Below are 72,089 nucleotides of genomic sequence, written 5' to 3'. Positions count from 1 at the left end.
GATTTAAAAATAGTTCCACTACGAGAAGATATCAAGTTGGAAATTGATGACGTCCCAAGTCTTTGCTCGTTTGCTTACATGTCAAAGCTGTAGTGACCCGAACTTTTCCATGTTTATATATATTAATTGAGATTGATATTTACATGATTAAATGTTTCCAACATGTTAAGCAATCAAACTTGTTAAGACTTGATTAATTGAAATATGTTTCATATAGACAATTGACCACCCAAGTTGACCGGCGATTCACGAACGTTAAAACTTGTAAAAACGACTTGACGATATATATATGGATATACATATGGTTAACATGAGATTATGATAAGTAAGTATCTCCATAAGTATATTAACAATGAGTTATATACATATAAACAAGACTATTAACTTAAGGATTTCGAAACGAGACATATATGTAACGATTATCGTTGTAACGACATTTAAATGTATATATATCATATTAAGATATATTAATATATCATAATATCATGATAATATAATAATTTAACATCTCATTAGATATAATAAACAATGGGTTAACAACATTAATTGAGATCGTTAACTTAAAGGTTTCAAAACAACACTTACATGTAACGACTAACGATGACTTAACGACTCCGTTAAAATGTATATACATGTAGTGTATTTAGATGTATTAAAATAATTTTGGAAGACTTCAAGACATATATCAAAACACTCATACTTAACGAAAATGGTTACAGTTACTTTCCCATTCTTTTCTTTCATCAAGAATTCTAGTCGTATTCTTACCCGTATTATACACAGCTTCAAAACGTACTTACTATGGGTATATACCAATAGGAACTAGCATGGGATTCCACTCTTGATTATGTCATGTATGACTAATCAATTTTAACTTCTACCATGAGCTAGTCAACTAACTAGAACTCCTTTTAACCCCACTCACCACTCACCAATTAACACTCATCATTCACTCCATTTCACTTCCAAATCTCTTTCTAATTCTCTCTCAACACACCCACACTATTATGAACGTATTTTTCCAGTAGTTAATCATCATCTTCATCAAAAATCACTTCAAGAATCAAGCTATAATCATCATAGGAAGAACACTTCAAGAATACTTCAAAAATCCCTTCAAGTTTACTAATTTACTTCCAAGCTTTCTAATCCATTCCAAGTAATCATCTAAGATCAAGAAACCTTTGTTATATACAGTAGGTTATCTTTCTTATTCAAGGTAATATTCATATTCAAACTTTGATTCAATTTCTATAACTATAAACTATCTTAATTCGAGCAAAAATCTTACTTGAACTTGTTTTTGTGTCATGATCCTACTTCAAGAACTTTCAAGCCATCCAAGATCCTTTGAAGCTAGATCATTTCTTGTCACTTCCAGTAGGTTTACCTACTAAACTTGAGGTAGTAATGATGTTCATAACATCATTCGATTCATATATATAAAACTATCTTATTCGAAGGTTTAAACTCGTAATCACTAGAACATAGTTTAGTTAATTCTAAACTTGTTCGCAAACAAAAGTTAATCCTTCTAACTTGACTTTTAAAATTAACTAAACACATGTTCTATATATATATGATATGCTAACTTAATGATTTAAAACCTGAAAACACGAAAAACACCGTAAAACCGGATTTACGCCGTCGTAGTAACACCGCGGGCTGTTTTGGGTTAGTTAATTAAAAACTATGATAAACTTTGATTTAAAAGTTGTTATTCTGAGAAAATGATTTTTATTATGAACATGAAACTATATCCAAAAATTATGGTTAAACTCAAAGTGGAAGTATGTTTTCTAAAATGGTCATCTAGACGTCGTTCTTTCGACTGAAATGACTACCTTTACAAAAACGACTTGTAACTTATTTTTCCGACTATAAACCTATACTTTTTCTGTTTAGATTCATAAAATACAGTTCAATATGAAACCATAGCAATTTGATTCATTCAAAACGGATTTAAAATGAAGAAGTTATGGGTAAAACAAGATTGGATAATTTTTCTCATTTTAGCTACGTGAAAATTGGTAACAAATCTATTCCAACCATAACTTAATCAACTTGTATTGTATATTATGTAATCTTGAGATACCATAGACACGTATACAATGTTTCGACCTATCATGTCGACACATCTATATATATTTCGGAACAACCATAGACACTCTATATGTGAATGTTGGAGTTAGCTATACAGGGTTGAGGTTGATTCCAAAATATATATAGTTTGAGTTGTGATCAATACTGAGATACGTATACACTGGGTCGTGGATTGATTCAAGATAATATTTATCGATTTATTTCTGTACATCTAACTGTGGACAACTAGTTGTAGGTTACTAACGAGGACAGCTGACTTAATAAACTTAAAACATCAAAATATATTAAAAGTGTTGTAAATATATTTTAAACATACTTTGATATATATGTATATATTGTTATAGGTTCGTGAATCAACCAGTGGCCAAGTCTTACTTCCCGACGAAGTAAAAATCTGTGAAAGTGAGTTATAGTCCCACTTTTAAAATCTAATATTTTTGGGATGAGAATACATACAGGTTTTATAAATGATTTACAAAATAGACACAAGTACGTGAAACTACATTCTATGGTTGAATTATCGAAATCGAATATGCCCCTTTTTATTAAGTCTGGTAATCTAAGAATTATGGAACAGACACCCTAATTGACGCGAATCCTAAAGATAGATCTATTGGGCTTAACAAACCCCATCCAAAGTACCGGATGCTTTAGTACTTCGAAATTTATATCATATCCGAAGGGTGTCCCGGAATGATGGGGATATTCTTATATATGCATCTTGTTAATGTCGGTTACCAGGTGTTCACCATATGAATGATTTTTATCTCTATGTATGGGATGTGTATTGAAATATGAAATCTTGTGGTCTATTGTTACGATTTGATATATATAGGTTAAACCTATAACTCACCAACATTTTTGTTGACGTTTAAAGCATGTTTATTCTCAGGTGAATATTAAGAGCTTCCGCTGTTGCATACTAAAATAAGGACAAGATTTGGAGTCCATGTTTGTATGATATTGTGTAAAAACTGCATTCAAGAAACTGATTTCGATGTAACATATTTGTATTGTAAACCATTATGTAATGGTCGTGTGTAAACAGGATATTTTAGATTATCATTATTTGATAATCTACGTAAAGCTTTTTAAACCTTTATTTATGAAATAAAGGTTATGGTTTGTTTTAAAAATGAATGCAGTCTTTGAAAAACGTCTCATATAGAGGTCAAAACCTCGCAACGAAATCAATTAATATGGAACGTTTTTAATCAATAAGAACGGGACATTTCAGTTGGTATCAGAGCGTTGGTCTTAGAGAACCAGAATTTTGCATTAGTGTGTCTTATGTAGTTTGTTAGGATGCATTAGTGAGTCTGGACTTCGACCGTGTTTACTTGAAAAATGATTGCTTAACAAATTTTGTTGGAAACTATATATTTTTAACATGTGAATATTATGTGATATATTAATCTCTTAACGCGTTTGATATTATGTGATAGATGTCTACCTCTAGAACAAGTCCCATTGACTCACCTAATAATAATGAAGAGTCAAATGTAAATTGGAATGATTCGTGGACTGATTCACAAGTTCCCGAAGAGGAACCGGAAGAAAAGTCGGAACCAGAAGAAGAATCGGAACCGGAAGAAGAATCGGAACCGGATGAAGAAATAGAACCGGTGGGGGAAATAATAAAACGGTTAAGTAAAAGAAAATCCTCAACCAACCGACCAAGGTTAATTATGGTCAATGGTGTTTCCGCTAAGGAAGCAAAATATTGGGAGGACTACCAATTCTCCGATGAATCGGATTCCGACGAGAATTCCGATGATGTTATAGAAATTACCCCAACTGAATTTAAAAAGGCAAAAGAAAATAATAAGGGAAAGGGCATAAAAATAGAGAAATCTAATTCCAACCCCGATGAACTTTATATGTATTGTCAACCCCCGAAGTCCTTAAGTTGTAACAATGACCCGGGAACCTCTAAACCACCAGGTTTTTCTAAACCAATGTGGAAAATAACGGCTTGTATTAGGGGAACATCATATATCCCTAGAAACTTGGGAAAACGAACCAAAACCAAAGAAGAAGAAACAAGCGAGTCGGAATAAGATAGTTGTATTCGTGTGGTGTAATATATGTAATATAGTGTGCTTATGCTTTATGATATATGTAAAAATTGCTTATATTAATAAGTATTTTTTTATGAATCTAACTCTTGTCTATTTTACAGTATAAAAACACAAAATGGATAGACAACCCAATATTTTAAGAGACCTACCCGGAGACATGATTGATGAAATCTTGTCTAGAGTCGGTCAGAATTCCTCGGCACAACTATTTAAGGCGAGATCAGTTTGTAAGACATTCGAAGAACGTTCCAAGAATGATTTGGTTTATAAAAGGCTTTCGTTTGGAAGATGGGGGATATCACATTGGGAAATCCATAAGTTACGATGTGTTTACTTTGACGCATATATTGCGGGGAACCCAAATGCTATTTTACGCAACGGGTTAAGAAATTATTTTGACTCAGTATATCAAAATATAGGACTTCGTGATTTAGAAAAAGCGGCTAACATGCAACATAAAGAAGCATGTTATGCTTACGGGTTAGTAATGTTCGCTTCTCACCAAAGTGAGAATAAGAACATCGGGCTACAACTATTAAACAAAACGTTCCCTCAAGTGACGGAGTCGGTAATTGGGGTAAGAAATGAGGTTTTTAGGTTATTACGAGACTGTTGGTCATTACGTAACCCTCGTCCCTTTGACGACGTTACAACACGCTGTCTTATCAACGGCCATAACGGTTATGTTCCACAAGACCAAGGATGGGAAGTAATCCTAGTAAAACCAGAATGCATGACTTGTTTCTGGACGTATGAATTACGTGTCTTTATTGCCTTTGCTGAACGACTTGTGTACTAGCTAGAATTGTCTTCACAACTATGTTGTATCAAAGTTATTGTGTGCTATATTTCATGCTTTATGTAAAATAAGCGGTATTGTAAGCTTGTAAAATATTGTATAAAAGTTTGAACGCGAAATATTATTACAATCAGTTTTTCATATAGAATTGTAGTAGTTGAATTGTATATTAGCTACTAAGTATGAACTTAACGGGTAGGTACTACCCGATTTTAAACTTATAAAACGCTAATATGAAGAAAAAGCTTTTATAAATGAGTTCATATTATGCTACGAAATACTATTAACTACTCTTAATATTCTGTATGATTAACTTGTTCCATTTAACTATTTTGAAGGAAATGGCACCGACTACTCGACACACCGTGAATATGAATGAAGAGGAATTCCGTACTTTTCTAGCTTCAAACATAGCCGCAGTACAGGCTGCGCTATATACCAACAATAACCTTGGATCTGGCAGTACAGGAAATCGTGTAGGATGCACCTACAAAGAATTCACTGCCTGCAAACCTTTGGAATTTGATGGAACCGAAGGACCGATCGGATTGAAACGGTGGACCGAGAAGGTTGAATCGGTGTTTGCCATAAGTAAGTGTACTGAAGAGGACAAAGTGAAGTACGCTACGCATACCTTCACAGGTTCTGCGTTAACATGGTGGAATACCTATCTAGAGCAAGTGGGACAAGATGATGCGTACGCACTACCGTGGTCAGCATTCAAGCACTTGATGAACGAGAAGTACCGTCCCAGAACCGAGGTCAATAAGCTCAAGACAGAACTTAGAGGGTTACGAACCCAAGGATTTGATATTACCACGTATGAAAGACGATTCACAGAATTGTGCCTATTGTGTCCGGGAGCATTCGAAGATGAGGAAGAGAAGATCGACGCGTTTGTGAAAGGATTACCAGAAAGAATCCAAGAAGATATAAGTTCACACGAGCCCGCCTCCATACAACAGGCATGTAGAATGGCTCACAAACTAGTGAACCAGATTGAAGAAAGAATTAAAGAACAGACTGCTGAAGAGGCCAATGTGAAGCAAGTCAAAAGAAAGTGGGAGGAAAACGGTGATAAGAATCACCAATACAACAACAATAGCAATTACAACAATAATCGCAACAATTATCCCAACAATCGCAACATCAATCGCAACTACAACAAACGGCCCAACAACAACAACAACAATAACAACAGCAACTACAACAATCATCCCAACAACAATAATAACCGCAACAACAACAACAATCAGAAGCAGCTATGCCAAAGGTGTGAAAAGAATCACTCGGGGTTCTGCACCAAATTTTGCAACAAGTGTAAAAGAAATGGTCATAGTGCGGCGAAGTGTGAGGTCTACGGACCAGGGGTTAATAGAACGAAAGGAACAAATGGTGTCGGAACGAGTAATGGCGGAGCAAGTAGTGTCGGAGCAAGTTATGCCAATGTAGTTTGTTATAAATGTGGAAAACCAGGCCACATTATTAGAAATTGCCCGAACCAGGAGAACACGAATGGACAAGGCCGTGGAAGAGTTTTCAATATTAATGCGGTAGAGGCACAGGAAGACCCGGAGCTTGTTACGGGTACGTTTCTTATTGACAATAAATCTGCTTACGTTTTATTTGATTCGGGTGCGGATGGAAGCTATATGAGTAGAGATTTTTGTGCTAAATTAAGTTGTCCATTGACGCCTTTGGATAGTAAATTTTTACTCGAATTAGCAAATGGTAAATTAATTTCAGCAGATAACATATGTCGGAATCGAGAAATTAAACTGGTTAGCGAAATATTTATGATTGATTTGATACCAGTAGAGTTAGGGAGTTTTGATGTGATAATCGGTATGGACTGGTTGAAAGAAGTGAAAGCGGAGATCGTTTGTTACAAAAATGCAATTCGCATTATACGAGAAAAAGGAAAACCCTTAATGGTGTACGGAGAAAAGGGCAACACGAAGCTACATCTTATTAGTAATTTGAAGGCACAAAAACTAATAAGAAAAGGTTGCTATGCTGTTCTAGCACACATCGAGAAAGTACAAACTGAAGAAAAGAGCATCAATGATGTTCCCATTGCAAAAGAATTTCCCGATGTATTTCCGAAAGAATTACCGGGATTACCCCCACATCGATCCGTTGAATTTCAAATAGATCTTGTACCAGGAGCTGCACCAATAGCTCGTGCTCCTTACAGACTCGCACCCAGCGAGATGAAAGAACTGCAAAGCCAATTACAAGAACTTTTAGAGCGTGGTTTCATTCGACCAAGCACATCACCGTGGGGAGCTCCTGTTTTGTTTGTCAAGAAGAAAGATGGTACATTCAGGTTGTGTATCGACTACCGAGAGTTGAACAAACTTACCATCAAGAACCGCTACCCACTACCGAGAATCGACGACTTATTTGATCAACTACAAGGCTCGTCTGTTTATTCAAAGATTGACTTACGTTCCGGGTATCATCAAATGCGGGTGAAAGAAGATGATATTCCAAAGACTGCTTTCAGAACACGTTACGGTCATTACGAGTTTATGGTCATGCCGTTTGGTTTAACTAATGCACCAGCTGTGTTCATGGACCTTATGAACCGAGTGTGTGGACCATACCTTGACAAGTTTATCATTGTTTTCATTGATGACATACTTATTTACTCAAAGAATGACCAAGAACACGGTGAACATTTGAGAAAGGTGTTAGAAGTATTGAGGAAGGAAGAATTGTACGCTAAGTTTTCAAAGTGTGCATTTTGGTTAGAAGAAGTTCAATTCCTCGGTCACATAGTGAACAAAGAAGGTATTAAGGTGGATCCAGCAAAGATAGAAACTGTTGAAAAGTGGGAAACCCCGAAAACTCCGAAACACATACGCCAGTTTTTAGGACTAGCTGGTTACTACAGAAGGTTCATCCAAGACTTTTCCAGAATAGCAAAACCCTTGACTGCATTAACGCATAAAGGGAAGAAATTTGAATGGAATGATGAACAAGAGAAAGCGTTTCAGTTATTGAAGAAAAAGCTAACTACGGCACCTATATTGTCATTGCCTGAAGGGAATGATGATTTTGTGATTTATTATGACGCATCAAAGCAAGGTCTCGGTTGTGTATTAATGCAACGAACGAAGGTGATTGCTTATGCGTCTAGACAATTGAAGATTCACGAACAAAATTATACGACGCATGATTTGGAATTAGGCGCGGTTGTTTTTGCATTAAAGACTTGGAGGCACTACTTATATGGGGTCAAAAGTATTATATATACCGACCACAAAAGTCTTCAACACATATTTAATCAGAAACAACTGAATATGAGGCAGCGTAGGTGGATTGAATTATTGAATGATTACGACTTTGAGATTCGTTACCACCCGGGAAAGGCAAATGTGGTACCCGATGCCTTGAGCAGGAAGGACAGAGAACCCATTCGAGTAAAATCTATGAATATAATGATTCATAATAACCTTACTACTCAAATAAAGGAGGCGCAACAAGGAGTTTTAAAAGAAGGAAATTTAAAGGATGAAATACCCAAAGGATCAGAACAGCATCTTAATATTCGGGAAGACGGAACCCGGTATAGGGCTGAAAGGATTTGGGTACCAAAATTTGGAGATATGAGAGAAATGGTACTTAGAGAAGCTCATAAAACCAGATACTCAATACATCCTGGAACGGGGAAGATGTACAAGGATCTCAAGAAACATTTTTGGTGGCCGGGTATGAAAGCCGATGTTGCTAAATACGTAGGAGAATGTTTGACGTGTTCTAAGGTCAAAGCTGAGCATCAGAAACCATCAGGTCTACTTCAACAACCCGAAATCCCGGAATGGAAATGGGAAAACATTACCATGGATTTCATCACTAAATTGCCAAGGACTGCAAGTGGTTTTGATACTATTTGGGTAATAGTTGATCGTCTCACCAAATCAGCACACTTCCTACCAATAAGAGAAGATGACAAGATGGAGAAGTTAGCACAACTGTATTTGAAGGAAGTCGTCTCCAGACATGGAATACCAATCTCTATTATCTCTGATAGGGATGGCAGATTTATTTCAAGATTCTGGCAGACATTACAGCAAGCATTAGGAACTCGTCTAGACATGAGTACTGCCTATCATCCACAAACTGATGGGCAGAGCGAAAGGACGATACAAACGCTTGAAGACATGCTACGAGCATGTGTTATTGATTTCGGAAACAGTTGGGATCGACATCTACCGTTAGCAGAATTTTCCTACAACAACAGCTACCATTCAAGCATTGAGATGGCGCCGTTTGAAGCACTTTATGGTAGAAAGTGCAGGTCTCCGATTTGTTGGAGTGAAGTGGGGGATAGACAGATTACGGGTCCGGAGATTATACAAGAAACTACCGAGAAGATCATCCAAATTCAACAACGGTTGAAAACCGCCCAAAGTCGACAAAAGAGCTACGCTGACATTAAAAGAAAAGATATAGAATTTGAAATTGGAGAGATGGTCATGCTTAAAGTTGCACCTTGGAAAGGCGTTGTTCGATTTGGTAAACGAGGGAAATTAAATCCAAGGTATATTGGACCATTCAAGATTATTGATCGTGTCGGACCAGTAGCTTACCGACTTGAGTTACCTCAACAACTCGCGGCTGTACATAACACTTTCCACGTCTCGAATTTGAAGAAATGTTTTGCTAAAGAAGATCTCACTATTCCGTTAGATGAAATCCAAATCAATGAAAAACTCCAATTCATCGAAGAACCCGTCGAAATAATGGATCGTGAGGTTAAAAGACTTAAGCAAAACAAGATACCAATTGTTAAGGTTCGATGGAATGCTCGTAGAGGACCCGAGTTCACCTGGGAGCGTGAAGATAAGATGAAGAAGAAATACCCGCATCTATTTCTAGAAGATTCGTCAACACCTTCAACAGCTTAAAATTTCGGGACGAAATTTATTTAACGGGTAGGTACTGTAGTGACCCGAACTTTTCCATGTTTATATATATTAATTGAGATTGATATTTACATGATTAAATGTTTCCAACATGTTAAGCAATCAAACTTGTTAAGACTTGATTAATTGAAATATGTTTCATATAGACAATTGACCACCCAAGTTGACCGGCGATTCACGAACGTTAAAACTTGTAAAAACGACTTGACGATATATATATGGATATACATATGGTTAACATGAGATTATGATAAGTAAGTATCTCCATAAGTATATTAACAATGAGTTATATACATATAAACAAGACTATTAACTTAAGGATTTCGAAACGAGACATATATGTAACGATTATCGTTGTAACGACATTTAAATGTATATATATCATATTAAGATATATTAATATATCATAATATCATGATAATATAATAATTTAACATCTCATTAGATATAATAAACAATGGGTTAACAACATTAATTGAGATCGTTAACTTAAAGGTTTCAAAACAACACTTACATGTAACGACTAACGATGACTTAACGACTCCGTTAAAATGTATATACATGTAGTGTATTTAGATGTATTAAAATAATTTTGGAAGACTTCAAGACATATATCAAAACACTCATACTTAACGAAAATGGTTACAGTTACTTTCCCATTCTTTTCTTTCATCAAGAATTCTAGTCGTATTCTTACCCGTATTATACACAGCTTCAAAACGTACTTACTATGGGTATATACCAATAGGAACTAGCATGGGATTCCACTCTTGATTATGTCATGTATGACTAATCAATTTTAACTTCTACCATGAGCTAGTCAACTAACTAGAACTCCTTTTAACCCCACTCACCACTCACCAATTAACACTCATCATTCACTCCATTTCACTTCCAAATCTCTTTCTAATTCTCTCTCAACACACCCACACTATTATGAACGTATTTTTCCAGTAGTTAATCATCATCTTCATCAAAAATCACTTCAAGAATCAAGCTATAATCATCATAGGAAGAACACTTCAAGAATACTTCAAAAATCCCTTCAAGTTTACTAATTTACTTCCAAGCTTTCTAATCCATTCCAAGTAATCATCTAAGATCAAGAAACCTTTGTTATATACAGTAGGTTATCTTTCTTATTCAAGGTAATATTCATATTCAAACTTTGATTCAATTTCTATAACTATAAACTATCTTAATTCGAGCAAAAATCTTACTTGAACTTGTTTTTGTGTCATGATCCTACTTCAAGAACTTTCAAGCCATCCAAGATCCTTTGAAGCTAGATCATTTCTTGTCACTTCCAGTAGGTTTACCTACTAAACTTGAGGTAGTAATGATGTTCATAACATCATTCGATTCATATATATAAAACTATCTTATTCGAAGGTTTAAACTCGTAATCACTAGAACATAGTTTAGTTAATTCTAAACTTGTTCGCAAACAAAAGTTAATCCTTCTAACTTGACTTTTAAAATTAACTAAACACATGTTCTATATATATATGATATGCTAACTTAATGATTTAAAACCTGAAAACACGAAAAACACCGTAAAACCGGATTTACGCCGTCGTAGTAACACCGCGGGCTGTTTTGGGTTAGTTAATTAAAAACTATGATAAACTTTGATTTAAAAGTTGTTATTCTGAGAAAATGATTTTTATTATGAACATGAAACTATATCCAAAAATTATGGTTAAACTCAAAGTGGAAGTATGTTTTCTAAAATGGTCATCTAGACGTCGTTCTTTCGACTGAAATGACTACCTTTACAAAAACGACTTGTAACTTATTTTTCCGACTATAAACCTATACTTTTTCTGTTTAGATTCATAAAATACAGTTCAATATGAAACCATAGCAATTTGATTCATTCAAAACGGATTTAAAATGAAGAAGTTATGGGTAAAACAAGATTGGATAATTTTTCTCATTTTAGCTACGTGAAAATTGGTAACAAATCTATTCCAACCATAACTTAATCAACTTGTATTGTATATTATGTAATCTTGAGATACCATAGACACGTATACAATGTTTCGACCTATCATGTCGACACATCTATATATATTTCGGAACAACCATAGACACTCTATATGTGAATGTTGGAGTTAGCTATACAGGGTTGAGGTTGATTCCAAAATATATATAGTTTGAGTTGTGATCAATACTGAGATACGTATACACTGGGTCGTGGATTGATTCAAGATAATATTTATCGATTTATTTCTGTACATCTAACTGTGGACAACTAGTTGTAGGTTACTAACGAGGACAGCTGACTTAATAAACTTAAAACATCAAAATATATTAAAAGTGTTGTAAATATATTTTAAACATACTTTGATATATATGTATATATTGTTATAGGTTCGTGAATCAACCAGTGGCCAAGTCTTACTTCCCGACGAAGTAAAAATCTGTGAAAGTGAGTTATAGTCCCACTTTTAAAATCTAATATTTTTGGGATGAGAATACATGCAGGTTTTATAAATGATTTACAAAATAGACACAAGTACGTGAAACTACATTCTATGGTTGAATTATCGAAATCGAATATGCCCCTTTTTATTAAGTCTGGTAATCTAAGAATTAGGGAACAGACACCCTAATTGACGCGAATCCTAAAGATAGATCTATTGGGCTTAACAAACCCCATCCAAAGTACCGGATGCTTTAGTACTTCGAAATTTATATCATATCCGAAGGGTGTCCCGGAATGATGGGGATATTCTTATATATGCATCTTGTTAATGTCGGTTAGCAGGTGTTCACCATATGAATGATTTTTATCTCTATGTATGGGATGTGTATTGAAATATGAAATCTTGTGGTCTATTGTTACGATTTGATATATATAGGTTAAACCTATAACTCACCAACATTTTTGTTGACGTTTAAAGCATGTTTATTCTCAGGTGAATATTAAGAGCTTCCGCTGTTGCATACTAAAATAAGGACAAGATTTGGAGTCCATGTTTGTATGATATTGTGTAAAAACTGCATTCAAGAAACTGATTTCGATGTAACATATTTGTATTGTAAACCATTATGTAATGGTCGTGTGTAAACAGGATATTTTAGATTATCATTATTTGATAATCTACGTAAAGCTTTTTAAACCTTTATTTATGAAATAAAGGTTATGGTTTGTTTTAAAAATGAATGCAGTCTTTGAAAAACGTCTCATATAGAGGTCAAAACCTCGCAACGAAATCAATTAATATGGAACGTTTTTAATCAATAAGAACGGGACATTTCAAAAGCCATGGGTGAGTCTGGGGTATGGTATGGATTAGGGGGCTAGAGTATGGATTAGCTGCTAACTCGGATTCTTTTGCAAGTGTGAGGCACCTATGTTTAAGCAAGGCGATAATGAACCGCAAACTTCTTGACACCATCAACTCAGTATTTCCTTTTCTCGAAAGTTTAACCATTGACATGGAATGTTGTTGGTTGACTTGTATGGAAATCACTTGTACTTATTTGAAAAGACTCAACCTCGTATGGACGGAAGACAGTGATGTCAATCGTGATTACGCTTCATTAAAGTTCATTTGCCCTTCAAGGTTACTATTTTTCCGATACGAGGGATTTAAAATGCCTATTCTCTCGTTTCCAACCAGTGCTATCAAGGAAATTGAAATAATACTGAAGCTGAGGCTGAGCTACACATATTATACGTCGTCATTCTTTACCCGCATGTGGGAAGCATTCAATATATCGAGCAAGGATAAGATTAAAGTTATAAACACGCATGATGGTTATGTAGTGCCATGTAACATAAACCTTAATCTCAAACCGGCTATTAATGTCGAGGAGATAACATTTGTAAAATTTTCAAGTAAGGATCTATGGGATCACTCATCACTCTTTGATGCGTTTATTTCGATTTGTCATCCTAAGTATGTCAATGTGTCGTCCATTCAAAACAATCACTCCTTGAAGCTAGTCATAGAAGCGATGATCAAATGGGCAAGAAGCATGAGCGACCTTAAAGTTGTTGAAATGAAAAACGATAGAAATGGAAGATGGGAAACTCTGAAAAATGCTCCAATAAGTAGTAGTTCTGTTGAGGGATATGGATTAAGTTGTGATCTCTATACTTATTTCAGTGGTATGTTTAAACTAAACTGGAAGCTAGTCGTAGAAGCAATGATTAAATGGACAAGAAGCCGGAGCGACCTTAAAGATGTTGAAATGAAAAACGATAGCAATGGACGATTGGAAACTATGAAAGATGGTCCAATAAGTTCTCTTGAGGGATTAAGGTGTGATCCGTTTGGTTATACTGCTGTGTTTAAACTAAACTGGTAGCTAGGCATTCTCCGTACAACAAAACTATTCCTATAAATAATACATGAATATATGGATGGTGATCGAAGGGTACATGCTAGTGATGTTACCATTTTTTTTACTACGTAGCAAGTCAAAAGCTCTTTCAATATTAATGATACATGAATGATAAAGGGGCACACAAGTGACATTCTCATCTTTTATTGCGTTTTGTTTTTATTTGTATCAAGTGATTTAACATTATGTATCACATTACCGTTTCTTAGTATTAGTATTTAGTATTAGTATTTAGTATTAGTATTATTTTTCATTTATTTAAAGATATGAAGAAACTCCAAACAAAATAATATTCCAAACAAAATAGAAACTCCCGTAGTCAAACATCCTTGGAAATCCAAACAAACATGTGAGTAGATCCACCAAAAGTGTGAACATTTTTTTCCGGCTAAAAACATAAATTTAAATTGATACTACATCCAAGGATCAAACCAAAGTTACAGTTGACATATCCTACCGACCTGCGTGAATAGATCTAACGATCTAGGTGAACAACCGTAGATTAACAAGCTTGAGGCTAAAACTTGCAACAATACCAACAACAATACACAAACAAACTACTAACAATAACAAGTGAGACTAGTCGACCCGACGACAATACACAACTTGAGCCCAAAGAAGCACCCGAAAATTGTAAACGCTAGAAACAATTGATGGCGAGTAATCACTGGTGAGAATCTCCAAAAATTTGAACATGATACGTATTGTATTGTACTACTCATAATAATTCATACTAATTTTATTTTATTTTTTGGAAAAAAAAAGGAAAATATATTAATAAAAAAAGTGATAATTGGAATTTACAACATGAAAAAAGCTGGGTTGACAATTTGACATACAATAACTAACCCACTTAAACAAACCATTACACCCAAAAACAAAGTAACAAACAAACATTACTGTACTATGTATGTATTACTCCTATTATATTATATAATAATTGGTTGAAAGGTCAGTGTTAAAAAGTCTAAAGGGGTAAAAAGAAAGCAAAGGGACCTTTTCTGCTCATTACCAAAAAGTTTGGCCAGCAAATTAAATCAAGGAAATTACTATGATTTTTGCTTCATTTGATTTTCTTATAAACGGAACAGCGACCAAATTGAGGACACGTTTCAAGGCGTATCGTGAATTCATGATGGATACTTGTGACTGTCAAGGATCTCAATGTAATTAAGGTAAATTCTTAATTTCTATACGATGTTAGGGTTTATGTTAATATTGAATTTGGGATTTTGCTAAATGGGTATGTTGATGTAATTATCTATTGAAATTTAAGCATCATATATTCAATTAGAAACCATCGTGTGTGATTCAGCATAATTTAAACTAATATTATGATGAATGCCTGTATTTGGTTAAAATTTATCTTGGTAACGTTGTAAAATGGGTCAATCGTATTACCCTTTACCAACATCTGTTAATACTTGGTAAGTTATTAGGAGTTAAAATATAATGAAATTGATTGATAAGACCTTGTTATAAGTTGATTAAAGTGTTGAAATGATAAGAAGACTAGAATTGGTCAAAAGTCCATTGTTTGAGCTTTATAACTCTAATACAGTATGTAGACGAATAGATTAAGGATCTTGAATCGTTTGTAACTCGATCTAGAGGCGGAAAACTCTAAAACAAGGTTTAATCGAATAACGGGTCGTATCGGTGTCGAATAGGTCAAACCTAGAATGAAAATCTAGATTTGAACGACTCCTAACATTTGGTGGTATTGGACTTGGGAATCGACTGGAACGAAAACACACGGATTAGGGTTGATAGAATGAGTAACCTCACAATGGAGGTCTAAACCCGTATATATACTGCCATCAGACACAGTCGGTCGACTGTGTGGACTTAGTCGGTCGAGTGAGTGAACTCACTCGGTCGACTGTGTTTGCAATTTAACTATTGATTAAATATAAACGCGACACATAAAGATTCAATAGTCACAATATAAAATGTTATTACATGACTGAGTGTATACAAATGATAAACGTAGAACTAGGGATTATGCAACAACACAGATACATTATTAGATTTGTATTACAGTGATGGGATGGAACAAAATATGAAAGTGGGTTGAAGTTACCACTTGAATCGAAAGTGACCAACCGGGTTGAAGAATCCCTTAAATAAAGAAATAATATTAATTGGTGTATCTAATGTTACAGAATCTGACGTAAGTGTATAAACGTTCCCATAATACTTGTAAGATCAAATATTCAAATGTGAAGTGTTTTGATAAGTACTAAATGGGTCGAAACTGGTACGTTAATTGGATAAGTCTCACGGATAACGCAATTTGATCAAGTCTTTTTAATCTTGAGTGCATAGCTAAGAATGTATAAGCGATCGATCCCATTTAACGTTCAAATGCGTTCAGGATTATAATTGACCGAGGGTGGTTAAGAGGGTCAATCTCTTCTCTTGTAATATCTTGATGGATATTACAAGCTTTTTTTTTTGAAAGGCAAACAAGTGATATATAACATTGCATGAAAGAATTACAAAGAAGGAATGCAAGGGCTGCACAAAGAGTCTGCACGTAACCCCCACATTCTACACATAACTCACACTATACATTCCCACTTTTGATCGATAACAGTAGGCCTAATGTATAAAAAAAACAGCCCAAACATGAGAATATATACAAGTATGATTTAAGGAACTCGAAGTCTTATGATAGCATCCGTCAAAACTACGCTGCCACCCTATCCAGGATCGAAATTACTCATCAGGTCTGACAACCACCTTTGCCAATCTAGCAATTTGTGCTTTAACCGGTTATTAACCCATTCAAAACGTCTTTACTTGGATTTTACTAACGATTTTTGGAGTAGCCCATGAATCTTTGTGAAAAGTTTTTTGGTTTCTATTATTCCAAATATAATACCTGTGACCCACTCGACCGCCTACCAAATCGCTTCCACACCCGCAAACCCGCCACCTTTATCCCCCGAGAACATATTAAGAATATTCACGACACTAGGAGCACTCCGGCCCCACCATTTATACACCCCATTCCAGATTTCTTGAACACATTTGCAAGAAAGTAAGGCGTGCTCGACAGATTCAGGTACCTCGCTGCATGGGGGCACAAAACGGACCCGAGATCTACACCACGTTTGTCTAATTCCGTTCTTACCGCTATACGTCCCTTGAGAACCCGCCATATGAATATGCCTACCTTTTGCGGTATTAAATTGTTGCGTAGTGTACCAGAGTTGGAAACATAACCTGCCAAGATAAGATCGTCGATTGTGTAGGCCATTACCTTCGTCCCATACACCCCACTGTTGTCCAGCTTGCACACCCACGACCCAGCCCTATTGTCGAAGCCCGTAACCCCTTGGATCAGTGAGGTTAGTTCCTCTAGCTCACCGACTAATCTACCTCTAATGCTCCTCATCCAATGCCACGAAAAAGACCAAGAACCATTATCAACTATTACTCTATCCTTCACCATCGCATTTTGATTGTCTTCCAACCGATATAGTCGAGGAAATCTTTCTTTTAAACGCGTACCACCAACCCAGACATCTTCTCAGAAGAATGTGTCCCCACCATAGCCAAGCTTTTTCTCGAACAACAAGTTAAAGTCTAGTCCAATGTTGAGTACATCTTTCCCAAGTTTGATAATGTTGCTTTAAACCGAATTAGATCTGCACGTAGTAGTAGAATTAGTGGACCCCAACCCTTCGTTCCGCCCATAAATGCTTTTGATGACCTTAACCCATAGTGTGGTACTTTCGGTACGAAAGCGCTACCACCATTTTTCCACTAAAGCCCAATTTTTATCCTTGAGGGACCCAATATTTAACCCGCCCGCCCCATATGAAACAAGGATCGATTCCCATTTAACCCACGACAATTTTGAGTCACTACTCGTCCCGCCCCAAAAAAACTTACGATTCAATTTCTCGAGAAGATTAATAACACCTGCGGGAGCACAGAATAACGAGAAGAAATAAAGTGGAAGGCTACTAAGAACCGATTTTATAAGGGTTAATCGCCCCCAATATGACATCGTACGCGCCTTCCATTCCGATAACCTCTTCGTGAATTTCTCAACCACCGTCTTCCAAGCACTCAACTTACACATATGTTTACCAATAGGCATGCCTAGATAATTAACAGGTAGTTTGCCCACCCCACGGCCAATCCTTAAAGCAAGATGTTCAATATCAGACTGAGCAACCCGCACCCTACGTAAACAGCTTTTGGTCATGTTTATTTTATGTCCAGAAACTTTCTCAAAACATATCAGAGTTTTTTGCACGTTCGACACGTTTCTCTTACTCCACTTACCAAAAAATATAGCGTTGTCAGCAAATTGTAGATGAGATATACCCACTTTATCTAACCCCACCTCAGCCTCCAAGATCAGCGCATTTCTAACCGCAATGTTGACCAAGATATTTAATCCTTCACCTGCAATGATAAAAAGATAGGGTGAAAGATGATCTCCTTGCCGGATACCTCTTTCAAGCATAAATTCCTTAGTGGGTGAGCCATTAACTAGCACCGAAATGGAAGCCGAGCGAAAACAAGTTTCGATCCAGCTAATCCGCTTAGATCCAAACCCCATATTGGCCGCCTTTCAAAAAAAAAAAAAAAAAAAAAAAAAAAAAAACCCCATATTGGCCATGATATCAAACAAATACTTCCATCTCACACTATCAAACGCCTTCTCGAAGTCCGCTTTGAAAATGAAACATTTAGATTTTCTTCTCCTCATCAACCAATTCGTTAGCAACCAGAATACTATCCAGAATAGATCTACCTTTGATATACGCAGATTGCTCTATGCCAACGAGTTTGCAAATAACCGTCCGAAGCCGACACGATAACACTTTTGCAATAATCTTGTAATAGCTCCCTAAAAGACTTATAGGTCGATAATCACGAAGACATATTGGGTCTTTTTTCTTAGGGATCAAAGTGATAAATGAAGCATTGCAACCTGGAGATATCTCACCACGTTCCCAAAACCACCGAATCGCCTTCATTAGATCATCCTTAATGAGCCACCAATTTTTTTTTTATAGAATTTGAAGTTAAAACCATCCGGACCGGGTGCCTTGGACGGTCCACAATCTTTTATCGCTCTGAAAGGCAGTTCTAGCTCGAATGCGTCATCAGCTGAAATTTTGGGAGTTTAAAAACCCGATAATCTGAAACCTCTAGTATCACGGTCTACATAGATTTTTTTTGAAATGCTCGAAAACTTCTTCTTTTACCTCCTTTGGACCCCTCCTGCCAAACACCGTTTATATGCAGACCACGAATATTGGTTTTGACATTTCTACGCTTGATGACCGAGTGGAAGAACTTAGAGTTCTCATCACCTCCAATAGCCTATTTGATTCTCGCTTTTTGTCTCAACATGTTGCGTTTATCCTTGTCTTTTTTGAGCCAATTGCCTCTAGTTTCCAACCATTACCTTCTCTCTCGTTGTCTGAAAGAATTCTGTTTTCAGCCTCAATCTCCCACAAGCTGCTTTTATCAATTAATTCCTTAATCTCGGTGTTAAGCCTTCCATAAGTATTAGTGCTCCATTCCTTCAGACGATCTTTCACTCTCTTAAGTTTCAGCCTAAATACCGTGTCCGGTCTGTGAGTTGTGTCATTTTTGTAGTGACCCGAACTTTTCCATGTTTATATATATTAATTGAGATTGATGTTTACATGATTAAATGTTTCCAACATGTTAAGCAATCAAACTTGTTAAGACTTGATTAATTGAAATAGGTTTCATATAGACAATTGACCACCCAAGTTGACCGGTGATTCACGAACGTTAAAACTTGTAAAAAAAAACTATATGATGACATATATATGGTTATATATATAGTTAACATGATATTATGATAAGTAAACATATCATTAATTATATTAACAATGAACTACATATGTAAAAACAAGACTACTAACTTAATGATTTTGAAACGAGACATATATGTAACGTTTATCGTTGTAACGACATTTAATGTATATATATATCATATTAAGAGATATTCGTACATCATAATATCATGATAATATAATAATTTAAAATCTCTTTTGATATTATAAACATTGGGTTAACAACATTTAACAAGATCGTTAACCTAAAGGTTTCAAAACAACACTTACATGTAACGACTAACGATGACTTAACGACTCAGTTAAAATGTATATACATGTAGTGTTTTAATATGTATTTATACACTTTTGAAAGACTTCAATACACTTATCAAAATACTTCTACTTAACAAAAATGCTTACAATTACATTCTCGTTCAGTTTCATCAACAATTCTACTCGTATGCACCCGTATCCGTACTCGTACAATACACAGCTTTTAGATGTATGTACTATTGGTATATACACTCCAATGATCAGCTCTTAGCAGCCCATGTGAGTCACCTAACACATGTGGGAACCATCATTTGACAACTAGCATGAAATATCTCATAAGATTACAAAAATATGAGTAATCATTCATGACTTATTTACATGAAAACAAAATTACATATCCTTTATATCTAATCCATACACCAACGACCAAAAACACCTACAAACACTTTCATTCTTCAATTTTCTTCATCTAATTGAACTCTCTCAAGTTCTATCTTCAAGTTCTAAGTGTTCTTCATAAATTCCAAAAGTTCTAGTTTCATAAAATCAAGAATACTTTCAAGTTTGCTAGCTCACTTCCAATCTTGTAAGGTGATCATCCAACCTCAAGAAATCTTTGTTTCTTACAGTAGGTTATCATTCTAATACAAGGTAATAATCATATTCAAACTTTGGTTCAATTTCTATAACTATAACAATCTTATTTCAAGTGATGATCTTACTTGAACTTGTTTTCGTGTCATGATTTTGCTTCAAGAACTTTGAGCCATCCAAGGATCCATTGAAGCTAGATCCATTTTTCTCTTTTCCAGTAGGTTCATCCAAGGAACTTAAGGTAGTAATGATGTTCATAACATCATTCGATTCATACATATAAAGCTATCTTATTCGAAGGTTTAAACTTGTAATCACTAGAACATAGTTTAGTTAATTCTAAACTTGTTCGCAAACAAAAGTTAATCCTTCTAACTTGACTTTTAAAATCAACTAAACACATGTTCTATATCTATATGATATGCTAACTTAATGATTTAAAACCTGGAAACACGAAAAACACCGTAAAACCGGATTTACGCCGTCGTAGTAACACCGCGGGCTGTTTTGGGTTAGTTAATTAAAAACTATGATAAACTTTGATTTAAAAGTTGTTATTCTGAGAAAATGATTTTTATTATGAACATGAAACTATATCCAAAAATTATGGTTAAACTCAAAGTGGAAGTATGTTTTCTAAAATGGTCATCTAGACGTCGTTCTTTCGACTGAAATGACTACCTTTACAAAAACGACTTGTAACTTATTTTTCCGACTAGAAACCTATACTTTTTTTGTTTAGATTCATAAAATAGAGTTCAATATGAAACCATAGCAATTTGATTCACTCAAAACGGATTTAAAATGAAGAAGTTATGGGTAAAACAAGATTGGATAATTTTTCTCATTTTAGCTACGTGAAAATTGGTAACAAATCTATTCCAACCATAACTTAATCAACTTGTATTATATATTATGTAATCTTGAGATACCATAGACACGTATACAATGTTTCGACCTATCATGTCGACACATCTATATATATTTCGGAACAACCATAGACACTCTATATGTGAATGTTGGAGTTAGCTATACAGGGTTGAGGTTGATTCCAAAATATATATAGTTTGAGTTGTGATCAATACTGAGATACGTATACACTGGGTCGTGGATTGATTCAAGATAATATTTATCGATTTATTTCTGTACATCTAACTGTGGACAACTAGTTGTAGGTTACTAACGAGGACAGCTGACTTAATAAACTTAAAACATCAAAATATATTAAAAGTGTTGTAAATATATTTTGAACATACTTTGATATATATGTATATATTGTTATAGGTTCGTGAATCAACCAGTGGCCAAGTCTTACTTCCCGACGAAGTAAAAATCTGTGAAAGTGAGTTATAGTCCCACTTTTAAAATCTAATATTTTTGGGATGAGAATACATGCAGGTTTTATAAATGATTTACAAAATAGACACAAGTACGTGAAACTACATTCTATGGTTGAATTATCAAAATCGAATATGCCCCTTTTTATTAAGTCTGGTAATCTAAGAATTAGGGAACAGACACCCTAATTGACGCGAATCCTAAAGATAGATCTATTGGGCTTAACAAACCCCATCCAAAGTACCGGATGCTTTAGTACTTCGAAATTTATATCATATCCGAAGGGTGTCCCGGAATGATGGGGATATTCTTATATATGCATCTTGTTATTGTCGGTTACCAGGTGTTCACCATATGAATGATTTTTATCTCTATGTATGGGATGTGTATTGAAATATGAAATCTTGTGGTCTATTGTTACGATTTGATATATATAGGTTAAACCTATAACTCACCAACATTTTTGTTGACGTTTTAAGCATGTTTATTCTCAGGTGATTATTAAGAGCTTCCGCTGTTGCATACTAAAATAAGGACAAGATTTGGAGTCCATGTTTGTATGATATTGTGTAAAAACTGCATTCAAGAAACTGATTTCGATGTAACATATTTGTATTGTAAACCATTATGTAATGGTCGTGTGTAAACAGGATATTTTAGATTATCATTATTTGATAATCTACGTAAAGCTTTTTAAACCTTTATTTATGAAATAAAGGTTATGGTTTGTTTTAAAAATGAATGCAGTCTTTGAAAAACGTCTCATATAGAGGTCAAAACCTCGCAACGAAATCAATTAATATGGAACGTTTTTAATCAATAAGAACGGGACATTTCAGTTGGTATCCGAGCGTTGGTCTTAGAGAACCAGAATTTTGCATTAGTGTGTCTTATCGAGTTTGTTAGGATGCATTAGTGAGTCTGGACTTCGACCGTGTTTACTTGAAAAATGATTGCTTAACATTTTTGTTGGAAACTATATATTTTTAACATATGAATATTATGTGATATATTAATCTCTTAACGTGTTTGATATTATGTGATAGATGTCTACCTCTAGAACAAGTCCCATTGACTCACCTAATAATAATGAAGAGTCAAATGTAAATTGGAATGATTTGTGGACTGATTCACAAGTTCCCGAAGAGGAACCGGAAGAAGAGTCAGAACCGGAAGAAGAATCGGAACCGGAAGAAGAATCGGAACCGGATGAAGAAATAGAACCGGTGGGGGAAATAATAAAACGGTTAAGTAAAAGAAAATCCTCAACCAACCGACCAAAGTTAATTATGGTCAATGGTGTTTCCGCCAAGGAAGCAAAATATTGAGAGGATTACCAATTCTCCGATGAATCGGATTCTGACGAGAATTCCGATGATGTTATAGAAATTACCCCAACTGAATTTAAAAAGGCAAAAGAAAATAATAAGGGAAAGGGCATAAAAATAGAGAAATCTAATTCCAACCCCGATGAACTTTATATGTATCGTCAACCCCCGAAGTCCTTAAGTTGTAACAATGACCCGGGAACCTCTAAACCACCAGGTTTTTCTAAACCAATGTGGACAACGACGACTCGTATTAGGGGAACATCATATATCCCTAGAAACTTGGCAAAACGAACCAAAACCGAAGAAGAAGAAACGAGCGAGTCGGAATAAGATAGTTGTATTCGTGTGGTGTAATATATGTAATATAGTGTTCTTATGCTTTATGATATATGTAAAAATTGCTTGTATTAATAAGTATTTTTTTATGAAACTAACTCTTGTCTATTTTACAGTTTAAAAACACAAAATGGATAGACAACCCAATATTTTAAGAGACCTACCCGGAGACATGATTGATGAAATCTTGTCTAGAGTCGGCCAGAATTCTTCGGCACAACTATTTAAGGCGAGATCAGTTTGTAAGACATTCGAAGAACGTTCCAAGAATGTCTTGGTTTATAAGAGACTTTCGTTTGAAAGATGGGGGATATCACATTGGGAAACCCATAAGTTACGATGTGTTTACTTTGACGCATATATTGCGGGGAACCCAAATGCTATTTTACGCAACGGGTTAAGAAATTATTTTGACTCAATATATCCGAATATTGGACTTCGTGATTTAGAAAAAGCGGCTAACATGCAACATAAAGAAGCATGTTATGCTTACGGATTAGTAATGTTCGCTTCTCACCAAAGTGAGAACAAGAACATCGGGCTACAACTATTAAACAAAACGTTTCCACAAGTGACGGAGTCGGTAATTGGGGTAAGAAATGAGGTTTTTAGATTATTACGGGACTGTTGGACATTACGTAACCCTCGTCCCTTTGATGACGTTACAACACGCTGTCTTATCAACGGCCATAACGGTTATGTTGTACAAGACCAAGGATGGGAAGTAGTCCTAGTAAAACCAGAATGCATGACTTGTTTCTGGACGTATGAATTACGTGTCTTTATTGCCTTTGCCGAACGACTTGTGTACTAGCTAGAATTGTCTTCACAACTATCTTGTATCAAAGTTATTGTGTGCTATATTTCATGCTTTATGTAAAATAAGCGGTATTGTAAGTTTGTAAAATATTGTATAAAAGTTTGAACGCGAAATATTATTACAATCAGTTTTTCATATAGAATTGTAGTAGTTGAATTGTATATTAGCTACTAAGTATGAACTTAACGGGTAGGTACTACCCGAATTTAAACTTATAAAACGCTAATATGAAGAAAAAGCTTTTATAAATGAGTTCATATTATGCTACGAAATACTATTAACTACTCTTAATATTCTGTATGATTAACTTGTTCTATTTAACTATTTTGAAGGAAATGGCACCGACTACTCGACACACCGTGAATATGAATGAAGAGGAATTCCGTACTTTTCTAGCTTCAAACATAGCCGCAGTACAGGCTGCGCTACATACCAACAATAACCTTGGATCTAGCAGTACAGGAAATCGTGTAGGATGCACCTACAAAGAATTCACTGCCTGCAAACCTTTGGAATTTGATGGAACCGAAGGACCGATCGGATTGAAACGGTGGACCGAGAAGGTTGAATCGGTGTTTGCCATAAGTAAGTGTACTGAAGAGGACAAAGTGAAGTACGCTACGCATACCTTCACAGGTTCTGCGTTAACATGGTGGAATACCTATCTAGAGCAAGTGGGACAAGATGATGCGTACGCACTACCGTGGTCAGCATTCAAGCACTTGATGAACGAGAAGTACCGTCCCAGAACCGAGGTCAATAAGCTCAAGACAGAACTTAGAGGGTTACGAACCCAAGGATTTGATATTACCACGTACGAAAGACGATTCACAGAATTGTGCCTATTGTGTCCGGGAGCATTCGAAGATGAGGAAGAGAAGATCGACGCGTTTGTGAAAGGATTACCGGAAAGAATCCAAGAAGATATAAGTTCACACGAGCCCGCCTCCATACAACAGGCATGTAGAATGGCTCACAAACTAGTGAACCAGATTGAAGAAAGAATTAAAGAACAGACTGCTGAAGAGGCCAATGTGAAGCAAGTCAAAAGAAAGTGGGAGGAAAACGGTGATAAGAATCACCAATACAACAACAACAGCAATTACAACAATAATCGCAACAATTATCCCAACAATCGCAACATCAATCGCAACTACAACAAACGGCCCAACAACAACAACAGCAACTACAACAATCATCCCAACAACAATAATAACCGCAACAACAACAACAATCAGAAGCAACTATGCCAAAGGTGTGAAAAGAATCACTCGGGGTTCTGCACCAAATTTTGCAACAAGTGTAAAAGAAATGGTCATAGCGCGGCGAAGTGTGAGGTCTACGGACCAGGGGTTAATAGAACGAAAGGAACAAATGGTGTCGGAACGAGTAATGGCGGAGCAAGTAGTGTCGGAGCAAGTTATGCCAATGTAGTTTGTTATAAATGTGGAAAACCAGGCCACATTATTAGAAATTGCCCGAACCAGGAGAACACGAATGGACAAGGCCGTGGAAGAGTTTTCAATATTAATGCGGTAGAGGCACAGGAAGACCCGGAGCTTGTTACGGGTACGTTTCTTATTGACAATAAATCTGCTTACGTTTTATTTGATTCGGGTGCGGATAGAAGCTATATGAGTAGAGATTTTTGTGCTAAATTAAGTTGTCCATTGACGCCTTTGGATAGTAAATTTTTACTCGAATTAGCAAATGGTAAATTAATTTCAGCAGATAATATATGTCGGAATCGAGAAATTAAACTGGTTAGCGAAACATTTAAGATTGATTTGATACCAGTAGAGTTAGGGAGTTTTGATGTGATAATCGGTATGGACTGGTTGAAAGAAGTGAAAGCGGAGATCGTTTGTTACAAAAATGCAATTCGCATTATACGAGAAAAAGGAAAACCCTTAATGGTGTACGGAGAAAAGGGCAACACGAAGCTACATCTTATTAGTAATTTGAAGGCACAAAAACTAATAAGAAAAGGTTGCTATGCTGTTCTAGCACACGTCGAGAAAGTACAAACTGAAGAAAAGAGCATCAATGATGTTCCCATTGCAAAAGAATTTCCCGATGTATTTCCGAAAGAATTACCGGGATTACCCCCACATCGATCCGTTGAATTTCAAATAGATCTTGTACCAGGAGCTGCACCAATAGCTCGTGCTCCTTACAGACTCGCACCCAGCGAGATGAAAGAACTGCAAAGCCAATTACAAGAACTTTTAGAGCGTGGTTTCATTCGACCAAGCACATCACCGTGGGGAGCTCCTGTTTTGTTTGTCAAGAAGAAAGATGGTACATTCAGGTTGTGTATCGACTACCGAGAGTTGAACAAACTTACCATCAAGAACCGCTACCCACTACCGAGAATCGACGACTTATTTGATCAACTACAAGGCTCGTCTGTTTATTCAAAGATTGACTTACGTTCCGGGTATCATCAAATGCGGGTGAAAGAAGATGATATTCCAAAGACTGCTTTCAGAACACGTTACGGTCATTACGAGTTTATGGTCATGCCGTTTGGTTTAACTAATGCACCAGCTGTGTTCATGGACCTTATGAACCGAGTGTGTGGACCATACCTTGACAAGTTTGTCATTGTTTTCATTGATGACATACTTATTTACTCAAAGAATGACCAAGAACACGGTGAACATTTGAGAAAGGTGTTAGAAGTATTGAGGAAGGAAGAATTGTACGCTAAGTTTTCAAAGTGTGCATTTTGGTTGGAAGAAGTTCAATTCCTCGGTCACATAGTGAACAAAGAAGGTATTAAGGTGGATCCGGCAAAGATAGAAACTGTTGAAAAGTGGGAAACCCCGAAAACTCCGAAACACATACGCCAGTTTTTAGGACTAGCTGGTTACTACAGAAGGTTCATCCAAGACTTTTCCAGAATAGCAAAACCCTTGACTGCATTAACGCATAAAGGGAAGAAATTTGAATGGAATGATGAACAAGAGAAAGCATTTCAGTTATTGAAGAAAAAGCTAACTACGGCACCTATATTGTCATTGCCTGAAGGGAATGATGATTTTGTGATTTATTGTGACGCATCAAAGCAAGGTCTCGGTTGTGTATTAATGCAACGAACGAAGGTGATTGCTTATGCGTCTAGACAATTGAAGATTCACGAACAAAATTATACGACGCATGATTTGGAATTAGGCGCGGTTGTTTTTGCATTAAAGACTTGGAGGCACTACTTATATGGGGTCAAAAGTATTATATATACCGACCACAAAAGTCTTCAACACATATTTAATCAGAAACAACTGAATATGAGGCAGCGTAGGTGGATTGAATTATTGAATGATTACGACTTTGAGATTCGTTACCACCCGGGGAAGGCAAATGTGGTAGCCGATGCCTTGAGCAGGAAGGACAGAGAACCCATTCGAGTAAAATCTATGAATATAATGATTCATAATAACATTACTACTCAAATAAAGGAGGCGCAACAAGGAGTTTTAAAAGAGGGAAATTTAAAGGATGAAATACCCAAAGGATCGGAGAAGCATCTTAATATTCGGGAAGACGGAACCCGGTATAGGGCTGAAAGGATTTGGGTACCAAAATTTGGAGATATGAGAGAAATGGTACTTGGAGAAGCTCATAAAACCAGATACTCAATACATCCTGGAACGGGGAAGATGTACAAGGATCTCAAGAAACATTTTTGGTGGCCGGGTATGAAAGCCGATGTTGCTAAATACGTAGGAGAATGTTTGACGTGTTCTAAGGTCAAAGCTGAGCATCAGAAACCATCAGGTCTACTTCAACAACCCGAAATCCCGGAATGGAAATGGGAAAACATTACCATGGATTTCATCACTAAATTGCCAAGGACTGCAAGTGGTTTTGATACTATTTGGGTAATAGTTGATCGTCTCACCAAATCAGCACACTTCCTACCAATAAGAGAAGATGACAAGATGGAGAAGTTAGCACGACTGTATTTGAAGGAAGTCGTCTCCAGACATGGAATACCAATCTCTATTATCTCTGATAGGGATGGCAGATTTATTTCAAGATTCTGGCAGACATTACAGCAAGCATTAGGAACTCGTCTAGACATGAGTACTGCCTATCATCCACAAACTGATGGGCAGAGCGAAAGGACGATACAAACGCTTGAAGACATGCTACGAGCATGTGTTATTGATTTCGGAAACAGTTGGGATCGACATCTACCGTTAGCAGAATTTTCCTACAACAACAGCTACCATTCAAGCATTGAGATGGCGCCGTTTGAAGCACTTTATGGTAGAAAGTGCAGGTCTCCGATTTGTTGGAGTGAGGTGGGGGATAGACAGATTACGGGTCCGGAGATTATACAAGAAACTACCGAGAAGATCATCCAAATTCAACAACGGTTGAAAACCGCCCAAAGTCGACAAAAGAGCTACGCTGACATTAAAAGAAAAGATATAGAATTTGAAATTGGAGAGATGGTCATGCTTAAAGTTTCACCTTGGAAAGGCGTTGTTCGATTTGGTAAACGAGGGAAATTAAATCCAAGGTATATTGGACCATTCAAGATTATTGATCGTGTCGGACCAGTAGCTTACCGACTTGAGTTACCTCAACAACTCGCGGCTGTACATAACACTTTCCACGTCTCGAATTTGAAGAAATGTTTTGCTAAAGAAGATCTCACTATTCCGTTAGATGAAATCCAAATCAACGAAAAACTCCAATTCATCGAAGAACCCGTCGAAATAATGGATCGTGAGGTTAAAAGACTTAAGCAAAACAAGATACCAATTGTTAAGGTTCGATGGAATGCTCGTAGAGGACCCGAGTTCACCTGGGAGCGTGAAGATCAGATGAAGAAGAAATACCTGCATCTATTTCCAGAAGATTCGTCAACACCTTCAACAGCTTAAAATTTCGGGACGAAATTTATTTAACGGGTAGGTACTGTAGTGACCCGAACTTTTCCATGTTTATATATATTAATTGAGATTGATGTTTACATGATTAAATGTTTCCAACATGTTAAGCAATCAAACTTGTTAAGACTTGATTAATTGAAATAGGTTTCATATAGACAATTGACCACCCAAGTTGACCGGTGATTCACGAACGTTAAAACTTGTAAAAAAAAACTATATGATGACATATATATGGTTATATATATAGTTAACATGATATTATGATAAGTAAACATATCATTAATTATATTAACAATGAACTACATATGTAAAAACAAGACTACTAACTTAATGATTTTGAAACGAGACATATATGTAACGTTTATCGTTGTAACGACATTTAATGTATATATATATCATATTAAGAGATATTCGTACATCATAATATCATGATAATATAATAATTTAAAATCTCTTTTGATATTATAAACATTGGGTTAACAACATTTAACAAGATCGTTAACCTAAAGGTTTCAAAACAACACTTACATGTAACGACTAACGATGACTTAACGACTCAGTTAAAATGTATATACATGTAGTGTTTTAATATGTATTTATACACTTTTGAAAGACTTCAATACACTTATCAAAATACTTCTACTTAACAAAAATGCTTACAATTACATTCTCGTTCAGTTTCATCAACAATTCTACTCGTATGCACCCGTATCCGTACTCGTACAATACACAGCTTTTAGATGTATGTACTATTGGTATATACACTCCAATGATCAGCTCTTAGCAGCCCATGTGAGTCACCTAACACATGTGGGAACCATCATTTGACAACTAGCATGAAATATCTCATAAGATTACAAAAATATGAGTAATCATTCATGACTTATTTACATGAAAACAAAATTACATATCCTTTATATCTAATCCATACACCAACGACCAAAAACACCTACAAACACTTTCATTCTTCAATTTTCTTCATCTAATTGAACTCTCTCAAGTTCTATCTTCAAGTTCTAAGTGTTCTTCATAAATTCCAAAAGTTCTAGTTTCATAAAATCAAGAATACTTTCAAGTTTGCTAGCTCACTTCCAATCTTGTAAGGTGATCATCCAACCTCAAGAAATCTTTGTTTCTTACAGTAGGTTATCATTCTAATACAAGGTAATAATCATATTCAAACTTTGGTTCAATTTCTATAACTATAACAATCTTATTTCAAGTGATGATCTTACTTGAACTTGTTTTCGTGTCATGATTTTGCTTCAAGAACTTTGAGCCATCCAAGGATCCATTGAAGCTAGATCCATTTTTCTCTTTTCCAGTAGGTTCATCCAAGGAACTTAAGGTAGTAATGATGTTCATAACATCATTCGATTCATACATATAAAGCTATCTTATTCGAAGGTTTAAACTTGTAATCACTAGAACATAGTTTAGTTAATTCTAAACTTGTTCGCAAACAAAAGTTAATCCTTCTAACTTGACTTTTAAAATCAACTAAACACATGTTCTATATCTATATGATATGCTAACTTAATGATTTAAAACCTGGAAACACGAAAAACACCGTAAAACCGGATTTACGCCGTCGTAGTAACACCGCGGGCTGTTTTGGGTTAGTTAATTAAAAACTATGATAAACTTTGATTTAAAAGTTGTTATTCTGAGAAAATGATTTTTATTATGAACATGAAACTATATCCAAAAATTATGGTTAAACTCAAAGTGGAAGTATGTTTTCTAAAATGGTCATCTAGACGTCGTTCTTTCGACTGAAATGACTACCTTTACAAAAACGACTTGTAACTTATTTTTCCGACTAGAAACCTATACTTTTTTTTGTTTAGATTCATAAAATAGAGTTCAATATGAAACCATAGCAATTTGATTCACTCAAAACGGATTTAAAATGAAGAAGTTATGGGTAAAACAAGATTGGATAATTTTTCTCATTTTAGCTACGTGAAAATTGGTAACAAATCTATTCCAACCATAACTTAATCAACTTGTATTATATATTATGTAATCTTGAGATACCATAGACACGTATACAATGTTTCGACCTATCATGTCGACACATGTATATATATTTCGGAACAACCATAGACACTCTATATGTGAATGTTGGAGTTAGCTATACAGGGTTGAGGTTGATTCCAAAATATATATAGTTTGAGTTGTGATCAATACTGAGATACGTATACACTGGGTCGTGGATTGATTCAAGATAATATTTATCGATTTATTTCTGTACATCTAACTGTGGACAACTAGTTGTAGGTTACTAACGAGGACAGCTGACTTAATAAACTTAAAACATCAAAATATATTAAAAGTGTTGTAAATATATTTTGAACATACTTTGATATATATGTATATATTGTTATAGGTTCGTGAATCAACCAGTGGCCAAGTCTTACTTCCCGACGAAGTAAAAATCTGTGAAAGTGAGTTATAGTCCCACTTTTAAAATCTAATATTTTTGGGATGAGAATACATGCAGGTTTTATAAATGATTTACAAAATAGACACAAGTACGTGAAACTACATTCTATGGTTGAATTATCAAAATCGAATATGCCCCTTTTTATTAAGTCTGGTAATCTAAGAATTAGGGAACAGACACCCTAATTGACGCGAATCCTAAAGATAGATCTATTGGGCTTAACAAACCCCATCCAAAGTACCGGATGCTTTAGTACTTCGAAATTTATATCATATCCGAAGGGTGTCCCGGAATGATGGGGATATTCTTATATATGCATCTTGTTATTGTCGGTTACCAGGTGTTCACCATATGAATGATTTTTATCTCTATGTATGGGATGTGTATTGAAATATGAAATCTTGTGGTCTATTGTTACGATTTGATATATATAGGTTAAACCTATAACTCACCAACATTTTTGTTGACGTTTTAAGCATGTTTATTCTCAGGTGATTATTAAGAGCTTCCGCTGTTGCATACTAAAATAAGGACAAGATTTGGAGTCCATGTTTGTATGATATTGTGTAAAAACTGCATTCAAGAAACTGATTTCGATGTAACATATTTGTATTGTAAACCATTATGTAATGGTCGTGTGTAAACAGGATATTTTAGATTATCATTATTTGATAATCTACGTAAAGCTTTTTAAACCTTTATTTATGAAATAAAGGTTATGGTTTGTTTTAAAAATGAATGCAGTCTTTGAAAAACGTCTCATATAGAGGTCAAAACCTCGCAACGAAATCAATTAATATGGAACGTTTTTAATCAATAAGAACGGGACATTTCAATTTTCATTCCAGGCCACTTCGATAACATCCCCTACACCTGCTTCCTCGAGCCAAGCATCAAATACCCTAAAGGGTTTCGGACCAACGTCAGTACTCCCATTTTTTAACAAAATAGGTGAATGATCCGTGAGTTTCCTATCGAGCGAATAAGCAGCTAAGTCGTTCCATAATTGTGCAAAATTATCAGAAACGATAAGCCGATCTAGCTTGCTGAACTTCACACCATCGTCACTAATTCAGGTAAACTTTTTGCCTACTAGTGGAACTTCCAAAAGGCCATTCTCCTCAATGAAATCATTGAAACGAGACGCTCTTCTTTCTTTTTTCCTTTCATGCTCATATCTCACCTCGTTGAAATCTCCGCACAAAACCCATGCCACATTATTGAATCTGAGTAATTTATCAAGACTCTCTCAGAACCTTCTCTTTTTAACATCACTATGAGGACCATATACGTTGACTACCACTATCTATGTATCATATCCCGTGAGTTTCCCTTTAATTGCGATAAAAAATTCGCCCTCAACAGCTTGCTCGACTATAAATACACTAAAATCCCATAAGAGTAATAAACCTCCGGACCTGCCTACAACATGCTTTTCTACATAACCGACGTCCACAGAACCCCACAAACTCTCTACCCAACTTTCATTAACACCATGACATCTGGTTTCTTGTATCGCAGCAACAACAGGTCTTGAACTAGATATGATGCCCCTAAACCAGCCCTCTTTACCCTCTACTTTAAAACCACGAATGTTAATGGAAAGGATCTTCATAATGATACAATTACTTATCGACGAGGAGACGAATGCAATAGGATTAAAGATCTTGTTCGCCAATCAACCCTAGTAGTTGCGCATAATCACACAGGTTTATACTACCCTCCGAATTGCCATCTGAGGTGTTGACCTTCCGAATAGTGCATCTTGATTTACTGCTAACGATGTCATCAACAGTAGCTAGACGAGGACGTTTAGACCCTGCGAATTTGGTATTGAGCTTACCTCTTGCAATCTTTTTTTTTTTTTTGAACGGCGATTTTTTGGCATCAGTAGATCATTTCTTTCAATGACCCTCATCATTTGCACGTAACACACACGTTCGGGCGGAAACCCGAACCCGATCGACGGTACCCGGGAACACATCCATTCGGGTAGTGGTTCCGGGTAGGGCTCCGTGAACGAATCCGATAAAACCTCCCTATAGGGTCAATATATACCACCATTATTGGTGTTCAATTGGTTTAAAGAAAATCATGTCATCCCTAAGGATTGAACCCATGACCCCTCCCTATCCCATGACACAAAGTACATGGGGAGAACCGTTGGGCTATGCCCACAAGTTCCCTCTTGCAATCTTTTTGGCCTTGATAATACGTGAGGAGTATCTCCAATTGCGAATTTTCTCCCAAGTCGTGATCGATTTGTGACTACGGATCGAGTCATACCTCTTATCAGAAACCCTAGTCCTTCTATTTGTTTTTCCATCGAATGAGCATGTGAAGCTGTTAACAGCATCGTTAATTTGATCAAGGGGCATGAGTCCACTAACACTAAGATTTTTTGGGCCTAAATCATTTTGATCAAGGCCCACCTTCTCAGTCCCCTAAATTTGGTTCCGTAGTCTCAAAATCATTCAACTCATTTGACTCACAATTTGGGCCAATATCGCCATTTGGGCTCTTCAGCCCAATACCCACCTCTTGGCCAATCTTATGACCCAACGAAGTTACTGGATCCTCGACCTCATTGCTTGTTCCCATATCCCTAGGATTGTTTTCTTTTTCAATGTCTATGTTACTTGCACGTTTGTAATTAAAGATACTCGAACCCCTAAATCCATCATTAAAATCGCCGTGACATTTTTTGGAACCAACGCAATCCCTAGGAAAGTGAGAGAAGGACTCTTCAGTTTCCAATTTTTTGGAGCTCTATTTGCTTCCCGAAGATTCCATCGGAACCGCTTTCTGCTCATCATCTTCGTCAGAGGACTCGCCGGAATCCTCAAACTCATCATCTTCTTGATCATCTTGACCCTCCGCGACTTCTGTAAAATTAGAGTCCGAGTCGTCATCTTTAAGATCAATATGAATTATATCCTTAAAGTCTTCAATTACTTTGACATAAAAACTGCTGTTATCGTATTTCACCATCAACGTTTCATTAATAAACTCTATCCCTAATGCCTTCACTAGCACACGTCCAGAAATAAGGTTTTGATCCCCTTCTAACTTGCAATTTTACATATCAATCAACGTACCCCACCAGCTTCCGATCTTTTTGAATGTACCTTCATTCCAACATTTGACCGGCACACTAAAGATGTTGATCCAGGTAATTCTACCCGAAATCACATGGCTGTTATCCCATTTTCTCAAATTTTTTATCCAACGTTTGACACCATGGTGCTCATTTTCTAAGACGTTTTGGACCATTGATTAGATTTAGGAATGATTAACACGTCTAGGCCCCCAATATATTTCAGGTGAAAATCAAATAAGCCCTCCGCTTCACAAAGATTCTTGAGTTGGTCCAGCAAATTGATCCTAGCAATCTCACCCATGATGGCTCCCTCCAGAGCCTTCACATTCTCGCTATTAGTTTCGATATGAACAACCCTGGTTTTTTTGATTAGAAGGATGATTATTCTCCACCTGCTTATCTTCCACATGATTAGTCTCCACCTTTTTCTCCACCTTATTAACCACCTCCGAGAAGTTCCTGTCATCTCTGTTAGCAATCTTTGATACGTTCATTCTCCATACTACCTCATCAACTTTTGCCTTTTCCTTATCGCCAACGATGTTCGTTTTGTTCTCACTGCTATTGCTCAAGTACTCCTTTCTATCATGGGCTTTGAATGCCTTCAACCCCCACCCAAGTATTTGAACCTTATTAAGTTGAGCCAGGAGGTAATCAATGTTTTTTACTTCATCATATCTCACGAAAACAAAACGATGACCATTTTTCAGTCTATTTCGATCCAAATACACGTCCCGAACCAAACCTAACTTCTTGAACATCATCCAAAGATCAGTCACCCCCCACGTTTCCGGAAAGTTGAAGAACATGGTTGTTGTGTATCGGTTCCTATTAACCCTACCCCCCCCCCCCCCCCCAAAAAAAAAATCAGTTCTTGTAGCTGTTTCCACCAAGTTCCCGCCGTTGTTCCGCCCATTCCCTCCTAGTGCCACCGTATCTTCCCTTTGAAAAAGCAGCCGCCGTTGATTTCCCTCTCTCTCCTCTCATGTTTTACTTACTTACACTTGATATTACAAGCTTTTTGAGGTGTTAATATAAATCTCAGGATTGTGAAACCGAAGTCAGTGGTGGCCACGTGAAATCTTTTATTTAAAAAAAAAATTCAGTAATTTAGTATGTGGGGTTCTATAGATTCTCTCCCTACTTAAATTCTATCTTAATTATATATATATAAACTATTTTTATGACTCTATACGTTGCACGACAGTTCTATAAATTAGTATTTTGATAACGTTAATATTGATATTTATCAAATGTATAATGTATAATACAATTAAAATAAAAACCTTTTGTTACTGGTTTTATGAGCCCGTACGTTACACAGAAAAAGTAAAGAAATAATTAATTATAATAAATAATCATTTTAGGAGTTCATGATTTGAGTATATTTTATATTATTGCAATTGATCTAGAAATAAAAATAATTATAAGAAATAATCATTTTCAGAGCGATCTAGATTTAGAAGTATATGTATATTATGACATATTCTTGTAAAATTGTTTGATTGTTTCGGAAAGACAGTTTCTTACGTAGTTACGTGTATATACAAGGACAAAATTTCATTCCTCGTTCCTGAACTTTACATCAAATTTGACTCCTCGTCCTTTTTCTTTTTTTTTTATGCATCCCTCGTCCCTAATGTATCACAATTCTACATCCCTCGTCCTTTTTAGGGACGAGAGATGTAGAATTGACAGAAAGAAAAAGGACGAGGAATCAAGAAAAAGGATGAGGGGTGTAGAATTGTGATACAATAGGGACGAGGGATGCACAAAAAAAAGAAAAAGGACGAGGAGTCAAATTTGATGTAAAATTCAAGAACGAGGAATGAAATTATGTCATATACAAGATTACAAAACATAAAACTTTTATGGAGTTATTCTTTTAATTATGTTTTGATTTTTTGTATTAAAAAGTTGGCAAATTATAAGGAAAACAGTTTTACTTATGGATTACACCAACAACAATACCCAATCCCGCATATGCGAGGTATGGGGCAGGTGAGATGTAGACAATCCTTCCTCTACCCTAGAGTAGAAGAGAAGTCGTCCCTCTAACCACAAGTCGAGAAAAAAAATTCTCCACCCGCAGAAAGAGAAAGTCATCACTCTCTCTACTTCAGGATAGAGAGATTGCTTCCGTGGGACTTCCGGCAAAAAATAAAAAAAATAACCGACGCGAGAAAACAGAGAAAGATAAAACACGACGCCATGAAAATGGTATAATCAGATTTCCATGGGTCATAGAGGCTGCCTGGAATTCGATTTAGGCTCTAAGCGGCTGCGAAGTCGCCAATAAATTGACGCTTGCTGTTGCCTCAATTAATAGAGCCAGACACTGTAATTACAAGCATTGGGACGAAAGCTGAAAAGGCATGCTAGGTGGAAGTTGTTGCGCAAGCAAGAGCCAACCACCCGTAACAGGCCAAACATCACTCATGCACCTTTACGGTAGACATCCCCGAAATTACTTATGGATTACAACAACAACAACAACAACAATACCCAATTCCACTAGAGTGGAGTATGGGGGAGGTTAGATGTAGACAGTCTTTTCCTCTACCCTAAAGTAAAAGGGAAGTCATTCCTCCACCCACGGATACCTATCGGTCCCCAGGTAGAGGAAGTCGTCCCTCCCTATTCTGTAGAGCATAAAGAACCATGAATTCCGATAAGTGCAGTAAAAGTATACAAGTAAAATAGATAAAAAAGAAACTTTACCATGAATAAAGTATATACCAATACGATATGTATAGGTAAATAAAGCATGTAACAAAATAATGTAATAAAACATATAATTAAAAAATGTGCGTGTCAAATATGCAAGTATAACCAGTCATGTAAGTACAATAAGTATACGAAAACATGTTGGTAAGAAGCATGTAGGTATAATATGCAGTATAAAATAGATGGTATACAATGTAAACATAGACAAATAGGCATACAATGTTAGCATAAAAGCATGTGATATGTAAGTATGTATAATTTAATTGCAATATAATGTAATACAAACATGTAACCATATAGTGCAAAAAATCCTGTGAAAATGCTACAATAAGTATAGATATATAATATAACCATAAAACAGGTACAGCCAATACGATAAGTCAAAAAAAAAAAAGAAAAAAGAAAAAAGAAAAATAAAAGACATAAGTGATGTGCACACAAGCAAGTAGGCAGGAAATATAATATAAATAAATAAAAAATAAAATAAAATAAAAAAATAAAAATAAAAAATAAACAAAATGTAGAGCCTAGTCATCTATTCTAATTCTACTCCTCCACAAATTCCTATCAGAAGTTATGTCCTCAGTCAATAAGAGCTCCTTCATGTCAAGCTTCAATCTATCCTCCAACCTACGTCTGGGTCTACCCCTTCTCCTTACGCCCCCAACAACAAGGGTCTCGACTCTCCTAACCGGGGCTAAAAGTGGGCGCCTCAAAACATGTCCAAACCATCTAAGTCGTCCTTCCCTCAGCTTGTTGGTTATGTTCCCAACTTCCAAGTTCTCCCTAAAAACTCCATTTGGTATCAAATCTAGCATTGTCTTACCACACGTCCACCTAAGCATCCTCATTTCTGCCACCTCCATCATTCTCTCCTGGGCTTTCGTCATTGGCCAACACTCCGATCCGTATAACATGGCCGGTCTGATCCGTACTTATGGATTAGATTTGTAAAAAAAAAAAAAAAAAAAATTAGAGTTAAATTTAGTAACTATATATGTTTAAAAAATATATTAATAATAAATAAATCTCCACACATAAACTTCATTACAATTGTTATTGTATTTTATTTTTTGTTGGATAAACTAATAATAATCCCCCTATTTTAATGGAGTAGTTTCCTAATTTTTTCCAAGTCAGCTACCCTATTTTTGTTATTGTACTTTTTATAATCTCCTTAACTAATTTTTATGGCTCGACCTAGTTGTTGCAAGGTTGTGGCTTCGTTTGTATCCTTTTTCTATTTATAATATTTTACCTTGCCTTTCAGGAAAAAAAAAAAACTAATCTCCTTAACTAATACTACTTGTTTTTAGTTTTTTATTCAAGTGAGTGATTGTATTTTTTTTGTTTTATTGAATAAATCCAATTTTAGCAATCCCCTAATTAATAGGTTGATTTTTTCAATCTCTTAGTCAGCGTAATTTTTATTTTTTTATGTATCTATTTATACATTATTATTATAAAAGTTTGAATTAATAGGTTTTCATTTTAATTTTATTATACAAATATCAATACTAACATTATTGAATGTTAAAGTATACATGTATATGTATAGATGTATAGATAGATATTTATTATATTATATTAATTAATATTTTAGACACGTTTGACCGATTCATTAATCTCAACTGAATAATTAGATAAAAATGAATAAGATTATGATAAATACGAATACGATTACGATTAGGATTGATTACGATTCATGCTTATTACGTTTGTATCTTATAAATAATATCTCTAATAAATTATATCTTGTGGTTGACTAAATCTGAACCTGTGCTAATTATACATGTATTATTGTATATATAAGGCTTCATGTCATTCAATTCGGTAGTCAAGGACAGAAGTTGTACGTGCAGTAAGAAGTTTAAAGGTAAAATTGCTTACATGAACTCTTAATTAATTAATCTTTTGTTAATTAATCTTCTGTTAATTAATCTTAAAGGTAAAGATTTGAATAAATTTTTGATTTAAGAGAAACAACTATTGGATTGGTTGGTAATGGCGGCGTTAGAAGTGGTGGAGTTAATCCAGATGGTACAATCTTTTTTACCTGCAAGAGAAGCTGCCCGTACCATGGTGTTATCTAAGTTATGGCTGTATGCTTGGTCTACCAGCCCTAGCCTTAGGATCTCATGTGATACGACCATTCGGTCTTATATAAGGACTAAATGGCTGGAAGCCATGTTGATCTCACGTCATAATTACCTTAGGACGCTTAGTGTTTGGGTTCCTCATTTCAAACTTTGGGTTCCTCCCGCTGTTACCAATTGTGTGTCTTTACGAGTATTGGAGTTGGTTAAGGTGTGCATAAGTCAAGATGTACTTGATAACCTATTCTCTACCTGTACTTTACTTGAGGTGATAAACATTAGATTTCTCAATATTGTGGATACAATCAAGGTTAGGAGACTCCGCTGTCTTCGAGATTTAAAAATAGTTCCACTACGAGAAGATATCAAGTTGGAAATTGATGACGTCCCAAGTCTTTGCTCGTTTGCTTACATGTCAAAGCCATGGGTGAGTGCGGGGTACGGTGAACGCTGTAGGGGGCTAGAGTATGGATTAGCTGCTAATTCGGAATCTTTTGCAAGTGTGAGACACCTATGTTTAAGCAAGGTGATAATGAACCGCACACTTCTTGACACCATCAACTCAGTATTTCCTTTTCTCGAAAGTTTAACCATTGACATGGAATGTTGTTGGTTGACTTGTATGGAAATCACCTGTACTTCTTTGAAAAGACTCAACCTCGTATGGACGGAAGACAGTGATGTCAATCGTGATTACGCTTCATTAAAGTTCATTTGCCCTTCAAGGTTACTATTTTTCCAGTACGAGGGTTTTAAAATGCCTATTCTCTCGTTTCCAAACAGTGCTCTCAAGGAAATTAAAATAATACTGAAGCTGAGGCTGAGCTGCACATACTCTACGTCGTCCTTCTTTACCCGGATCTGGGAAGCATTCAATATATCGAGCAAGGTTAAGATTGAAGTTATAGACATGCCTGATGATTATGTAGTGCCTTGTAACATAAGCCTTAATCTTAAACCGGCTACTAATGTCGAGGAGATAACATTTAAAAAATTTTCAAGTAAGGATCTATGGGATCACTCATCATCACCCTTTGATGCGTTTATTTCGATTTGTCATCCCAAGTATGTCAAAGTGTCGTCCATTCAAGACAATCACTCCTTGAAGCTAGTCGAAGAAGCGATGATCAAATGGGCAAGAAGCCGAAGCGACCTTAAAGATGTTGAAATGAAAAACGATAGAAATGGAAGATGGGAAACTCTGAAAAATGCTCCAATAAGTAGTAGTTCTGTTGAGGGATATGGATTAAGTTGTGATCTCTATACTTATTTTAGTGGTGTGTTTAAACTAAACTGGAAGCTAGTCGTGGAAGCAATGATTAAATGGACAAGAGGCCGGAGCGACCTTAAAGATGTTGAAATAAAAAACGATAGCAATGGTCCAATAAGTTTTATTGAGGTATTAAGGTGTGATCCGTATGGTTATACTGCTGTGTTTAAACTAAACTGGTAGCTAGGTATTCTCCATTGAACAAAACTATTCCTATAAATAATACATGGATGGATGTTGATCGATGGGACAAAACCGGTTACAATGTTACATGCTAGTGATGTACATGAATGATCAAGGGGCAACAGGCTTTTCTTTTATTACCTATTTGTTAATAGTTATAGTTATTATTTGTATTGAGTGAATTTAAGATTATGCATCACATCACCGTTCCTTAGTATTATTTTTCAATTATTTATCATATGAAGTATATTTTCAAAATTAATATGGTAATATTAATTTTAATATCTTCTTGATGGATGGATTTAGTATTATTCATGACACTAGAACATGGACGTACTGTGAATTCTTAAATATTAAGAACATAATAATCTATAAAAAGGAGCTAAAACACTATTCATCGTCTCACGGGATTTCTTTTATTTTACATGTTATGAGGCCTTAGGGTTCCTAACAATATTCCTTTTCATTCTGCTGTCGCCACCAAAAACCGGTCCGTCGCTATCACCGAGTAATGGTCGGCCGCCACCTCTGTTACACTTTCTTTCTTTTCGCGTTTCGTGTACGTGAACTAAGAGTTTTTACATATCTTCAAATCTTCTTTAATCTCTTTTTCCTATTAGGCTTTAGAGCCCGTGCGTTTAACGGGTGAGTAAAATCCATGCAAAATTAATTATCAAACAATTATTGTTGTGTGCTATAGCTAGTTTTGTGAGCTCGTCCATTGAAAACGCAACGTTAAAAATAAATATTTATAAATATATAATCAATTTCTAAGAACTCCAAATAAATGAGTATTTATTAAAAAAAAAATGATTAGTTCATATGCGAACCAAAAATATTATTATAGACGATGTAAATCTTACATTGTCTTAACGTTCATAACTATGCACTATAATTACAGATGACGTAAATCATAATCCATTCAACCTGAATCAAATGACTTAGTGTGTTGCACAATTATTTATAACTAACCGGTTAAAAGAGAATTTCTCTAACACCAATATAATGTGAGGCTCAATTAACATTAACATTATCATTGAAATGAAAATAAAATATAAAAGCAAGAACAGACAACCAAAAAGACAAAAGACCATATTTAACCCAGCGCGATCGGCCTTTTTTTGGGTACATCACGCCCCCACCGCGCCCCAACGCGGCGCCATCGGAGAAAATAGGTTCCGGCGTGATGGTTGCATCACTTGCAGAGGGGAGGAGGTGATGGAGGAGGAAGCCAATGGGACTGCAGCACGTGTCTTCAACGGATATATTTATATCCGTTTGAAATTTAATTTTTTTTTTCTTTTATAAATACCACATTTCTTATACCATTTTACACGCACTACTTTCAATTCTATACTTCAAAATAAAATCTAAACTTGTCTAAAAAAAATGTCACAAAATTTGTTTAACGCTTTTGATATGTGGGATTCGAGGATCAACAAGATTTGGAATTTTTAAGAGCAATTGGAGAAGAATTAGATGCTGACGAAGTTGTTAAAGCTGCTAACAACGAACGAGTTCCACGGTCTATAGTTTACATTCATAGGGATCGTGAAATCGCGGGTGAAATATTACACAAACACTATTTTCAAGAATCTCTTAAATATCTCGATCGTCATTTTAAAAGACGTTTTAGAATGAGTAAAGAATTATTCTTACGCATCGTTAATGATATATTTGATTATGATGTTCAACCTTTACCTACTCATTTTGAATTTTTTAAATCAAAAACTTGTAACCGTATTTGTCCATGTTTAATAAAAGTTCTGTTAAAAAAATGATTGTTCTATGTGATAATTATTAAAATTAATAATACGAATTAATAATAATAATAATAATAATAATAATAATAATAATAATAATAATAATAATAATAATAATAGTATTAATAATAATAATAATAATAATAATAATAATAATAATAATAATAATAATAATAATAATAACTCAAATAAAAATGAAAAATAAATAAAAAATGTGGGACCAACAACCCTCGTCACACCCCCATCACGCCTACCATTACAAATTCTATCCCGCCATCACCCCATCACCTCTTCCACATTAGCACTATACCCCACAAAAATCACATCCCTCTATCCCCCCACCCCCCACACACACCATTAAAATTAAAAATGGTCTAAACAACTTGACCAATTAATTGTAGCCAGATGAATTGTGGAAATCGAAAGGTAAGTCGATTGGATGATGTGATAAATGTTTTTGAAAGTAAACCATCTATCTCGATTTATTATAATTATTATATATTATATATTTATGTGATGTGATGTGATGTAGAAAGAAATTATTTATTTCGTTGGAATGGGTTTTTTCTTATTGGTGTTTCATTCACTCTCCAAATATCGGTGTATTTCTTTGTAATTGTCTAAACATAATGAATTATAATACTAATTAATTAATTTGTACAGTGTAGTTTATACGATAGAAGAATATTCAAATGAAATCTATATTTAAGTTGAGATTGAGGGGACAAATCTCAGCCTTTAGATTGAGATTGATCAACGGATCAGATTAAAAGTCCCAATATATGGCGGAGGGGTATTTTCGTCCACACAGGCAAAATATGTTATACACCCACCGCTTGGAATATCATTCCATCGTATCTGTATTTCACACACAAACACACACTTCTTTCTAGGATTTCAACATCGACCGCTAATTTCCTTCGATCAACACCGATCAAAGCTGCCATTATCAACAATCATCAACAGCTATACACATTAATCGATTATCTTCCATCAAACATGGCTAAATCGGAGCATTCTCTAATCAAAAAATCGTCGTCGGCTGAAAAGCATGTTCCGGCTAATAAAAAAGCTCCGGCCAAAACTACTGGTAATTTTAACAAGTTTTGTTGATGTTCGTTTATAATCAATCAAGTTTGTTTGTATTCCTTTAATGATTTCAAATTTCAGGGTTTCGTCATATAGCATTCGTGTGTGTGCTTCTTTAAGCACATGATTTTTGTTGTGATTGTTTAATATGTGCTTTTTATCTTCTTTATGAGTTGCACATTTGTTGTTCTTAAATCAGATTGTATGTATAAGTTTTGTTATTACCTTTTAGGTTTTATCAATCACATGTGATTATTACAAGAAATCACTTTCGAATACACATTTAGCTGTTATATTTGCTTCTTTAATCACATGTTATTCGTTGTGATTGTTTAATATGTGCTTTTTATCTTTTGTATGAGTTGCACACCTTTTAGGTTTTATTCAATCACATGTGATTATATAATAAATCACTTTTGAAATCTGTTAACAAATGTTATTTGCTTCTTTAATCACATGTTATTTGTTGTGATTGTTTAATATGTGCCTTTTATCTGTGTATGAGTTTCATATCTGTTGTTGCTAAATCAGAGTGTAAGTATAAATTTTGTGAGTATCTTCTAGGTTTTTTCAATCACATGTGATTATACAAGAAATCACTATGGAATTCACATTTAGCTGTTAACAAATGATATCACCTTTGATTTGTTTTGTTCAATGTTACTGATTTACTTTTGTAAATCACATTTTTCAGGTAAAAGAAAACACCAGTCTGTTACCAATGCCGTTGATAATCCCAAACAGAAACACAAAGTTAAGGATGTTCCTTCTGATGATGAAGTTGAGTCTAAGCTACCAGCTCTTAGGCTAAGGACAACACCGGCGCAGTTTGCAAAGGTGATGTGTTCGTTGACCCCCGAACAAAAATTTTGTGTCACGAGACTTGGGTTTCGTTCTTTAATTGGGTTTAATATAGACCAATTGCCGGGTAATCTTGTTTACTATGTTGTTGACAATTTCGATGGTGATGAGATGATAATAAAGACTCAAAAAGGAAACATTAAGGTTGATTCCCAAGCTGTCCACGATGTGTTTGGACTCGAAGATGTTGGTACTGATATAGACACCTCGGAACTCAAGCTTGGTAGTCTTTTTGTTCAAAATTGGTTGAATCAGTTTCCACCACCCCCGTTTGTCACCCGTTCATCTTCACTGTGTTCTAAGATCCCGACCTCAACGGAAGTTGATAGTATCTTTCAGATGAACTTTATCATGTTGTTTGCAAGCACGATGGTGTCATGTGAAAGAAATGGGAAAGTGAGTTCGTATGTGTTGATGAGGTTGTCTGACGATGTTGATATTTCAAGTATCAACTGGTCCATGTTTCTTCTTTCTTCATTGAAATATAGCAAAAATGGATGGAACAGAAATGATCCCAACTGTTTCTACACCGGTGCTGCTACTTTTCTCACCGTGAGTTATCTTTTCATTATCTATATATCATATATGATTTTCAACAATTTTTTTTACGAATTGGTTTGATAACTATGATTTTTTTTTCGTGTTTGTTTCTTAGCTGCTCTATCTCGACCGTACAAAGTTTGATTCTTTTCCTGTTGTTCGTGGGCGTCCAGTTTTCAAGAACTGGAAAGGAGCCATTGCGGTTCGTGCAAAGAAAGAGGCTGAGCTCGGATCATTTGGGCTGTTGGAACTTGCAGATGAATATGACGAAGAAGCAGAAAATGGGGAGGGTTTTCTCAAACTTGAAGATGAGGATAAGGCTGATCTGCGTGCGATTGAGGTAGGGTTTTTTTTTTTTTTTTTTTTTTTTTTTTTTTTATAATTCAAACACCTGTTTTTACTAATTAAATCATGCTGTGTTAGTATGATTTTTTGTATACAATCACCTGTGATTGAATTTTTGTATACAATCACATGTGATTTTATGATAAAATCACATGTGATTGATTTTTTGTATACAATCACCTGTTTTCACTAATTAAATAATACTTGTTCTGATTATACATTCAGTAAATAATATTATATTATGCGATAACTTTGATCTTTTTTTATAACTATTCTAAGCTTTTTGCACATTATATGCAGGGTTATTGTGAAGTTATCGAGGAGAAGTTTAAATTGGTCAATGAGTTGAAGCATTTTTTATCACGGACAATACGTGAAAGTTTGTCCAAGTACCCAGATGAGAAGATATTGATATCTTATGAAAAGAAGTTGAACGAAGTCTTTAAAATGGATGTGTGTGATGTGAAGACTGACGATGAGATGGAGGATGAGTCAGAGGGAAAAGACGATGATGATGTCAACAATGATGAGTCAGAGGGAAAAGACGATGATGATGAGAAGAAGGCCGAGTCAGAGGGAACTGACGATGATGATGACGATGATGATGACCACGATGATGATGAGAAGAATGCTGATTCGGAGAAAAAAGATGATGAATGTGTTGATGTAAACAAGGTTGAGTCTGAGAAAAAGATTGATGATGGGCAATCCAAGGCTGATGATGATGTGAATGATGAGCAAGAAGTTAATCTTGATTCCGATGATCCAATTGTTCCAGTTGTGACAGAAGTTGTAGGTCCAAAGGTTGCTGAGAAAGATGTTGACAAATATCAAAATGAAGAAGAGTACACATCTTTGACACAATGGTTTAACAACAACGTTAATGAGGTCGTTGATATTTGTGAAATTATATCTTTACTTAATGCACCAACAAGCCTTACATGGTTACCTGTTCATAATACTCCAACAATGATGAATTTAACACCACCTACTTTTCATCTCTTATCTCAGGAGGATAAATATGAGAACAAGGAGTATGATGAAGCTATGAAATTTTTAGACAAGGGTAAGTTGGCAAGCAGCCCTGAAGTTGGAAAAACGTTACCGAAACAAACGGCTGTCCAGTCAAAGAAATTTTGTAAAAAAGCTATAAAGAAAGATCAGACAATCGTTCTTAGATCTGCTTATATCAACAAGCTGACTATTGTGTCTGACATTCTGACAAACTCTGAGCTTATTTTGGCTATGGAATTATTTTCGATGAAGCTTAGCCCTTCGTGAGTTTTCTAAAATTTTTCCTTTTAATACATACAAATCCTTCTGCTTTATAAGCCAATCACATGTGATTATATTATGAAATCACATGTGATTTTATTATGAAATCACATGTGATTATATTCTGAAATCACATGTATTAAACTAACCCCCCCCCTTTTTTTGTTTGTTAGTGAGACTGTTTTTGAATCAAGAAAAGGCAGCATGATACACCGTCTTAGTTTGGAATCACTTTGCCCCGATGTTTATGTTGAGACTAGTGTAATTGATTTATGGAGCTTTATACTGAACGAAGAGCAAAAGTACAGAGGACAATCTAGCCCGTCTAGGTTTTTTTTCCCTTCTTCAATCATTGTAAGTTTTATCGTTTAAAAATTTTTATGTACTATATTAGCTTGCTGTTTCTATCTGTGTGTTATGGTTCTTAATACTTAGTCACATATGATTGTTATATATAATCACATGTGATTGTTATATATATAATCACATGTGATTATTATAGATATAATTACATATTATTGTTATATATGATCACATGTGTTATTTTATTTACAGTATTCTTATTTGTATGACAACAAGAACATGAAAAAGGAAGATAAGCTGATGATAATCAAAGAAAGTGCTAATGCTTGGTTTTGATTTTTTCCAAAGCTTGCGTCACTCCGAAAAGTTGATCTTGTATGTTATTTCTAGCTAACATTTGTAGGCTTATTTGCCTTTATATCATAATCAATTATTTGTGTTCTAATAATTTCTTTCTTTTTTGATTTTTTACAACAGGTATTTTTCCCAATCTGCAGACATGGGCATTTCTTTGTCTTGGTGATTGACATGAAAGTTCCCAAGCTCTACATACTTGACAACTCTTCGGTAGTTAAAAACTATGCTGCAAGATACGCCAAAGTTTTCAATCTTTTGGTTAGTGTTTATTATAATATCATTACTTGTACGTTTTCCACTTCAATATCAGTTTTTTTTGCTTCCCCTGTTTACACTTAATGTTTTTAAACATCTGCTCAATCATTAATTTAATAACTATTCATTTTTTATGATTTTGTTTTTTCCAGCTATATGCTTTTGCTGAACATATGAAATTTCATAAGCATCCTTTTGCAAATCAAATTGAAAAATTGGAACGAATTAGGATTTCGCTGCCATGGAAAACAATAGATAATGTTGTGGATTGTGGCATGTTTGCTATGTTCCACATGGACATGTTTAAAGCAAGATCAGAGAATGAGTGGTCTGATGTATTGGTGCCTGAGTCGGCTGAACAAAAAAATCAGCTACGGAAGCTGAGGATTCGCTATGCATCGAAGATTTTGTCGCATGATCTAAACATACATGCTGAGCAGATGTTAAGAAATGCAAGAAATTTTGCCGCATTCCATGAAAAGAAAGATTATAGGAAGGTTATCATTTCTGCAAAACAATCAAGAGGTGTCCGAGTTGAAAAAGCTAAAAATCAAGAGGTGCATGACCAGCAATCTAATGAAGAGTGAAGTTTTTTGAAGATGTATTTTATTGTTCTGCTTTGATAGTTCAGTGTATGGTTAGATGTAGATGGTTGGAAAGATGTGTTTTGGTTAATGACATGTTAGTGGTTAGATGTTGATGGCTCTTTTGGTCAAGATGTTTTTTGGTTAATGACATGCTACTTGATATTTTAATGCATGGTTTAGATGTTCATATATTTATTGTCTCTAATGCTTGGATGGTTATGATTCTTGGTGGTTGATGGTTGATTAAAAATACTATACAGCTACAAGTTATTCCTCATGCAATCACATGTGATTTTTGCATTTGCAATCACATGTGATAATACATAACAATCACATGTGATATTACATATATAATCACTTGTCTTATTCAATCAAATCTGATGGTAATATAAAATCACATGTGATTGAACTACTTAATCACATGTGATTTTAGTATATAATCACAACCGTTAACATTATGTGATATAAAATCACATGTGATTGAACTACTTAATCACATGTGATTTTAGTATATAATCACAACCGTTAACATACATTATGTGATATAAAATCACATGTGATTGAACTACTTAATCTCATGTCATTGTCTTATTCAATCAAATCTGATTGTAATATAAAATCACATGTGATTGAACTACTTAATCACATATGATTTTAGTACATAATCACAACCGTTAACTACATTCTTTTACAAATTGATTTTGCAAAGACCTCTCACCACCATTAGGACCCATCACATGGTTTTTGGGTTTAGGGACTAATTGATTTTACAAATGATTCTTAATGTCATTGGCTTTATTCAATCACATGTGATTATAATATAAAATCACATGTGATTGAACTACTTAATCACATGTGATTACAGTATATAATCACAACTGTTGATATACATTCTGTAAAATCAAAACCATAAATAAAAAATGTTCCAAACACATTAACAATTTTTAACAGTTGTTCTTGAAATAAAGTAACAAAATATAAAAAAATGAAAGTCAAACATTTAATAGGAACACCAAAATTAACAATTGTACGAATATAAAAAATAAAAAATAAAAAATAAAATCAACGTTTGTCTTTGTCACAACCCCTGCAATTGTGTTCATGTGATCCACAATTACTGCAAGTAATCTTTCTTTTTTTGCTTTCCAAAATTCCTTTCTCTTTTCCACTCATGAGATGCTTATCTTTTCCACAACCTTTGTATCTCCCAACCGGTGGGTTTTGTATGTCTAATGAATTAGGTTTTGAAACACCAACCATTTCTTGTATGACATCATCTTTTTTCTTAAACTGTTTTGGCACTTGAGCCTCAACTTCTTTCTTCACCATTTTAACTTTTTCAAGAAGCACTTGTAGCATCGTTTCATCCTGCCCAATTAGTTCAACACAATCATCAACAACTGATGTGATTTCATTAATAGAATTTTGAACAGCAATGTTTTCGTTGCCATATCTGTTTCTCCTTGATCTTAACTCTGGTGGTATTATATCCCTTCTCCAACGCCTCATTATGTATTTTTCAGGGATTTCATCTATATTATCGTTCTTCAATACCCAAAAACAATGTCTGCAAAGAAGACCAAATCTTAGATAGTGTCTACATGTACATATTATTGATCCATCTTGGCGGTTATGAAGTACCTTCATAATGAAAAAAGTATGAAACTGATGTATAAGCCAATCACAAGTGATAAGTACCTATTTAAATATGACAACTGATGTATAAGTCAATCACAAGTGATAAGTACCTATTTAAACTATTTTAACAAGTGAGATTCAAACTATTGCACAAATGTTATTCCATACATGAAAAAATATGTAAATTAGTTTACCTTGTATTTGAAGAACTCTTTTTCTTCATTCGAGCCTTCCCTTTTATCCTCCATACTTGAGCCTTCATCTTTTTTCCCTTCATTCGAACCTTCATTTTTCTTCCCTTCATTCGAGCATTCCTTTCTCTTTTCCAATTTCTCTTTAGCAACAAATATTTCCGTGTATTCCTCTTTGTCCATTTTATCCAACGAACATTTATACAAAGCTGCAACAATCTCTTGTTGAATAATAAGAAAAATTGTATTCGTGTATACCTTCGATGCATGTTTTTCAATTCTTAGCAACGTTAATAATTTTGGGTTTTTCTTGATTGTCTGTACATCCAAAGATTCTTGTTTTGACCTCTGTTTTAACATGGCAGATTCAAAGCCGTCCATAAAAGTCAACAGATTTGATGCAGATCTTGTAAAGTGTGAAAAAAAGCATTTTCACTCTCTGATCTTGAAGTAGTTCGCATCAAACCAAACATTTCAGTCTCGATGAAATATGCTGGTATCCAACTTGATCTAACATCAAACATATATTTGAACCAACTGTCATTCTTCAATGAAAAATCGTCCATCAACTTTTCCCATTTTTCTTCAAAAACAGTTGGTTCTATGTACATATTCCACACAATTTTATCAAATCTCTTCTTGAAGTCTTTTTCTTGTTTGTCTTCAATATTAGGATTTACTTCTTGAATCTGTAATCACATTTGATTGGTTAATAATTCATATTAAGAAAATTATGTATATGTATCATTAACCATTTCAATCGCATGTGATTAGTTACATGTAGTCTTCAATAATAAAACTCATACCTTTGATGGCACATTCCTCATAATGTGCCACATGCATAGTCTATGCTTTGCCGTCTTAAAGACCTCTTTTATGGCTATCGCCATTGATTTATCCTGATCTGTCACAATCATGTTTGGCTCTTTCCCGAATGTCTTCATGAAGCAATTAAGTAGCCATTTGTAACTCTCGGCTGTTTCATCCCTGATCATTGCCGCAGCAACAGTGACACACCTACGGTGGTTATCTATTCCAGTAAATGGTACAAACTTGAGGTTGTACCTGTTAATAAAAAGACAATGTTAGAAACTCAGATAAGCCAAACAACCTGTCAATCACATGTGATTAGAAGCTGTAAAAACCAGGTATCATACCTGTTAGTTCTATATGTTGCATCAAATGAGATAACATCACTAAACTCCTTGTAGTTGCACTTTGCAACTTCATCCGCCCAGAAAATGGAATGTAATTGACTTTTTTCAAGCTTGTACTCAAATGAAAAACCAGGAACATATTTTTTCCTTTCTTCCATTTTGTTAACGAGCATTTGAGAATTAGTTGCATTGATAAACACATTCAAATCTCGTTTCCAGTTTCTGAAGTCAATTACAGTTCCATGAACATTTTTTTCAGACCCTTTCATATTGCTGTAAACTTCGTATGCCTTTGTTGGACCAATATTTGATACCGTCGAATGGTATACAAACAACTTCTCTGCATACCTCATTTGTCTTTCCTTTTTACTTAAATGTCTGTATTCTATCGGTAGCAACTCATGATTATGTTGTTCTTCAAAGTCAGCAAGAACGAAAGTATCTGTTCCATACACCCGGTCGAATCTAACTTTAGCCCTACATCCTGTGCATTCCATGTTGCTTTTCCGAATTGGCTTTTTAGTTTCTTGTAATGTGTCAAAGTAGACTTCCTTTGGTGTGCCAGCCTTGTTGCATAAGTAATATTTTTGTTTCACTAATCCAGATTTTGCAGTTTTTTGTCCAGCCTTTCTTATGTCAAAACATGCATGATATGCATATAACCTATACATCTCTTCACATTGATCAAGTGTTCCATAATTATGACCAATGACCGGTAAGAAAAGTTTGTCAACAATTGGTGCATAATACAATGATCCACCCGGTGTTTCGTTTTTACGTGTTGCAGTTGCTTTTGGTGAATTATAATCTGTGGAAAACAAATTACAATGTTAATTGAATGTTTAGCTGAAATAAGAGACAATATACATATCACATAATATATTATCATATAACGCAATCACATGTGATTCAATAAGTAAAAATTTACAACAATTCTATTTTCAACTTCATCTTCATTGTATTCATCAGTAATCACTTTAAATCCCAGTAATGTATTATCATAAAACAATCACATGTGATTTTTACAAGAAATTACATGTGATTTTACACCAGATATTACTTAAAGTCACAAAAACACTAATTCATTAAAAGCTAATCACATGTGATTGAATGAGTAAAAATTTACAACAATTCGATTTTTATCTTCATCTTCATTGTATTCATCATGAACCACTTTTAAATCCCAGTAATGTATTATCATAAAACAATCACATGTGATTTTACAATATATTACATGTGATTTTACACAAGACATTACTTAAAGTCACAAAAACACTAATTCATTAAAAGCTAATCACATGTGATTGAAGACGAAACGATATACATACCATCATCATTCTGGATTTCATTGATGTCTTCATCATTGATATCGTATTCCCTCTCTGGTTCCATTGCTTAAATTGAAGGTGTATATGAATTGATTGATCAATGAATTCGTATGTTAAGCAATTCGGAGTGAACGAGTGATTACCAATCTAAGTTAACGACGTTAGGTAATCGTATAATCAAGCAATCCGACTGAATTAATCAGAGTTAATGACGGAATCGAACTGATTGTTCGTCGGATAATCGTCAATCGCCATCACCAGGATCGTTTAGGGTTTTTGAAGGTTTTCGTTCGAGAGTGATTTGTTTCGTAGTAGGATTTCTATTTTTTGTAAAATGACCATAATACCCTCGCTGTATTAATTGGTGCTTCAATCTGGATCATTGATTAAAAGTGATCCAAAGGCTGAGAACCGCCCCTTGGATTTCAACCTTTTTAATGGTTTCTTTGGAATACAACTCTTATACGATATATAAAAAGTTATGATAATTACATAATACATTAAATAATTAAACATAAGAGGCTTGACAATTTCTACTCCATATTTTTCAGGAGAATTTAAATTTAAATAATAATTAATTGTTTGTATTTAACATATAAGTATACATAATTGTAGATGATCAGAGAGTTTCTAAGGATTAATACAGATACTTTTTACTACAGTATATTTTAGTGATTTGAGTTTTTTTTTTTTTTTTTTGTTTTTGTTTTTTTTTTCATTCAACATGTGGAAAGTAAGGTAATGATTTCAGTCAATAGTGGAAAGTAAGGAGTTTGAAATGATTTTTCAGGAGAATTTTAATGATTTCAGTCAATAGTGGAAAGTAAGGAGTTTGTAAATTTTTTGGGAGATAAAATCTTCTATTTGTTTAAGAGATTCCATAAAATTGATAATTGTAATTAATTTGAGATTAATTATACTCCGTAATAACTAGTTTTCGAACCCTCGCTTCGCATCGGAGGTTCGGTTTTCAATGTATTTTATTGCGTTTAGTTTGTGAAATTATTTCGTGGCTAACGATGATGTCGTTAAAGCGCAACTCCAGTCGAACTAAAAGGTATAACCCGTCAAAAATTTAAATGTTATTTTAAAGTAACAATATATGTGCATCTCCGCGTTTCGCTATGGAATTGTTGACTTTTAAAAATTTAATGCAATTAAGTCGTTATCTTATATTAACACTTTGTATAATTTAAGAGTAGAAGATTTACTGAGATATATCCAAAAAGTCACGAAATAATCAGAAAATAATAATAAGACCAATATGTCTTTGTTGTTAATAGATGAAAATAGTTACGGAGCTTGCGAGTGAAAAATCAACATGTATGAAAAGTACCACAAATATTTAGTGTTTTTTAAAAAGTGTCCGTTTTGCGTATAGTTAGTGACATTGTATTCGTAAAGTTATTTCGAGATTAACGATGGTGTCGGAAAAATTTAACTCGTTGCGAGCTAGAATATATGACTCATTGAATATTTGAGTAGAGTTTATTTAAGATTTTTTGTTTATGAAAATGTTAATTTGACACTTTACACCCCTGTTTTGGGGGTCAATTTTAATTTTTGAACAAAGTGTGAGAGCTTTTTTGGTGAAATAGAATTTAGTTAGAAATAAAAAAATAGGTGAAAAGACGAAAACTCTCTCGATACTATTCATAACTTTTGTCTAATAGATAATATAATAATAGTAGTAATAATTACATGTCATCATGGAACACTAAAAAATTGCCACGTCAGCCATACTTTCTTGTATATGTATATATATATATATATATATATATATATATATATATATATATATATATATATATACTAGTGAAATGACCCGTGGAATCACGAGTTTATCTAAACGAAAAAGTTTAATTATATATGTTTTAGGTATTAAGTGTACGTAAATGCTAAAGTCATTCAGTTTAATGACCCGTGAAATCACGGATTCCGACTAAGAAAGTTGTCGTTGTTTTTACAAACATATTGACGTACTTAAATTGATTAGAATAAATGAACTACATTTATTCTCTCACCACCATCTTTCAATTTTTATCACAATTACTATTTTCCTTGTCATAAAAGCATACACTACATCTTCTATTGAAACATGTTTTTTGTATACATATATAATGTAATTAATCTCGTAAAGAGAACTCACATTTTGAGACGACCCGTCCTAATCCATAAGGATGAATACAATAACATATGATTACATCGCGAGGTATTTGACCTCTGTATGATACATTTTACAAACATTGCATTCGTTTTTAAAAGACAACCTTTTATTACATCGAAAGTTGATAGACATGCATACCATTTCATAATATCCAACTTATAAATGACCTAATCTGTCATTTACTTAATAATAATCTCTATTGAACTCAATGACTTGAATGCAATGTCTTTTGAAATATGTCATGAATGACTCCAAGTATTATCTTTAAAATGAGCAAATGCACAGCGGAAGATTTCTTTAATACCTGAGAATAAACATGTTTAAAAGTGTCAATCAAAAGGTTGGTTAGTTCATTAGTTTATCATCAATATTCATTTTCATCATTTTTATAGACCACAAGATTTTCATTTCCATTTCTCATAAATAAACATCCCATACATAGAGATAAAAATCATTCATATGGATTGAACACCTGGTAACCGACCTTAACAAGATGCATATAGAATATCCCCATCATTCCGGGACATCCTTCGGACATGATAAATTCGAAGTACTAAAGCATCCGGTACTTTGGATGGGGCTCGTTGGGCCCGATAGATCTATCTTTAGGATTCGCGTCAATTAAGGGTTCCGTTACCTAATTCTTAGGCTACTAAGCTAAAAAGGGGCATATTCGATTTGATAATCCAACCATAGAATGTAGTTTCGATTACTTGTGTCTATTTCGTAAGACATTTATAAAAGTAGCGCATGTATTCTCAGTCCCAAAAATATATTGCAAAAGCATTTAAAAAGGGAGCAAATGAAACTCACCATACTGTATTTCGTAGTAAAAATACATGTAACGTCATTAAACAAGTGCAAGGTTAGCCCCAGATTCACAAACCTAAATTAATTATATATATTTATATGTTGGTCAATATTTGTCTATCAAATTAGGTCAAGTCATAGTGTACCACAATCCTAATGCTCGAGACTAATATGCAAAAGTCAACAAAAGTCAATTTGACTCAATAATGATTTCCAAAATTTATACATGATTATTATATAGTTTAAATATCGTCGTTTTATATTTTTAAATATTTTTTAAAAGGTTTATTAGAGTAAATAATATAATTCATTTTTTTTTTAAATTAAAATTTTATATTAAAATATACTCTTATATATCTTAAGTAATAAAATTTATAAAGTTCATTTAATATCATAAAAATAATATGATAGATATTATTAATGTAATTATATTACACGTAGTAAAATATATTTGTATCACATATTTATTTGATAAGATAATATCTATAATAATAGTAAGTAAAAGTTATATTATTTTATAATAATAATTATTATTATTCTACTAGTAATAACAACAATATTTATTTTTACTAAAAATGATATTATGATAAAATGATAATTTTTTATTAATAATAATACTAAAATGATATTGATATTTTATATTAACATTGATATTCCTATAAATAATAATTTTTGTAAAAATGATAGTTTTAATATTAATAATACTTTTAATAATAATGATGATAAAAATAATGAAAATGATATTTTTATCTAAATCTATATCTTACCATATTTTTATTTCATCATGATACTCATACTCATTATTTTCTAATCAATTTGTTAATAGCTTTTAATCGTCTTTTATATCGCGTTCATATTAATGATAATAATAGTAATCAAAATAATTAGGTGTTACTAATATTAGTTTTAATTATAATAATACTAATAATAATAAATATTATGATAATATTAATGATAATACTAATAACTATTTTAATGATAATAATAGTGATAAGACTAATTATAACTTTAACGATAATAACGATAGTAATAATAATAAAAATAATAATTTTTAATGATAATACCTTTTATTGGCAATGATAATAATAATAATAATAATAATAATAATAATAATAATAATAATAATAATAATCTTCTAACTATATCTAAAAGTTGACTCCTAGACCATTAATTAGGTTTTGCTTCACAATATTAAATGATGGTAAATAGTAAATAATGGTAAAAAAAAAAGGCATTATGTTAAAAATCTAAAATTCTTTCAATGATACTTATAGCAAATATAAGTTCAAGCCATCTTACATTGAAAACTCTCATGATTGTGAGATAATAACCTGATTTGAGATTTACAGTCATTATTATGACCTTTCAATTACAATATTAAAGCAAATGAGTTTTAAGCGTGATAATAATGTGAATTTAAATGTTAATATCAATTATCATTGCATTAAATAACCATTTACATGAACTCTGTTAAACTCATAAGCAAATTAAACGACTTCATATATGATTAACAAATTATTTCAATTGTGAAGGCATTTACTTAATTACTATATAAACAAACATTGCAAACCAAAATTTATATAAACAATCCGAGAACCGTTTTTTTTAATTCAAAGGAGATTTCTTTAATGTGTGTGGGGATATTAGAAGTGGTAGAAAGTTGAATGTCTTGGTAAACACACGAATGTGAACATGGATAGAGTTCGAGAATGGTATGATGATAATTATAGTTTTATGTTTGATTTCACATGTTTGATTTTTTTCATTGCAAAAGCGTAGTGCCCAATTTAACTCCAATATGAATTATCACTATATTGTGTTCAATATGTTTTATAATTGGGTCTCTTTATAGGTTTTACTTCTCATTCCAATAACCAGTTTTATGTTATTTTGTAAATCGTATATGTTTATATTGTTCTTTCCTATAATTTGTGTTGTAGGTCTCTATCATATAGGTGAAATGATTAATGGAGATTGTGACAATATTGGACGGGTGATTATAATCGGTAAATATTCATTGAATATTCTAAAAGCAAATTCAAACTTTATGTGTGTTCTAATCGTCATTGTGTTATTTACTTGCTTTATGTCATTTGTTATAAGAATTCCCTATGTTTTCATTGAACTTTATTTAGAGGCATAGCTTATTGAGAGCTAAGGGTTGTCATGATGAAAGAAATATTAGGTTGTGTTAATTTATTTATGTTGAAAAGATTAAAACGTGTAATAGAGATGGATAAGAGTGGCTAAAGTGGCTAAAGTGGATCGAGTCTTGCTTTAAATCCGCATCCATTTCGGTCCTTGTTAATGGGTCACCAACAAAAGAATTTCACCTTCAAAGAGGGATTCGTCAAGGGGACCCCCTATCCCGTTACCTCTTCATCATTGCAAGTGAAGGACTAAACATTTTAGCAAAGATTGCGATTAACAAGAAAATTATAAGGGGGATAGAAATCGGCCAAGATAAGATCAATATTTCCCACCTATAATTTGCGAATGATACGATACTTTTTGGGGATTGGAACAAAAGAAACATCATCAATGTTCATAAGACTCTTGAGTGCTATGAAAAGGTTTCGGGGCTTACGATAAATATGCAAAAAAGCCATATATATGGCATTGGTGTTACTCGGGGAGAAATAGAAAATATGGCTAACAGATTGGGATGCACTCCGGGATCTTTTCCTTTCACCTATCTTGGGATGTCGATAGGTGATAGATTAAACAAGAAAGAAGCATGGAAACCTATAGTCGATAAATTTACCAAAAGGTTATCGGATTGGAAAGCAAGAATGATGTCATTCGGTGGAAGGTTGACACTCGTAAAGGCGGTCCTTAATAGTCTCCCTCTATACTTATTTTCGTTGTTTCGCGCTCCTTCTTGCATCATCAATCTTCTTGAAGGTATGAGACGCAAATTTTTCGGGGGGGGGGGGGGGGGTCGGGGAATGATACTAAACTTTCATGGATTAAATGGGAAACAATTCTTTTACCTTACAATGAGGGTGGGTTAAATATTGGGAGTCTCAAAGCAAAAAATTGGTCACTACTTATCAAATGGTGGTGGCATTTTTATACCGAAAACGATTCATTATGGGCCAAAACGATTAAAAGCATCTATGGGCGGGACGGGGGGTTGGGTTCTAATCGTGTTTGTGGCAATGTTAAGCAGAATACAGTGTGGCGAAATATAATTAAAGTGGGTGATGAATTGAGCAAGATCGGCATCAACATGAAAGCTTTACTAAAAAGAGAGATTGGCGACGGCAATGGGGTCAGTTTTTGGTTCGACCAGTGGGCATGTTCTTTACCTTTAAAAGACACATACCAGCGACTGTTTAGACTAGAGAAACAACCTTCGATTTGCATCAGCAGCAGGGTGACGTACGACGACAATACATGGGCTTTCAATTGGGAATGGACACGAGCACTTACAGGCAGGTTACATGGGGAAATAAATAGCATGATCGATCTCATCAAATCAGTTTCGTTATCTGGAAGTGGCCCAAGTAAATGGAAATTCGTGGGTGAAAAAAGCGGGTCGTTTACTACAAAATCAATGAGCAAACTAATAGACGACAAACTTATTCCAAGAGAGGTCAACCTAACGACAACCATTAAGAATAATCTCATTCTGTTAAAGATTGGAATCTTCATATGGAGGGTACTAAGGAAAAGAATCGCGACAAAAGACGAACTTGATAAGAGGGGAATCGACTTGGACACATTATTATGCCCTATGTGTAATGATGTGGTTGAGTCGGTAGATCATGCCATCTATTCATGCAAATCCGCTAAAGAAATATGGATTGGTGTGACAACCCGGAAATTTCCAACCAAATTTAAACTTTAATCTTTATATGTTTCCGACACGATAAGCAATATTTGTTAAGTTAAATTGCAAGAATTTTAAACTATGTTCATACATTCATTCAACCTCGACCAAGTTCCAACAATTCACGAACCATTAAACGAATATGATTATATATGTATATGTGTATATATATTATAACTTGAAACGTAAATAAAATATTAGATTAAATACTTTATATGATTGTATCTGTTTCAAAATGTTTATCAATGGAATTAGAAGATAAGATCAAATGATTGAATTATCAGATATATTGAATTATGATTACAAGTCTCTGTTGAAAGGCCCACGTTGATTTGAGAAATCTTTCCATTTTAACAATATTCGAAAAATGGTAAAGTGATTTATAAATAAGAATAAATTGTCAATCATTGAGAACTAGACAAAGGATAGTGGAAGATTGAATCTCATAAAGACTCGATTGATCTATTTAGTTTCAAACGTACAAAAACGTTTTCAATTTAAAAAGAACTTTATTATTAAAACGTATATAACTTTTATAAATATCTAGAATCACTTTTGACAACTCATTACTTAACTAGTATGATAAAGATAACGATATTTATATTTTATTTTATTAAATATATATAACGATTTAAATTAATATTATATATATTTATACGCGTATTATACGTACATAATTTTATACTTTTACTATACTTAAACTTTACCTTTACTTTATTTTTACTTTACTTTAACTTTAATAATTCACTTTAATAATTCATACTTTAATAATTCACTTTAATAATTCATACTTTAATAATTCACTTTAATAATTCATACTTTAATAATTCATTTTAATAATTCATACTTTAATAATTCACTTTAATGATTCAAAAATCTATTATAAATAGAATTCAATAGGTTTCATTATTTCATAGAAACTTGAAAATATTTTTCTCTAAACTCTCTCAATCGATGTACATATATATTTACTCCGTATTATTTCAAGATATTATTAGTATACATAAAATATTACTACGGAGTGCTGTCCAAGTGATTTCGAAATTGTTTTTCGAGTAGGATAGGATTAAGGAAATTATGGGTTATAGCTATGGAGGTGATTGCGTATGGTTCATGGGTATGCTCGTGAGGTCAATATAGTGTTTATCATTTCCGTTGCGTCTACGTACCTTTCCTGCAATATTGAATCTCAATATTGATACGTGAGTACTCATAATTTAACTTTTACATACTAATAGTGTATCCCTGACTAGTGCTCGAGTATTTAGGATTATGCATGCTTGTACTTTTGATATTGCCCTTAGATAGATTAGGTTGAATATTGAATTAGTTACACTTGCGGTTGAGATAAGGTATAAGATATGCATGTCCTTGGAAAGCTAGCGAAAAATTAAGAACTTCTCCTTTATATATCGAATGGTTTCGATGAACGGATTAGAAGTTATAATCAATTGAATTTTCGATATTTTTATTAAAAATGATATTATTATCGTCGTTTTTTATCGTCGTTCTAGTTTTATCATATTATTATCATTATTATTATCTTTATCAATAAAAGGGATTTATCATTAAAAATTGTTATTTTTTTTATTATTACTATCGTTATTATCGTTAAAGTTATAATTAGTATTATTATTATTATCCAATTATTATTATTATTATTATTATTATTATTATTATTATTAGTATTATTATTATTATTATTATCATTATTAATATATATATCATTATTTAAAAATGGTTATTGTTATTGTTATTATTATTATTACTATATTATCATTAAGATAATTATTAGTATTATCGTTAATAATGTTATAGTAACTATCATTATTAATATAAGTGTAATTAAAACAAATATTGGTAACACCTAATTATTTTGATTACTATTATTATCATTATTATGAACACGATATAAAAGACGATTAAAAGCTATTAAACGAAACGATTAGGAAATAATGAGTAAGAGTATCATGATGAAATTAAAATATTATAAGATATTGATTTAGATAAAATTATCGTTCTTATTATTTTTATCATTACTATTATTATTAAAAGTATCGTTAGTATTAAAACTATCATTTTAACAAAAATTATCATTTTAATAGAAATGTCATTGTTACTATAAAATATCATTATTATTATTATTTTAAATAGAATTATTATTTTAAAGATAATATTAAAAATTATCGTAAATATTAAAGTTATCATAATTAGAATTATCGTTTTATCATAATGTCATCTTAGTAATTATAAATATTAATATTTTTATAATAATATATTTTTTATAATAATAATTATTATTACAAAATAATACAACTTTTACTTACTATCATTATAGATATTATTTTATCAAATAAATATGTGATACAAACATATTTTACTACGTGTAATAACTTACTTTAATAATACCTATCATATTATCTTTATGATACTAAATGAACCCTATAAATTTTATTACTTAATATATATAAAAGTATATTTTATTACATAAATTTAATATAAAATTTTATTTATTAATAAATAAATTATATTATTACTCTAATAAATCTTTTAAAAATATTTAAAAATATAAAACGACGATATTTAAACTATATATTAATCATGTATAGATTTTTGGAAATTATTTTGAGTCAAATTTACTTTTGTTGACTTTTGCATATTAGTCTCGAGCATTAGGATTGTGGTACACTATGACTTGACCTAATTTGTTAGACAAATATTGACCAACACATAATTATATATAATTAATTTAGGTTCGTGAATCCGAGGCCAACCTTGTACTTGTTCAATGACGTTATATGTATTTTTACTACGAAATACAGTATGGTGAGTTTCATTTGCCTTTTTACCCTTTATATTTTTGGGACTGAAAATACATGCGCTTTTATAAATGTTTGACGAAATAGACACAAGTAATTGAAACTACATTCTATGGTTGAATTATCAAAATCGAATATGCCCCTTTTTATTAAAGTCTGGTAATCTAAGAATTAGGGAACAGACACCCTAATTGACGCGAATCCTAAAGATAGATCTATTGGGCCTAACAAACCCCATCCAAAGTACCGGATGCTTTAGTACTTCGAAATTTATATCATGTCCGAAGGAGGATCCCGGAATGATAGGGGATATTCTTATATGTATCTAGTTAATGTCGGTTACCAGGTATTCACCATATGAATGATTATTTTTGTCTCTATGCATGGGACGTATATTTATGAGAACTGGAAATGAAATTCTTGTGGTCTATTAAAATGATGAAAATAAATGATTATGATAAACTAATGAACTCACCAACCTTTTGGTTGACACTTTAAAGCATGTTTATTCTCAGGTGTTAAAGAAATCTTCCGTTGTGCATTTGCTCATTTTAAAGATATTACTTGGAGTCTTTCATAGCATATTTCGAAGAACGTTGCATTCGAGTCATTGAGTTCATCAAAGATTATTATTAAATCAATTTATAGTTGGATAGTGGATATTATGAAATGGTATGCATGCCTGTCAATTTTCAATGTAAAGAAAGTTTGTCTTTTAAAAACGAATGCAATGTTTGTAAAATGTATCATATAGAGGTCAAATACCTCGCAATGTAATCAACTATTGTGAATCGTTTATAATGTATATGAACGGGTCCTTTTAGTTGGTATCAGAGCGGTGGTCTTAGCGAACCATGTCTGCATTAGTGTGTCTAACTGATAAGTCGTTAGGATGCATTAGTGAGTCTGGACTTCGACCGTGTCTGCATGTCAAAAGTTTTGCTTATCATTTTTAGTCGGAAATCATCTGCTTATCATTCTTAGGAAATTACCTGCTTATCATTACTAGTTTAGACACGTCTTGCTACATTAATTGCATCAGTAGTGTATAGACAAAATTTATATCTTAGCGTATCTGCTAAATCATATCTTATCGTATCTGTTACTTTAAACTTTACCTGACATATCCCGTAAATTCCTCCGTAATCTACGAAATCTTTTGTTCTATATCTATGGATATTCTATGTAATTAGAATACCATCCGATAACCAAAAATCATTTCATATCGAAAAAAATCCTTATTCAATCGTACGAAATGGAATTCATCATTAATTCAAGTTCATCGGATTCCGAAATGGAATCCCACTCCAGCTCTGAAAGCAGTGTGACCGGAATGGATCAATCAATCATCCATCATCTATTCTGGATGAATTGGGGATGGGTTCGTAGCCTCCTCAATCATTGGAGACAAGAAGAAGGTGATCCCTTCCATCCACCCCATTGCCCTCTTAACGAAGAACCTGAAGCACTTACCGGCGAACCAATCTGAAACACCATTTTCTATCTCATTTCCAGAGTATCTAGTCACGATTATATACTACATCAAATTCTAGATTATATTTATCCACTCGTCCGAACCGACAATCACCCCGGTATAATAGAAGAAGTTAACGAGCTTCGCGCTCGGGTAGTGGCTTTGGAGAATATGGTGCAAAGATTACAAATACTAGCAGCATAACCAGTACCACCATCATCAACGCCAACAGTACCATTACCACCTCCAACTACAACCGCGTCGTAAACCTCAACTTCACAATCTGTCCCATGAGCATCAACGTCATACGCACCATAGATACCAAGGAGTACCAACAACAATAACTGACGAAGTATTAATTCATAACTTCATTGGAGAAACATTCCACGGCGATTATGTAATCTCTAAAGTCTTAGAGATTATCTAATCTAGCCCTAATCATAAATCAGTTAAACGAATCAAAATGATAGAAGGAAGAGTAGAAACCCTGACAAAAATGGTGTGTGATTATCAAGCTAAACTTGCTTTACCAACAGCATCAACGGTACCGTCAGCGTTACCAGCATCGTCAGTACAGTCAACATCCGAATCAACAACACCGATAACATCACAAACTCCGTCAATTCAAGAATCACTGTGGACAAATTACAAAGACTGGACCTGACTTGAAAGGATCCAAATGATTCAGTACCTGCTGAAGTCATTAACGAATACCTTGCTCCTGACTCTAAACCCCTGCGGACAATATTCTTCATCATCCTCTGATATTAGAAATTCTAAAATATCATCATATCTTTCATTATAAATATCCTCCATATTTCTGAAGATATTTTCTTAATTTTTCTTATTTGAAATCATTTACCTCTTCGCGCTATCTGTATTACATCATAAAAGAAACTATTTTAGTTTCTAAATTCTGAAACATTCAAGTTTAAAATAGGAATATTTTGAAGTAATGTTGGGAACTAAAGCATGAATTAGTATAATATAATGACACTTGATCAATGTGATTATATTACAGTAGGTCATGCTGAGTTTCTAAATGGAACGTGATGATTCACAGATCATAACATCATCATGTGCCATGTTATACGACTCTTGTATTCTATTTAACCTCTAAAATATCAAGAAAATATTTCTTGATGATTCGGCCTTTTCCAAGGTATTCTAGTAATTTGACAAGTCAAGATCGTTCCATCACAATTTCCTTCCTAGAACATTAACAATGTTCATTCCGAAATTCATATCTGTGAATTCTGGACCATTACAAGCGGTGCTTAATCGCAAGAAGAAGAAACGAAAGGACAAAACTTCGAAATAGAAATTGGGGTATAAATTGCAGCAAATAAAAGAGAGCATTAACTGTGAATGACAATGATTATAGAAGACAGAAGCAGAGACTTTGAAATATAAGGGAACATATAAATCCCAACAACAAACCAGAAATTATAAACCATATATATCGATGCATATAGCAATATAAAGACACGGGAGAACTAGAAATACTATAAACCCAAGAGTATAGTAGAAGTAAATAGATTCTTCCGGCGGTAGATGAAAAAGAAGAATGACCGATATGAAAGTTAGAAGTATATCGAGAATTAGAACTGGATGGAGCATATTGATGAATACTTTAAAATATGAGTTGAGGGGGAAAGAATAGAAGGTGATGAAACATGACTAGGAACTTAGAAATCAACAGATTTAACTCACACAATGGCGGAATAAGTGAATCAAACCCTCTAGTGAATAGGTTAAGTTTTTTTTTTTGATTAATTTAGTCAAACCACAACTAAATCAAGTGTGATTAGATCAACACCTAGAGCTATTATTCACCACCTGGGTGATTTGGACTGAGAGAGAATCGGAGGAGCTCACTAGATCTGAGTGTGTGTAACAAATGAGAGGCTTAACCTAAAATGAAGAACATAAGACTTTATATACCCCTGCTGTTGACTCACCCATACGATTCATTCATCACACGTACGAGTTGGCTTCATCAGCCGTATGGGTGATCACTCACTCATGTCTTCTCATTTAGGTTGTAATTGTGACTTAGCTCAGCATCAATCGTGCGTATGAGCCTGTCAGCCGTACTAGTGTGGCTTCACTCGTACGTCTGACTAAGTCTAACATAGTCAAACATCTAAATCTCGTTCCTGCAGTTCCTGTAACCACATACAAACACGGATAGGATAATAACGAGCAATCATGGTGGCCTGTAAACTGTTGTACCTGCAATGGACGTGGGTAGATGTCTAGGGAGTTGCACAAAATGCATCAACAGAAGGTGTGAGTTGTAAGGAAACGAAGGAGGTGAATTTATAAGAAAATCTCCGACAGAACAATTAAAATGGACGATCGCATTTAAAGCGGATCCTAATTTCCTTGATTACCGGAGAGTCAAATCTTATTAAGAAGATTTTCTTCAACTCCCTTGAAATCTTGGAATCAATCATATCTACGTCAAATGATAAGATGAATCTACACTTACTCATTTCACTCTTCTATGTTAGCTTCATTCGTACTCTTCATATAAATGGATTGTTTATCCAAATTATTCGCTGATGAGAAAACTCTAATTTTCAGCCCGTATGCATCATGAAAACATACTTATTATCATTCACGACCTTTCCACTCAAATTTCGGGACGAAATTTCTTTAACGGGTAGGTACTGTGACAACCCGGAAATTTCCAACCAAATTTAAACTTTAATCTTTATATGTTTCTGACACGATAAGCAATATTTGTTAAGTTAAATTGCAAGAATTTTAAACTATGTTCATACATTCATTCAACCTCGACCAAGTCCCAACGATTCACGAACCATTAAACGAATATGATTATATATGTATATGTGTATATATATTATAACTTGAAACGTAAACAAAATATTAGATTAAATACTTTATATGATTGTATCTGTTTCAAAATGTTTATTAATGGAATTAGAAGATAAGATCAAATGATTGAATTATCAGATATATTGAATTATGATTACAAGTCTCTGCTGAAAGGCCCACGTTGATTTGAGAAATCTTTCCATTTTAACAATATTCGAAAAATGGTAAAGTAATTTATAAATAAGAATAAATTGTCAATCATTGAGAACTAGACAAAGGATAGTGGAAGATTGAATCTCATAAAGACTCGATTGATCTATTTAGTTTCAAACGTACAAAAACGTTTTCAATTTAAAAAGAACTTTATTATTAAAACATATATAACTTTTATAAATATCTAGAATCACTTTTGACAACTCATTACTTAACTAGTATGATAAAGATAACGATATTTATATTTTATTTTATTAAATATATATAACGATTTAAATTAATATTATATATATTTATACGCGTATTATACGTACATAATTTTATACTTTTACTATACTTAAACTTTACCTTTACTTTATTTTTACTTTACTTTAACTTTAATAATTCACTTTAATAATTCATACTTTAATAATTCACTTTAATAATTCATACTTTAATAATTCACTTTAATAATTCATACTTTAATAATTCACTTTAATAATTCATACTTTAATAATTCACTTTAATAATTCAAAAATCTATTATAAATAGAATTCAATAGGTTTCATTATTTCATAGAAACTTGAAAATATTTTTCTCTAAACTCTCTCAATCGATGTACATATATATTTACTCCGTATTATTTCAAGATATTATTAGTATACATAAAATATTATGACGGAGTGCTGTCCGAGTGATTTCGAAATTGTTTTTCGAGTAGGATAGGATTAAGGAAATTATGGGTTATAGCTATGGAGGTGATTGAGTATGGTTCATGGGTATGCTCGTGAGGTCAATATAGTGTTTATCATTTCCGTTGCGTCTACGTACCTTTCCTGCAATATTGAATCTCAATATTGATACGTGAGTACTCATAATTTAACTTTTACATACTAATAGTGTATCCCTGACTAGTGCTCGAGTATTTAGGATTATGCATGCTTGTACTTTTGATATTGCCCTTAGACAGGTTAGGTTGAATATTGAATTAGTTACACTTGCGGTTGAGATAAGGTATAAGATATGCATGTCCTTGGAAAGCTAGCAAAAAATTAAGAACTTCTCCTTTAGATATCGAATGGTTTCGATGAACGGATTAGAAGTTATAATCAATTGAATTTTCGATATTTTTATTAAAAATGATTATTATTATCGTCGTTTTTTATCGTCGTTCTAGTTTTATCATATTATTATCATTATTATTATCTTTATCAATAAAAGGGATTTATCATTAAAAATTGTTATTTTTTTATTATTACTATCGTTATTATCGTTAAAGTTATAATTAGTATTATTATTATTATCCAATTATTATTATTATTATTATTATTATTATTATTAGTATTATTATTATTATTATCATTATTAATATATATATCATTATTTAAAAATGGTTATTGTTATTGTTATTATTATTATTACTATATTATCATTAAGATAATTATTAGTATTATCGTTAATAATGTTATAGTAACTATCATTATTAATATAAGTGTAATTAAAACAAATATTGGTAACACCTAATTATTTTGATTACTATTATTATCATTATTATGAACACGATATAAAAGACGATTAAAAGCTATTAAACGAAACGATTAGGAAATAATGAGTAAGAGTATCATGATGAAATTAAAATATTATAAGATATTGATTTAGATAAAATTATCGTTCTTATTATTTTTATCATTACTATTATTATTAAAAGTATCGTTAGTATTAAAACTATCATTTTAATAAAAATTATCATTTTAATAGAAATGTCATTGTTACTATAAAATATCATTATTATTATTATTATTTTAAATAGAATTATTATTTTAAAGATAATATTAAAAATTATAGTAAATATTAAAGTTATCATAATTAGAATTATCGTTTTATCATAATGTCATCTTAGTAATTATAAATATTGATATTTTTATAATAATAATTATTATTACAAAATAATACAACTTTTACTTACTATCATTATAGATATTATTTTATCAAATAAATATGTGATACAAACATATTTTACTACGTGTAATAACTTACTTTAATAATACCTATCATATTATCTTTATGATACTAAATGAACCCTATAAATTTTATTACTTAATATATATAAAAGTATATTTTATTACATAAATTTAATATAAAATTTTATTTATTAATAAATAAATTATATTATTACTCTAATAAATCTTTTAAAAATATTTAAAAATATAAAACGACGATATTTAAACTATATATTAATCATGTATAGATTTTTGGAAATTATTTTGAGTCAAATTTACTTTTGTTGACTTTTGCATATTAGTCTCGAGCATTAGGATTGTGGTACACTATGACTTGACCTAATTTGTTAGACAAATATTGACCAACACATAATTATATATAATTAATTTAGGTTCGTGAATCCGAGGCCAACCTTGCACTTGTTCAATGACGTTATATGTATTTTTACTACGAAATACAGTATGGTGAGTTTCATTTGCCTTTTTACCCTTTATATTTTTGGGACTGAGAATACATGCGCTTTTATAAATGTTTGATGAAATAGACACAAGTAATTGAAACTACATTCTATGGTTGAATTATCAAAATCGAATATGCCCCTTTTTATTAAAGTCTGGTAATCTAAGAATTAGGGAACAGACACCCTAATTGACGCGAATCCTAAAGATAGATCTATTGGGCCTAACAAACCCCATCCAAAGTACCGGATGCTTTAGTACTTCGAAATTTATATCATGTCCGAAGGAGGATCCCGGAATGATAGGGGATATTCTTATATGTATCTAGTTAATGTCGGTTACCAGGTGTTCACCATATGAATGATTATTTTTGTCTCTATGCATGGGACGTATATTTATGAGAACTGGAAATGAAATTCTTGTGGTCTATTAAAATGATGAAAATAAATGATTATGATAAACTAATGAACTCACCAATCTTTTGGTTGACACTTTAAAGCATCTTTATTCTCAGGTGTTAAAGAAATCTTCCGCTGTGCATTTGCTCATTTTAAAGATATTACTTGGAGTCTTTCATAGCATATTTCGAAGAACGTTGCATTCGAGTCATTGAGTTCATCAAAGATTATTATTAAATCAATTTATAGTTGGATAGTGGATATTATGAAATGGTATGCATGCCTGTCAATTTTCAATGTAAAGAAAGTTTGTCTTTTAAAAACGAATACAATGTTTATAAAATGTATCATATAGAGGTCAAATACCTCGCAATGTAATCAACTATTGTGAATCGTTTATAATGTATATGAACGGGTCCTTTTAGTTGGTATATTTAAATGGTGGAATCTTTCCCTCTCACCGGGTCTCACAATTGAAGATTTGATTAAAGGTTCGGGCTCGCTAATAATACATTCGAGCATGAAGAAAGTTTGGCAAGCGGTCGTGTGGGTCACATGCTATTTGATATGGAAGAATAGGAATCTCAAAGTTTTCAAAAATGACGCTTGGGCTACTTTGAAGATCATTAGTGAAATACAAGTGAAATCTTTTGAATGGATTAAAAATCATTCACGGAAAACCTTCTCATCTTGGCTCCAATGGCTTGTGTGTCCGACAAATGTGTTGGGCATCAACCATGATCCGGGTTGAGTAGATTTGGATAGATTGTAATGAAATCGTATCATGTACCTTTGTTTTCTCGTGTTTCATGTATTTGTAATTCTCGTGTCCGATGCTAGTAGCTAGTTCGGCTACCTCACCAATTGTACATTTTATATATATATATATATATATATATATATATATATATATATATATATATATATATATATATATATATACATATATATATATATATATACATATATATATATATATACATATATATATATATATATATATATATATATATATATATATATATATATATATATATATATAGATAATTTTCTTTAAAAAAAAACATGTTAAATTAACATAGGGATGCTTAAAATGATGATGGTTAAGCAAAAAATCATATAGTTTTCTACATTACACATTCACATGGTAACTTTTGTTATGTTTCTTTTTTAATAATATTGGTTTTTTGAATCCTACTCATTAACAAGCAACGACTAGAAACTAAATGCTCATGTCCATGTTGACTTCCACGATTAAAGGTGTGTGGCGTATATTAGATGAGGTTTGTGTCTGTTGACTTCCATTAATCATTTACTCATCTCATCAATTTTGTAACCGGTCACTTTTTATTTGATGATGTAATAACTTATGTACCTTTTGGATTCCCCTAATAATTCACTAATCTCATTAATTTTGTAAGTGACTTTGCATTACCACCTTAAAGGTTCATTTTGTTATCATGAAAGATGGTTCTCATTCATGTGGATCTTGCGTACCAATTGTATATTTTTCCTCAAACTGAGACATAAATCCGTAGTTTGATCATAAGACCTATAAGTTCAGCTATTCATTTTGTTACATGAATGTTTACGATATAATATACAGAGTGTATTTAAGCCCATGAATTTTGGCTACTGATATATTGTAATGTGGGTCAAGACGTGCAACGCACGGGCTTTGTTCACTATATCTCTAAAAATTGACTCCAAATGTCATAAATATGATTATTTACCCATGCTATTTATTATTATGGTTAAAAAAAATAACCATTTCACCCATCTATTATGATATTAGTAAAAATTATATTAGATGGTAAATTAAGTATAGTATATTAAATAGGGTTTGTATTAAATAGGATTAA

At 33.4% G+C, this 72,089-nt stretch overlaps 4 protein-coding genes and 1 long non-coding RNA gene across 5 annotated transcripts; 3 read left to right on the top strand and 2 right to left on the bottom strand.

The window, feature by feature from the left end:
• The first annotated feature begins 44,085 nt into the window (after positions 1–44,085).
• Positions 44,086–45,741, top strand: LOC139887899 (uncharacterized). The gene is made up of 4 exons (XM_071870947.1): positions 44,086–44,096; positions 44,197–44,393; positions 45,087–45,649; positions 45,700–45,741. The coding sequence occupies exons 1-4, from the start codon at positions 44,086–44,088 to the stop codon at positions 45,739–45,741; spliced, it is 813 nt and encodes a 270-aa protein (XP_071727048.1).
• On the top strand, positions 45,592–48,052 carry LOC139887898 (uncharacterized). The gene is made up of 5 exons (XM_071870946.1): positions 45,592–45,785; positions 45,909–46,133; positions 46,439–47,415; positions 47,587–47,767; positions 47,969–48,052. Exons 1-5 carry the CDS (start codon positions 45,747–45,749, stop codon positions 48,050–48,052), a joined length of 1,506 nt encoding a protein of 501 aa, XP_071727047.1. The 5' UTR covers positions 45,592–45,746.
• On the top strand, positions 48,052–48,645 carry LOC139890888 (uncharacterized). The gene is made up of 3 exons (XR_011773473.1): positions 48,052–48,091; positions 48,194–48,331; positions 48,481–48,645. It is a non-coding gene; the product is annotated as an uncharacterized lncRNA (long non-coding RNA).
• A 1,332-nt stretch (positions 48,646–49,977) lies between these two features.
• On the bottom strand, positions 49,978–51,125 carry LOC139887897 (uncharacterized). Its single transcript, XM_071870945.1, has 3 exons — positions 50,748–51,125; positions 50,557–50,613; positions 49,978–50,460 (listed from the first exon to the last, which is right to left on the bottom strand). Exons 1-3 carry the CDS (start codon positions 51,123–51,125, stop codon positions 49,978–49,980), a joined length of 918 nt encoding a protein of 305 aa, XP_071727046.1.
• A 5-nt stretch (positions 51,126–51,130) lies between these two features.
• LOC139887896 (protein FAR1-RELATED SEQUENCE 5-like) lies at positions 51,131–53,293 on the bottom strand. The gene is made up of 4 exons (XM_071870944.1): positions 53,230–53,293; positions 51,902–52,709; positions 51,551–51,809; positions 51,131–51,433 (listed from the first exon to the last, which is right to left on the bottom strand). Exons 1-4 carry the CDS (start codon positions 53,291–53,293, stop codon positions 51,131–51,133), a joined length of 1,434 nt encoding a protein of 477 aa, XP_071727045.1.
• Between the last annotated feature and the right edge of the window lie 18,796 nt (positions 53,294–72,089).

This window comes from Rutidosis leptorrhynchoides, chromosome 2 (assembly GCF_046630445.1).
Source record: "Rutidosis leptorrhynchoides isolate AG116_Rl617_1_P2 chromosome 2, CSIRO_AGI_Rlap_v1, whole genome shotgun sequence".
Taxonomy (NCBI): Eukaryota; Viridiplantae; Streptophyta; class Magnoliopsida; order Asterales; family Asteraceae; genus Rutidosis; species Rutidosis leptorrhynchoides.
The sequence above is the reverse complement of the archived record's forward strand: the minus strand, read 5'-3'. Positions and strand labels throughout refer to the sequence as shown.

What these genes read in the sequence shown, in the direction of transcription:
- LOC139887899 (XM_071870947.1), top strand. An exon ending in AGCTCCGGCCAAAACTACTG is followed by an intron (nt 44,394 to 45,086) that starts GTAATTTTAACA and finishes CACATTTTTCAG; the next exon opens with GTAAAAGAAAACACCAGTCT. An exon ending in CATGTGAAAGAAATGGGAAA is followed by an intron (nt 45,650 to 45,699) that starts GTGAGTTCGTAT and finishes TGATATTTCAAG; the next exon opens with TATCAACTGGTCCATGTTTC.
- LOC139887898 (XM_071870946.1), top strand. Translation starts at nt 45,747, where the DNA reads ATGGATGGAACAGAAATGATCCCAACTGTTTCTACACCG. An exon ending in TCCCAACTGTTTCTACACCG is followed by an intron (nt 45,786 to 45,908) that starts GTGCTGCTACTT and finishes TTTGTTTCTTAG; the next exon opens with CTGCTCTATCTCGACCGTAC. An exon ending in TTTTCCCTTCTTCAATCATT is followed by an intron (nt 47,768 to 47,968) that starts GTAAGTTTTATC and finishes TTTTATTTACAG; the next exon opens with TATTCTTATTTGTATGACAA.
- LOC139887897 (XM_071870945.1), bottom strand. Translation starts at nt 51,125, where the DNA reads ATGGACGGCTTTGAATCTGCCATGTTAAAACAGAGGTCAAAACAAGAA. An exon ending in AAGAGTTCTTCAAATACAAG is followed by an intron (nt 50,614 to 50,747) that starts GTAAACTAATTT and finishes ATATTTAAATAG; the next exon opens with GTACTTATCACTTGTGATTG. An exon ending in ATACTTTTTTCATTATGAAG is followed by an intron (nt 50,461 to 50,556) that starts GTACTTCATAAC and finishes TGGGTATTGAAG; the next exon opens with AACGATAATATAGATGAAAT.
- LOC139887896 (XM_071870944.1), bottom strand. Translation starts at nt 53,293, where the DNA reads ATGGAACCAGAGAGGGAATACGATATCAATGATGAAGACATCAATGAA. An exon ending in TGAAATCCAGAATGATGATG is followed by an intron (nt 52,710 to 53,229) that starts GTATGTATATCG and finishes TGTTTTCCACAG; the next exon opens with ATTATAATTCACCAAAAGCA. An exon ending in TGAGGAATGTGCCATCAAAG is followed by an intron (nt 51,434 to 51,550) that starts GTATGAGTTTTA and finishes ATGTGATTACAG; the next exon opens with ATTCAAGAAGTAAATCCTAA.